This window comes from Vigna angularis, chromosome 3 (assembly GCF_016808095.1).
Source record: "Vigna angularis cultivar LongXiaoDou No.4 chromosome 3, ASM1680809v1, whole genome shotgun sequence".
NCBI classification, from domain to species: domain Eukaryota; kingdom Viridiplantae; phylum Streptophyta; class Magnoliopsida; order Fabales; family Fabaceae; genus Vigna; species Vigna angularis.
In genome coordinates this window covers 31,746,834-31,807,781 of record NC_068972.1, presented here as the reverse complement: position 1 = coordinate 31,807,781, position 60,948 = coordinate 31,746,834, and the positions used below count along the sequence as shown (strand labels likewise).

Below are 60,948 nucleotides of genomic sequence, written 5' to 3'. Positions count from 1 at the left end.
ATTTGGTATGCTCATTCACTTATCAATACTTATCTAAAAATAAATATAGCAAACTCAATCATAATATTTGCAAAAGTCATTTACATATGAAATTAAGTTGGTGAAAGACATAAATGTATTCATACCATTTTCATGTGATCAATAAGGAGTGAATTTTTGAGTTATTCATATTGTTCATCACCTCCAAATATATCAACATATTCATATTGTCATTGACTAAGTTTTTTCATCAAATTCATGCATTCAACATCCCATGACTCCTCTCATAAACCCAACATCGCAGTAACAACACAATTACCATAATAACCATCGACCCTTTCATCAACAACATTTACCATGTATGGATGAATGCTACATGAAATTGTTCAAGAAAATGAATTATGCTTGTTGTTAAAGTAATGTCTTCCATAAGTTCTTTGTTAGATTTCTTTGTGGAAGAACTATCATGCTGCGATTTTAAAGCATCAACAAGCTCAAAATAAAATGGATTATGCTTAGTTGATCTTTTAAATTCAATGAGTTGCCCCTTTTATGCACCCTTTGTTTTAACCTTATCAATAGGTGCACCCAAAGAAGTCATACTTAGAAATGAAATTTCATGAAGCTTATTCTTAATGCTAACCTTACCAACAATGTCAACCTTTTTAAAGAGATTCAGGATCACATTAAACTCTTGATGTATAGACAATTTTGTGGAACGTTGATCAAATGAAATATCTTCAAAGCTTAAGTGTGTCCATATCACATGTAGTGACTATAGTGATATGCTAGCAATCTCATATGAAGTTAACTCACAAGCACGTGATAGACCATGAGTACATATAAGGGTACAAACAATAATGTGTTTTGTCTAACCCAACATATTTATCTCGATCATGCTTTTTAACAATATGTTGTAAAGCAAACTTTGACACAAAATCCTATACATTAAAGACATGGCCTACGACATGGATACTATGCTAAAGATAAGCTTTTATTCAATTGTGTTGCAAGGTAATCATCTTCTTAATGGAATCCCAAAAAAAAAATACAAGTCTCCCATCAAAGATTGAAGCATCCTCTTTAGACTCCAATGTGCATATTTAACCTTACAAAGGAAAACAATAATGAATGAACATAATTTGTTCATAGCGTCTGAAAAAAATAAATGGTTTAGTAGGTGATACATTATTTGTTGTGTTACCTAGGTGCATTATTTTATCTGTTTATGCCTTAACAAATTTTTCCTTTTGGGGAATTAACCAGACGTCACTTACATATTCAACAAACATAGACCATAAAGAATAAACAACTTAAAATGCATGAACACAATGTTCAAATCCTTATATATCATCACAATCCACAAGACTTCCTCAAGCTTTCATCACTTGATCGTATGTATCTCTTGGATGCATTAACATTTTATATTTTTCTTTCAAATTTTTTGTCAATATGAAATCCGCATAGCGCATTACAAGCTTAAGGAAAAACAACTTTTACTGCATTCAACAGAGTAATGTCCCTGTTACTAATTAACACTCTAAGGTATGAATTAACTTTTAAAAACAACTCTTTTAGTCTTTCAAGGATCTATACAAACTTATTTTCACATTAAATTGACAACAAAACAAATGTCATATAGAAAGTCATCCCAATTGATGTAACATCAACAATCTCAAGTAAGGGCATCATATACCTATTAATTTTGTATGTGTTATCCGTCATGAATATAATATTAAAGAAACTCAATATTTTTACTGAATCGAGTGTGTCCAAAATATGTCTATAACCACACTTGTACCCTCATCAAATCTACACCAATGAATATCCATATCTTGCTAAAGTAACATTATCAATTGTTGCATTTCAGTTTTATGACCTTAATCTGATATGTGATATGCATACCTATAATTACAAACTTCCTTTATGATGGTTACATTCTTCTCATTATGCTCCTTTATTGTAAGCAAAATATTTTTAGGCTTTGTTGAAATCAACAAGCATGAACTTTTCCTTGTTAACCTACAAACATGGATGACCTACCAATGTATCTACCAAATTCTGGTGATGAGATCAATAAAATAATTTTAACATTCATCCTTTACCACAATGGTTTTCCTTACAACCTAAAAGAATGGTCCCTAGGGATGTCACAAAAACTCGTACCCGCGGATAAAATGCGCTACGGATATTTAGTACCCATGAATAAATGGTACCTACAGGTAACAGGTAGAGGGTATTTTAATACCCGCTTGTTAACGGGTCGGGTTCGGATATCATACTATCCGTACTCGCAGGTACCCGCTAGCTACCCGTATGAAAATGAAATTACACTTTTTATCCTTTATACTTTAAATTTCAATTTCGAAGGGTCACACACTCAACCATCCACCAGATATTTGAACATGTTTCTCTTCTTCTTCTAACGGTAATCGTTTATAAGCCACTTTGGTGAACGACGCTGCGATCATATCACCAGTCCCGCCGTGGTCAACTCTCCCACCACACTCCCACCCACCACCTGTCGCAGGTTCACATTCGTAACGGTGTCGCTTCCGCTCAAAATACATATCCCGTGTTGTCGCCGCCGCGTGTAACTGGCGACGCTGTTGAACACGTCACAACCGATGCCTACCTCGAGGATGTGCGTGCAGAGCGTGTTGGCGCTCTCCCTGGTGATGATCACCGGCGGCTTCGGCTTGTTCTTGGATCCCGACGGCCGCCCTCGCGGATTCGTGAAGCTTCCTTCCTCTTTCCGTTTTTGTTTCGTCTTTTAGAGGGAAAAAGATTTGGCAGCCTGCTGTGTGAGGTATATTGTTCAAGCTCGTTTCATGGGGAATAAGTAGTTGGTTGCAAGGGACTTCCCCTGTACCGCCGCACTAGATAGGGGGAGGAAAAGAGGAAAAGCACCACTGCTATGAGGAAGAAACCCTAAATAAGGGTTTGAGCTTGGCCCATCTTGAAGGTTATGGAAGAAAACCTAAAAAAAAAGTTTGGACCTTGCTCATTTTGAAGAAAAAATACATTAACCCAATTTTATTTGAGAAAATTATATGTTTTTTTTTTCAATTTAATTTAAATATTTTAAAAAAATCATAAAATATTTTTTTTTTAAATTGCGGGTTGAAACGGGTATCCAATGAGTATCTGCGGGTTGAAAAAAATTCGCGGGATTTTTTTTATACGAGTATCCGACGAGTAGTGGGGCGGGTACGAGTACAATTTTTTACATGCGGGTCGGGTTTTGGTATCACACTATCCCTACCCGAGCAGACCCGTTGCCATCCTTAACGGTCCCATTTTGTGTTGGTTAGAAAAAAAGAAAACAAAGGAGAGGCAAAACAGAGGATACACATGCACTCAAGGAGAGAAAATCTTGTAAGAAATATTATTTACACTTAGAGTATGAAAAGAATAAATGACTCTTATTTATAGAGTCTACAAGAGTCTAAACCAGAACATTTTTAAAAGTAGAAAAACATACTTGAATTAATATAACATTTCCCCTTAATTCAAGTACTAAAATTAAGTAAGCCTAAATCAGATCTTAGGCTACCAAAGTTTTCCTTCTTCAAAGGTCTAATAAAAACATTTGAATGGGGCAGTAGATTAGTTTTAACCTTCCATTGTTAACTTGTTCCCTCAAAAAATGAAATCTATTTTCTATGTGTTTCCTCCTTCCATGTGACACTGGATTATTAGCCAAATTGATTGCTGATTTGTTATCCACAAACAACTGGATGGGTCTACTAAATTCCACCTTTATTGTTGTCAAAATAGAGGCAAGCCACACAACTTGACATGCAGTAGAAGATCCAACAATATATTCTGCCTCATAGGTGGACAAAGCCACCACTTGTTGCTTTTTACTACACTAAGAGATCAGTGCACCCATAAACTTGAATAAAAAACCAGTAGTGTTTCTCCTGTCCCTGTTATCCCCACACCAATCAAAATCAGACCAACCCTTTAAGACATCCTACATCTTAAAGTTTTTAGGAAACAAAACTCCAAGCTCTAATGTTCCTTTTATATATCTTAGAACCCTCTTTGCAACTAACAAATGCAATTTAAATGGCTAATGCATGAATCTGCTAAGAATCCCAACTGCAAAGCAAATATTAGGCCTGCTATTACATAGATACCTGAGTGAACCCACCATTTGTTTATACAGAGTGTTGTCAACTTCATCTTCATCATTTTCTGAAGCAGTAACCTTTGCCTCTGTTGGGGTTGTTGTTGCATTACAAGTCTCCATATTAAATTTCTTCAAGATCTCTACTGCATATTTTCTTTGGTGGAGAATAATTCCACTGTTGGATTCAACGAATTCAAGCTCAATAAAATACCTCAACTTACCCATATCAGTCATTTCAAATTCAGCCATCAACAATCCTTTAAATTTCTGAATTTTTGAAAGATTACTCCTTGTGATCAATAAGTCATCCACATAAATGCACATTAGGAGTAAATTTGCATCACCTTGGAACCTTACATACACACCATGTTCCACTGGACATTTCAGAAATTTATGCTTAACATAAACAAATCCATCACCTTATTCCAAGCTCTTGGTGTCTGCTTTAGGCCATATAAAGCTTTCCTCAACCTATACACCTTGCTTTCACACCCTGTAACCTCAAACACAAAAGGTTGGGTGACATAAACCTCTTCTTCAAGCAGCCCATTCAAAAAGGCAGATTTTACATCTAATTGGAATAAAGGCCACCTTCTTCCATTAGTCAATGCCACAACCAGTCTTATGGTTTCAATCCTTGCCATAGGAGCAAACACTTCTGTATAGTTCAGTCCTTGTTTCTGTAAGAAAAATCTAACAACCAACCTAGCTTTTCTCTTGGATATAATCCCATTAGGATTGCGTTTTAGCTTGAACACCCATTTAACGTCAATGAGTGTTTTATTCAAAGGTAACTCAGTCAGTACCCAAGTCTGACTCTTCTCAATAACTCTCATTCTTCTACCATGACATTCTTCCACAAATCATGCATCAATGCCTCTTTATGATTGATGGGTTTAGCCTCTACTAGCAATGCAAAATGCATCAAATCTCCTTCATTAGTTACTACACTATCTGAAAAAAATCTCAAAATCCACTAGTGATCTTGGCATAGTTTTTTGTCTTAATGATCTTTGTGGTTGTGGCTGTGTAGGTTGCACCTCATCATCAACTTGTTTATTCCTATTAGATTCATCACCTAGTCTCTCTTCCTCCTCTTCAAAAATTGAAGCATTCTGTTTTGGATCATTTACTTTATCTGACCAGTTCCATGTTTCAACACAACTTCCCTGCATACACATATTTCCTTTGTTATAGGATTGTATAATTTGTAGCCTCTAGTGGAATGATATCCTACAAATATCATGGCCTCACTTTTGTCTTGCAGTTTACTCCTCTTTACACTTGGCACATGTTTGTAGCAAACTGAACCAAAAATCTTCAAATGATTCACCACTAGCTTCCTTTCGGACCATACCTCTTCTAGAACTTTGTCTTTCAGCTTCTTGGTTGGACACTTATTCAGCACATACACTGTTGTGGACATTGCTTTTCCCTAGAAGGAATGTGATAAATCTTTATATTTTAGCATACTCCTTGTCATGTCAAGTATGGTCCTATTTCTTCTTTTAGCAAAACCATTATGTTGTGCAATATATGGTGTTGTTATTTCATGCTGAATTCCATTCTCAGTGCAATAATACTTGAACTCTCTTGAAACATATTCTCCTCCTCCATATTTGTTTTGAGTATTTTAAGTGCCTTCCCATTTTGCTTTTCAACCAACAACTTAGAATTTTTAAAGACAGAAAACACATCACTTTTAACTTTTATCAAATACAGTCATATCATGTGACTATACTCATCTACAAAGACCACAAAGTATCTATTGTTCCCCAAAGACAACTCCTCCAAAGGTCCATACACATCAGAATACACAACATGTAGCACTTCCTTTGCTCTCATGTGCATATGTGATTTGAAAGCATTTTGGGGTTGTTTGCCTCGCAAACACTCTTCACAGGAACAATTATTTCAAGTAGCCCAATTACCATTCTATTGGCAACTAACATTTTCAGACTGTAAAAGTTCAAGTGACCAAACCTCTTGTGTCATAGCCAACTGATCTTATCTACAACCGTTGCAGAAAGACATTGATTCTCCATTGGATGCAATCTTGTTTGGAAAGTTTTGTTTCATGACAATGGTGATTTCAACACTAGTCTTTTCTTTGAGTCATATACTCTCAACATATCTTCTCTCATGGTTACTGAAAAACCTTTTTCTACTAACTAACCAACACTCAACACACATCACATTTTCAATTACAGCAACCTCCTCACCTTGTTTCTTGATTTAAATATTACCAACTCCAGCAGCCTCCATTGTGTTGTCATCTTCAAGCCTGATCTTGCTAGTCTTGCTAGTATCAAGATTTGATATCCAATTCTTGTGTCCCGCCATATGGTTGGAACATCCAATATCAAGAAACCAATTTTCATCAACGAACCCCTCTTCATTAGTTGTGACCATCAACACTACAGGCTCTTCATCTGATTCATCTTTAGCCACATGAGCTTCAATCTCAGTTTCCCTTTTCGGCTTGCCCTTTCCACCAACAATCAGTTGCATAGTGTCCCCATTTTCCACAATTATAACACTGTATATGCTTTATGTCTTGATTCTTCTTTCCTCCTCTTCCTTTGCTAAAACTCCCTCTACTAGACTTTATGGATTTTAATTGATCCCTTTCATTATGATCTTGCTTCGGATCTTTATTGAATCTTCCACCTTTGTTCTTTTTCCACTTTCCCCGAAAAACAAAACCCCTTTCTTTGTCAACTACGCCTACAAGGCTTGTTCCTCTCCAACCTTCTCGACATTTCGCGATAACAACTTCAATTCATGTGCCTCCAAAGAGCCTTGTAGCTCTTCCACTGTAATCTTCTATACATCTTTAGACTTCTCTATTGCCACCACGATGTAGTCGAACTTTGGAGACAACATACGCAGTATTTTCTCAATCATGTTTTGATCACACTAGTACAAAAATCGCGTACAACGTCGAATATTTTGGATTTTTAACGGCGAATTCGCGAACGACGTCATATCAGGAGACGTTAAATTGACGTCGAATTTTAAAAAATTCGACATTAAATTAACGTCGAATTTTGTCAATATACGATGTTAACTTAACGTCGAATTTTGTCAATATTCGATGTTAATCAATTTTATTTTATTTTTTTTAATTAATTGTGATCCTTTTTAACAACTCTACGAGATCTGAAAAGCATAAAAACAACAAATTTCAAGTTTTTGGTATTTTATAAAGCATGAACTTTGATCAACAAACAACAATAACCAACAACAAACAAGTTCAATCAAACAACAACAAAGTTCAACCAAACAACAACGACAAACAATTCAACCAAACAACAACCATAAACAAGTTAAAAAAAAAATCAACAAACAAGTTCAACAAATAAATTCTTCAAAACGAAAACAAAAACTAACCTTCAAAAGGTGGGTTCATCGGAATAAAGTGTCGTCACCCGTGAGAGAGAAAGCAGAATGCATCTATAAAGGACAAGAACACGAAAATAATCGGTTAAAACAAACGAAAATCATACATAAAGTAGTTAATTAACATGCATTTGTATCAAATGAAAGAAAGATTACCTGTGATGGTCATCAAACTTCGTTCGAGAAAAGTTTGAGAAGAGAAGAGGGTCTCGCGCGCTATGAACTATATCCATTCATTTTCAATCTCCCGCTCAAATTTTTATTGAATTCACTAACATTTTAACGTCTAACGCTACGACATTCAATGTTTTATATCCTTTTACGACGAATTACAATTATAAACGACGTTTAATAATTGCATATATTTACAAAAATGCCACCGGTCATTTTTAACGTTGGCTATTTAGTGGTTCGACGTTAAACGCGTGACGTTATACGTTGTTTTTGCACTAGTGTCAGTCACAGTCTCCTCACATGCTCTCATTGAGTTTACCAATAACTGCAATCGATTTAGGTATTCTCCCATTGTTTCATAATCATACATAGACAGTAACTCATATTGCCTTCTAAGGGACTGCAATCTCACTTTCTTGGTTTTCTCCGCACCTCCATGTGCCTTCTGTAATATATCTCAGGCCTCTTTTGTTATTTTTGCTTTGGAAATCTTCTCAAAGTTCACCGTATCCACGCACTGATGGAGAAGACAATGAGCTTTGCAATCTTTTTTTTTATTTGCGGCTTCATCCTTTTCTTGGACACCATGTTTCAGAACCTCTAGCAACTCTTGATATCCAAGAATAATTTCCATCTTTATAACCCAATGGATATAATTTTTCCCATCAAGAACTAGTAGATTACCGAGAAAATTTTGACCTCCATTTGCCATTTCTCACTACACAAACCCAGAATCAACCTTGCTCTAGATACCGCTATTGGTTTGAAAAAAAAAAAACAAAGGGAAGGCAAAACAGAGGATACACGCGTACTCAAAGAGAAGAAATATGATAAGAAATATTGTTTACACTCACAATATGAAAAAAATAAATGGCTTTTATTTACAGAGTCTACACGAATCTAAACTAAAACATTTTTAAAAGTAAAAAAACATATTTGAATTAATACAACATTTCGTACTTTCACTGTTACTAATTTTTAAGTTTTTTTTATAGTCTATCTAATCTCAACCAAATAATACACACATCTTCCTTCGTTGCTGAATTTTTTTGTCCGACCTTAGTTTGACAATCACAAAGTCAAAATTATATGCCATCTTTCATGTCAATGCAAGAGGTCCTATTATCAAATAAGTATAGAAACATATCACATCTTTTTATTTAATTAACAAATGCAAATTCACAATTACTAATGTCTAAATAATAATTTCTGTTATAAACGCAATACTACAATATTGTGAACTACATTCATCTTCCAGTTCATGTCCATATCAATATCATCGTCACTCGAGCACAGCTCAACCTTATCAGATATCTCGGTTCCATATTATTTTCTACCATAAATCAATAGAGAAAATAAAAAACCATTATTTTTTAAATTTTGAAAAAGATTTTTCAAAGTAGGTCTTGTGTGTTTCAGATCCGATAACAAAAATGTATTTTTCAATAAGAACATTTCAGAAATGTCAAATTTAATTTTGAAATGAACAATTTGACACTTCCAAAATAGCCTTTCCAGAAAACACATTTCTGCTTCCAAAGGAGAAAATTCTCCCTTAAATTTCCTCTAAAAGAAACCTTGGTTTGTAAAAACTTGGCTTCTCTTAAAAGCTATTGGAAACCAGAGTACTTCTCCTCTCCAACTCATGGCTTCTTCCTCCATGTAAACACCTTCTACACCAAAGAACTTTATCATTCTAACCTATTTTGGTCTTAAGATTGTCGAATTGAGAATGAAATAAATCAATAACCTTTAAAAACAAAGAAATCTTGGATTTCAAAGGCTATTTAACAATGCAATGGCAACGCTTGCATATGTCTTTAATCCTTCACTGAGAATTGTAATATATATTTCTCCCTTCATTTTGAAAACCCGGCCTCGTAAAAGGAGAATCAAACTGAAATAGAAGGGGAATCGAAGTTTATGAGTTTGACCATGACATTATACATACTTGCTCAGCCTCAGAATTGGCTTATGGTTCAGTTTGTTGATTTTCACTGCTACAACCTTCCACAAGTATTCTCTTCATATGATCGACTAGTCCCTCAATCTGCTCTATTGAATGCAGGGGCCATGGATATATACAAGCACAATCCAACTTTCCATTCCGTATGGTATCAAATAAGGCTAAGGATGGGCCAACACCATGAGCAGAAGCACAGCCCACAAAGTCTTCCAAACCAATCTCCCCATCCATTTCACCCGAGTCAACAAAGATAGGATCTTCGAACACAGAGATCAAGGCAGTTCTAAGTGACGATGAAGGTGTCAAACCGGGGTTCTCAATAGCCTTGCACATGAGGTAGTTCAGGTCAGACATGTCTGAAAAATGCTTGTTGCAGTTCATAGCATTTACAAAGGAGGTATAGCTTCTCTTTGCCAACTCCCATAAGGTTTCTTCAGCCACGTCATGTGTGTTCAGGATGGCGGAATGATAAAATCCTGAATCAAACAATGGGAAGCATTGGCAGCAGAATGTTAAAATTATACCAAGAAATTAAAAAATGTATAAAATTCCTTTGTACGCTCGGATTATTAATAATTAAAAAAAAAATTAAAACTCCAGTGCCTTAGAGGTACCCAATTTCATAGCTTTCATATTTCAAAAGAACAAGCATCAGGAAATTATCTAATCTGTCATGAATCAACTATCCCAAAAACTTAGACTGAGACATTTGGATAGTTTTATGTTATATCCCGAACACGACTAATTAATTAACTTACTTGCAACAATGATAGGAAAAAGTTTGATTTCAATAGTACAAGGAGCAGCCTTCCTTTCCTGTCCATCCAAGGAATGCTTTTACCACTCTCTAAAAACTAAAATAACATAAAAGAATTCAAAACACATGGAACACTGACAAGGTTTGATATTTGCTTATTTTGCAGCTGTCACTTTGTAGCCCACTCAAATATATGTGAATTTAATAAGGTCTTGCAGTTTCACTTAAAAATTAGTAGTACATAGAGGAACTAAAAATCTTTATATTATGACAAATAAAAGAAACAATAATCTTTCCAATTTATTACAAATATGAAAGGCTTAAAAATAAAAAGAAGGCATGTATGTATAAATCAGCTGGGTATGATGTCAAAGTAGTAGCAGCAGGATAACTAAGGAAACAAATAATTACTACAAAATATGGCTTACCAGCATGGTTGCTGGGAAGGACAGGATCAAGAAGTGAGCGGCAATCAACAAGTGTTACAACAGCATACTTTTCTCTTTGATAATTAGGAAGGCCTTTAGAGGTCCATGATGCCATCATTCCGGCTGCTGCAAGTGCCCCACAAAGTTTAATTCCTCTGGACTTGCATCCCTGCATGGTCATTCACACTTAACTTAATTTATCAAATTAATTAGACCATAAGCAAAAAAGGAGAACAGACTCTAGAGTAGATGCCATATTCACATTTCATGCTAGCATTTGAGTTGTTTATCCTCTTTGACATGTTTTCGCTTCAATATTTGCTGGAAATGCGTTGACACAAAAAATATTACCATAATTGGGTTAAAAGAACTATATCCATTCATTTTCAAAGTTTAGGAAAAAAAAATTATCAAAGTTTCGGATAAAGATGAATTCCAATTTCACATCAAAGTTGAGAGACTAAAATACTATTAACCTAAAATGTTCTTACACAACTTGTGAGTTTCAAAATTGGTCATTGATAATATTTTGTGCACACATTTATAGCTTTATTGTACATAGAAAGCACTTTCCTTATGCTTTATTTCCATTTTTTTTAACTCATTTCGTTCTAGTAATAATAAATTAGGTTCAATGAATATATTTGTTTTAATTTTGTATTTTCAGCAAATTTAACATTTCCTTATTGTCTTGGCCATAACAATGTTTATAGATATAAATTTATTTTATTCTTGTTGCATTAGATTTTACATTTGTAGGACTTTAAAATGTGTAAGAACCTAGAAAATAGAGTATTATAGTAGATAGGTGCATTAAAATAATGAGACCAAGTATTTTATTATAAAATAATCTTATAATATAAGTAGAACTTTCTAAAGCTCGGTTCATTATCTAAAATACTTCTATCTCTCTAAAACACTGTTCTCTTTGCTTTCTCTCACTTCTCTCTACTATTTCTCACCTTTGGGTCATTTGTTCGACGATCAGGAAGTGTCTAGGCGATCCTGGTGTCGAGAGCTACCTTTTCAACCGGAGTTTCATTCCTCTTTTCGAGGTTTTCTTCAATCGGTGATCATACTGAGATTTTGTCTTTGCATGTGAAGAAAGTTCCTCTTTCTTGATTCTTAGCTCAATTTAGGTTCTAAGGTTGGCTTTCTATCACCAATCGGTGATTTGTAGATATTTCTAGAGTTTCCTTGCGGTGCAATCAACTGTCGGGGTTTTATAGAGCTGTCCAGATTTCTCTAAGGTAAGGGAAGCTAGATTTACTTTAATTTGTGGTTAAAGTTTGTATGTGTGATGAATTTATGAGTATTGGGTTATTTGAATTGAATTGAGGTTTTAGGGTAGACGTTTTATGTGTAAATTGTCTATTTTGAGTATGGATTGATGAATGGTGTTTATGAACTAAATTGGATGATGTTTGGACTGTGATGGAATGTATTATATGTTGGAAATTTGTGATAAGAAGGTTTGGTGATGAGTAGGCATAGTTTACATTTGGTTTTGGGTTAGTTTTGAGGAAGTGGAGTAGTGAAATTTGGAATCTGGGGTTGTGTACTCAAATGGTCAGTTGCAATGGTTTAGGTAAGTTATTTGGGACTTGCTAGAGCCCCTAAGTTGTTTAAAACTGTGCCAAAAGTGGTAGAACGGGATTTGGGTCTATAAGTTGTTGTTTTTGGAGTGCAAGATGGTTAGTGAACACTTTAGAATGATGCTAGGATAGTTTAGGCACACTTAGTTTAGTAGAATTTGGTGTATAACACAATCTAAGAGGGTTAGAAGTTGGGCAAAATTGTTGGAATTGGTAAATTTGGTATAGATTGCGTAATTTTGCAGATTTTGTGTTGTAGATTATGCAGACTCGCTAAGCGAGTGGAGTCGCTCAATGAGTGGTCGTGGAGGTTGGCTCACTGTTTGAGGATTCACACAGCGAGAAGGTACACTGAGCGAATGGTTGAGGTCTGGGAGCATTGACAATTTTATTCGATCAGCGAATGGTTGCGCTCAACGTGTGTTTGGAGGGTCTGAACCACTGTCTGGACTTTTGCATAGCGAATTGGGGTGCTAAGAAAGAGGTTGGGGTCTGGTACCACTGGTGATTTTATTCGCACAGCGAGTTGGGTCGCTAAGCGAGCGGTTTGGAGGTTGGGGTTACTATCAGTGGATTCGCACAACGAGCTGGGCCACTGTGTGAATAAAGTCTGTGGTTGCTCAGCGAGTGGTTGCGCTGAGCGACTGTTCCAGGTTATCATGCATTTTTTTCTCCTTTGTTCCTTATTGGTTGAAGTAATGAACTTGATTTATTTGTGGATAATGTATGATTATGTATGAATTTTATATGAGTATGAAAGTAAGGTTTATGGTTTCAAATGGTGTGGAAGAGAATTCCAAGGAGGAATTTCTCAGTGGTGATTGTCAAGTTTGTAAGTATGAATATGGGAAGCTCGGTCTTGGGGTTCATCCTGACATTCTAATGGTCACCTATTCTCAAGTAGAGAAAGGTGAGGCATGTCGTGAGAATAGCGGGAGGTCCTAGCCTAGGGGCTTTTCCTTGGCCTAAGGTGAGTGATAATGAACTAACCTTGTGTGGTAGCTTGGGGTGGACTAGTTGTTTCACCACAACAAGTGCACGAACTACCATAGCTACATATTCATACTAATCCGGATGGTCAAGTCAAGGGTTGGTTAAATATAAAGTTAGTTTGGTTTAATATGGTTGTGTTATCTTACTTGAAAGCTTAATTGTATTAATATATAATTACTTTTTTTTTCTTCTAGCTTACCCTTCTATCTGTGATTGTGTTGTATGGTTTTCCTTACTTTCTCTCTTTGCTATGATCATCCTATGGGTGTGAGCAGAAGGAGATGAGGTGTCCCTGGAGCAGGCTCTCGATGGAAGTGATGTTACGGAGTAGCTATCTTCATAGTTGTAGTTTGTAAATAGTTTTGTTGTAGGATGTTTGTATATAAAGTCTAAATTTTATAGTTATTTTGGGATGACGGTAAGATTTTACTTTCTATGATAGTTAGTAACTGTCTTATCGTATCCTTATTATGATGACTCTTTCATATAGTATTATACTATATTTTGGGATGTTACAAAATGGACATATGGTTTTTTGCATTTATAGTTCTATGTTATTTTTTACTATTGTTAGATATATTATCTTTATTTTATATTTATCTTTTATTTTTAGTTAGTTTTTTATTATTTTAGGCTTATCCCATATTTCTTCTATTATAAATAGAGGATCCTATGTGCATATTCAACACAAGGAAGATTAATCTCATATATAATTCTCATTATATTCAACATGGTATCAAAACCTAAGATTCTTTTGAGGAAAAAATTTATGTTGGCTCTATCAATACACCTGCCGCTGCCGGCGGTGATGCCATCGTCTACTGCCATTGTTTATCGTTACCACTACTGATGTTTCAGTTTCGACCGGCGATCACACGATTTTGATTGTCTTGGCTAAATAACCACCTTATAGTAAATGACGCCTTCTTTGAACCTCCTACGCGCTCTTAACACCTTTTGAAATTGTGAATCTGCTCTCTTTTTTTCATCGTGCATGGTAGCACATCTCGTCTCCTCTTAGGCAACGATTTAGAGCATCAAGGTCGTTCTTTTCTGTAAGTTGTCGCACGTCCTGTCTCCTTTCAGGCAGTTATTTAGTGTATCGAGGTTGATTTGTTTCCTTTTTCAGGTGTCTTGATTGAAAAATCTAAGATTTTTAAGGTTTCTCTCTCCTATTCATCCATGACTTCTTCTACTGGTGTCTCTTTTGACCTTCTTTATCCACTGGATGTCAACAATGCATTCCTCAACGGCGATTTGTAAGAAGAGATTTAAATGGAGCAACCTCCCAGATTTGTTGCTCAGGGGAGTCTTTTGGGTTGATATTTCGTCTTTTTTGTCGTCTTGCAAATCATTAGTAATTTGGTATCACTCGAGTGCAGATGCAGATATTTTCGCTAAATCTTTATGGATTATATTAGTAACAAGCTTGGTACATACGATTTGTATGCACTAGCTTAAGGAGAAGTGTTAGATACATTATCTTTATTTTATATTTATCTTTTATCTTTAGTTAGTTTGTAATTATTTCTTATTTGTATTTTAGGCTTAGCCCATATTTCTTCTATTATAAACAGAGGACCCTATGTGTATATTTAATACAAGGGAGATTAATCTCATACATAATTTTCACTATATTCAACTACGATTTTGAGAAATTGGGATAGATTTGCTGAATTTTTGTAAAGAAAGCCATACAGATTTGTTTTACCTTGCTTTTTCTTGGATTTTTGAAATAGGACTTATAGACCTAGTTATAGCTCACATTTAACTTCATATTACTTCAGATTTTAAAGTATATATAGCCTAAGTGTTCTCTAATATTTAGTTTTCAATTTCAAAAGTTATCTTTTAATTGATAGATTATGTTCTATATTGCAAAAAAGTTTATTGGAACTAAGACTCTTTGGCTTCATAAATAACATTAAAAATCAAGCATATTTTGGGTAATAATACATATACATCATATGTGACCAAAATTTTAAAAGTCTACTATAAAGATACGAAGTGACAGCAACACATTAATATGACCAACTTCGAAAACAAAAGTTAGGAACAGAATTTGGTATTAGAACAAAAGTTTGTGGACCACCCCTGTTATCCATAACTCGGATTACAACAACACATAAATATGACCAATTTTGAGAACGAAAGTTAGGTATAGAGTTGGGTATTTGCACAATGCGAACCACTCCATCCCGTGTGGATACAGATTTTCCTTTTTTGGTAAAGTTTAAACATAGGTAATTTGAGAGAGTTGGCCTATCCCAACCTTTAGGCGGAGACAATCCATTTCAACCTTCAATCTAGGGATGGTTCATCTTGACTTTTGATTGGGGATCTAAGGATGGTTCATCTTGACTTTTGATTGGGGACTACCATCATGACCTTTAATTTAGGTTGGTTTGTGTCAGCCTTTAGCCTAGGCGAGGTTGTTTTAGTCTTCAGACCATGACGACTCATCTTGAGCTTTAGTCTAGGATATTGTGTCTCGGTCTTTAACTTAGACTGACTCATCTCAACCTTTAATTTGGATTGATTCACCTTGACTTTCAATTCGAGTTAATCTATCTTAACCTTCAGGCTCAACCGGGCCTAGGTTGAGTCTATCCTCATTATCTTGAGCCTATCCTCATTATTGGGTTTGGCCCGTTTATGGTATCCTTCTAACTTTGATCTTCTACCTTTGATCTAGACTAGATTAAAGGTGTAATGTTTTAAGAGTTAATTGAAGTGTTGTTGGGATCAAATCCTAACTCACATTGAAAGGAAGCTTTGGAGATTGGAACTTTATTTTGCCCCCTTATTTGGTGGTCCTAGCTCTATGTTTTATATCTAATCTATACAACCGTTGGGGTAAATCACGTCATTACGTCTAATTGTTATGTAAAAGAAATGTTATACATCTTTTCCGTTATACTGAACCGTTTAACGTGCAAGTTTTACAGGACGGTTGTGGTTTGTAAAAGTTAAAACACAAGGACCAGAGTTTATACAAATATACTTAAATGGTCGAACCCATTGACATATCTAGCTATAGCTGTTAGGCAATCATAATAGTGAAAAATAAGTCAAAGAAAAAAGACAACAATATCTTTTATATTGAACATTAACCGCTGTAAATTTAAAAATTAAGTAAAAATATACAGTAATACTTTTATTACGTTAATTAATTAGAAAATCAAGAGAATAAAATAAAAATATTATACTAACTATACTTCTAATTGAATAAGTACAATTATTGTCTTGACTACTTAAATAAATTCTATATTCATAAAAAAAAAAAGTTATATGTATACTATTAGAAGTAATAATTAACTGAGTAAATTATACCGATTTTTAAAAACGTTCACCTATACAATTTCCTTTTTTAAACATTTATAATTAATTTATCTGTAGGGTCACTTCAAACTATTAAAGAACTGAGGAAATTAATATAATTTAAAATAATTTATACGAAAAGTAAGTGCGATATTTTTACAATAGAAAGAAAAAAAAAGAAAAATGAAATATCATTTAGCATGAGAAAAATCTTTAAAAGGATTTATTTTACCTAATTAACTATTCAGTTATATAACTTACCTCAAATAAAAATGGTTGTGCTTCCGGATTAATGAATTAAAAAATATATTTAAAAATGTATAAAAATGCTTTAAAACCCATAAAAAAACACACACGCACACATTTGTATACATTTCATCAAATAAAAAATATATTTTCGTTTAACAAATTCACTGATTAGGATTTCACACCACTACGAAAGCAATGAACAACAAAGAAAGAAGGTTGAGTTGGTAACTCACAGCTAGAAGGTTCTTGGTTTCTTCAACATTCAGTTGCAACCTCACTATCCTCGATCTTCGAGGCGAAGCGGCGTCCACGAAGTTCAAATTCGCGAACCTGAAAGCGTTGAGCGAGTATCCAAGCACGTCCAATCCACGCGCCCAGAAAGGCTTGTGCAACTTCCCCTCGGGTATCAGATCCTCGATTGCAGAACTCACCTTCTCCTCCCCAATATTGCCGGTTCCGTCGTCGGAGAAGAGGCGCAGGAGCTCCATGAGCAGCGCCACAGCTGCGGCGCGGTCGCACGCGGAGGTGTGGAGGCGGAGGAACACGGCGAAACGGTCGTGGGAGAGGGTAAAGACGGAGGCGTAGAGCACGTCGAGGTCACGTGGCTCATAATCGCGCCAAGTGTCGAGGTTCATCTGGTCCTCGAGGAGTGTGTGAAAGGGATCATCGCGACCATTGGACTGGGCCTGGACGATGCTAGCCGTTGAAGCGAGATCGAAGTGTTCGACTTGGACGTTGGGTGAGGCAGGGATGAGGAAGTGGAAGGTGTTGGTGGAGGGGTCGAGGTGGAGCTTGGAGCGGAGGATAGGATGGGAATTCTGGAGATTGTGGAGGGCATTTTTGAGAATAGTGATTTCGGGTGGTTTCGAGAGGAGGAGGCTGAGCACGGTGACGCCGGTGCCGATGGGAACAGCCTTGCACCAGCTAAACTCATTTCCGCCGACGGGGCGGGATTCGGTGGGCTCGGACGTTTCTGGACTTTGGGCCTCGTTATAGCTGTTTTGGGCCATTTGGATGGAAGTAAAAAGTAACGAGTGAGTGATACAGAGAAGTGGAGAAGGAAGTGAAGGGGGATAAGATAACGTGGAAAATATGTCATCTTCATGGTTTGGGACCACTGTATTTCGTCGAAAAACGATTGTTGCATTAATTCTTTTATTCAACGTGAAATTATCTGGTTCCTTTTAAGTAATGATTTAGGGCTTTTTTAGAAAAGGTAAGCAATATAATAAAAACTATTTAATAAACATTTATAAGATATTTTAGTTTTTAATTTTCAAATCACCGTAAATATGTACTATATATAATTAAAATATATATATATATATATATATATAAAGTAACAAATAGTTGAAAATAATGATACATTAAAAAATTGAAAAAGAAAATACTAGTTGATTTATTAATAATTAATTTTCTTACGACAAAATTCGGATAGAAGGGTGCTTTTCTGGAGTTCTTATGTTGAATAGTTTTTTTTATATTTATATCGGCAGATAAAAGTTTGTGTTCTATTAATGTAACCTCAAATTGATGGTCCTACATACAAAACAAGATGAAAACTCAGTCACGTTTTGGCAGGTAGGGTGGGGTTTGGCGGACTACCTTTCCTTAATAGTATTTGGATTTCAAAGTAGAATTATAGTGAATTTGAGAAAGAAAAAAAAAAGTGAAATGAGATTGTTTGAATTAATAAAACAATATAATAAATATGTTATATTGAAAAAAAAATTTAAAAATATTAAATTATTATTATTTTATTTATAAAATAAATGTAATATAAATATTATTTATTATTATTATTCTTATTATAATAATTATTTTTATTACTTTTGAGATGTTGTATAGGTTTTTTTTTTCTCAAATACAAAGGCATAAAATGGAGGGAGAAGGATAAAAAAAGAGGACAACATAGGTGCTTATTTTTTTTCTTTCAAATGCAGAAGAGACAAATGAAGGGAGAAACATAAAAAAAATGAGGGCACGAGAGTAATTTTACACATCATGATATGATTTCTCACCCTTCCTTCTCATATATAGGAAAACTGTAAACTCATACCCTCTTTTTTTTTTCTGGGTCCTATAAACAGTAAATAACCCGATCCAAACATGCTTATAGAACTCTTCTTTAATAATATTTAGGCTTAATACCTCTTTTGGTCTCTTGAAAGAGGGAGAATGTTCAGAACTGTCCTACCTTCTTTAAAAAGTTCAAAACGATTCCAACTTTTGAAAAAACTAGTCAAGTTAATCATTTTTTGTTACGGCGTCAAATTTCTAACGGTGCAGTTGTCACTCTAGAGAAAACTTTATGACGTGTCTAGTTTATCTGACTGCGTGGCTATGTGAGATTAAAATTGGAAAAATAAATTGGATAAGTGAGGGTGGAGTTGAGGTTGATAATGAACAAGCAATGGATGTGGACAGTGAGTTTGGAGTTGAGGTTCATAGTGTTGGTGGAGTTGAGGTTGAGAGTGAAGAAGTAGTGGAAGTGGACAGTGAGGTTGAAGTTGAGGTTGAGAGTGAAGAAGAAGTGGAATTGGACAGTGAGTGGTGATGAATACGTGGATGAAGACAGTGATAATGAAGCCCAACAAAAAACTAGGGGTTTGTTAGATGATGATTGGGAGTCTGATGTGCTTTTAACTCCAGAAAACAGTGGAAGTGGGGAGGATGTCAGTGAGGATAAAGTATGTGTAGGTCCCTTTTCAAAATATGCGAAACAGAAGTCCATGGCAAATTACAAGTGGCAAGTGGGCACCATATTTAGCGATAAGGATGACTTTAAGGTTGCCATTAGAAGATATGTTGTTCATGCTAGGAGGGCTCTAAAATTTGTGAAAAATGATAACCGTAGGGTGAGAGTCAGATGCATGGGTGGCCAAAGTAAGTTCCCATGGGTAGCTTATTGTGGGTATTTGCCATCACGCAAAATTTGACAATTGAGGAAGATAATTGATACTCATACTTATAGTAGGCAACTTAACATTAAACTGATGAATGCTAAGTGGTTGAGTCAGGAAATAGATAGATCTTTAGTTGACAATCCTAATTTAAAGGTGAACGACATACGTAGTAAAGCATTAAGAAAATGGAATATCAATGTGTCAATATCCAAGGCATGATGGGGAAAGTTAATTGCTACAAGACAACTTGAAGGAGATTTCAAAGAACAATTTAAAAGGATCTATGACTATGGACATGAGTTGTTGAGATGTAACCCAGGGTCAACAGTGAAGGTTAAATTTGACCCTAATAATGGTGGCACAATCTTCCAAAGAATGTATGTTTGTCTCAAAGCTTGTAAAGACAGTTTCATGAGTTGTAGGCCCATTATATGTTTAGATGAGTGTTTTTTGAAAGGTCACTATAAGGGGGAGCTGCTTACTGCTGTTGGTAGGGACCCAAACGACCAAATGCTACCCCTTGCCTATGCAGTAGTAGAAGTGGAGAACAAAGACAGTTGGACCTGGTTTTTGCAATTATTAATTGAAGACCTCGGGGGAAGTGAAGTGTGTGGGAGGTGCATATGGATGTCTGACCAGCAAAAGGTAAATGTAGTACTTATATTCATTTTTAATTTATGCTTTGTTAAAACTTTAAGTTTCATTACTAAATTCATTTGGGCAAGGGTTGGTGCCAGCTATCCAGGACCTTCTTCCTGGGGCAGAACAAAGATTCTGCTTGAGGCACCTCTATGCAAACTTTAGGAAGAGGTTTGGTGGTCAAATATTAAAGAATCTGATGTGGAGGGCTGCCACATGCACATATCCCCAGGCTTGGGAGAGAGAAATGCTGAAAATTAAAGAAGTCAATGTTGAAGCATATAAATACATCATAGGTATTCCCCCAAGGTAAATGTTGTATGTTTATTGCTGGATAACGAATGTAATGAACTTCTATACACCAAGGAAGCCTTCCTTCCTCCACTGGAACAATGTGTTACCAATGAGGACCATTGGTGTTTTGAAGTTAATAATTTTGATGATGTTAAAAAGTGAAGAATAAGAAGACTTCTGTTGTATGAGAGTTTAAAAACATTTCTACATAAGAGAAGACATCAAGACCGAACGGTAAACTTCATGACCAAGACCAAGCAGTCAGGACACGAGCAGTCATGACCAAGAACTTAGGACCGAGCGGTAAAGTTATGACCAAGACCGTGACCGAACGGTCCTATCAAATTAAGGCTGAACGGTCACTCAGTAGTTGAAGGTCGAACGACATATAATAGATAAAGGTCGAACACTGTTCATGGCCGAATACAGCTAGAAGACCGAACGGTCGATAAAGACCGAACACTGTTCATGGTCGAACACAGTTAGAAGACCGAACGGTACCTATATGTAAACAGCCGAACGGTCACTATCAGTCAAAGACCGAACAATATGTAGTAGTTGAAGGCTTGGCAGTGTATAATAGTTCAAGACTGAACACAGGGTCAACACTAGTCAAACACAGTTCAGGACCAAACGAAGTTGAACATTGGCGAAACTTAGTAATATCGATCGGTCACTAACACTGGCCGAACACAAGTTGAAGACCGAACAACGTCAAACTCAAACCGAACAACAAAAGGCAATCAGGGCTCAAACCGAACGGTAGAAGGAGATGAAGAACTGGAACCGATGGGTTGAAGAATAAATATTCTAAATTATTCCAACTCTCGTAGATAATCGATTATCACTTATAATAATCGATTATCATTGGCAGTTGTAATGCGTCTTTTCAGTTTTGGACCAGTAGGCTGTATATACCTTTGCCAAACACTTTAGAAGGTAACTTTTGCGAATTTGAGAATACAGTGAAATCTGAGGAAGTTCTCAAGTGCAAGTTCCTGATCTTGTCAAGTCTTGTGAATAGGAGAAGCTCGCGCTTTGTGTGTCAAAGGTCGGAGCGGTTCTCTTCAAGTTGGCAGAGTTGTTGCTTCCGGTTCATTTGTCGAAGGAAGCTCTTCTAGTTAGTTTGTCGAAGGAAGGTTTTTGCTGCACTCTTCCGGTTCGTTTGTCGAAGGAAGGTATTTTTGTTATTATTATTTTCTATTCACTTTCATTGTAACTGTGAAACTGTTTTAGTGAAAAGGTTAATCACTATTCATAGTGATTAACGACTGGACGTAGAATCTTTTGATTCGAACCAGGAAAAAAATCATTTGTGTCTTAAGGTGTCCACATGGGCATTTAAATGTCATCTCATTTTTTTTTTGCACACCTAGACTGTCGGTCGTTAACGATTTAAATACCGTTTGCAAAAAGAACTAAATTGAACATAAATTACATTCTTTAGGACAACATTGAACAAAAAAAAACACTAGGACCATTTCGAAACAAACCCGAAAAAAATAGGGACCATCAGTGTTGTTAAGCTTAAACTATTATTGAGACCGGAGTCATTCCCAGCTAACACTAAGATATTCTTTGAACACATCGTCACTCATGACTAAACATTAAGTATTATTTAGACCTAATCACTCTTGTCTAAACAATTTGTTTACATAAAGAGTGTGGTTAATTTATCATAAGTCTATTAACTAAAATAGGATAATGTCTAAAGACAAAATACAAGATTAAAAATCACTAATGGAAAATATATTTTTTATAGCAACTTTTTGTACTTGTTGAAATCCACCAAATATAGAAAGTGGCGTCGTGGCAATTTTGTAGATATAAGAAACTTTTCCACACCAGTTATACTGAGAATAGATACAGAAAATGGCGCGGTAACAGTTTGTAAATATAAGGAAACTTTTCTACAACGCTTGCAATCAAAACAGGTATAGAAAGTCTTTTTCCTATACTTGTTAAACTAGAACATGTATAGATTATTTTTCTATACCGGTTAGATATTATAATCGGTATAGATTATTTTACATCTCTATTCAATTTCTCATTTCTCACAATACTTTCTATTATGCGATTTCTTGGTCATTCTCGTTCTCCTTCTTTCTTTCTTTCTCCTTCTCCTTCATTGTCGTTCACTCGTTCTCCTTCTCCTTCATTGTTGAGGCTCTTATTTAGCGTCACTGGTGGCCATTGTTGAAGTTGTTCGTCGTGGTTGAAGTTCTCATCTGTGATGGTTGAAGCTCTCGTCGTGGTTGGTCCTATAGTGCTTCGATACTATGATGGGTTTGTAAATGCGTCCTAGTGTGTGTAATGGTTCGCTGATGTGCATTTCGCCCTTGTCTGCGGTGTGCCCTCATCACGTGGTGAACTTCGTGGTTTGTTGCGTGTTCCTTGGTGTGTTGGTGTGCGTCATGGTGAATAAGGTAAGGAACTTGGTTTGTTGGTTTTACTTATAGTTGTTTGTTTAAGCTTTGTTTAAGTGTTCGTGATCCCTATTGTAGGCATGAGTGGGGTTGGAAAAACCACTTTGGTCCGATTTGTCCATAACGATAGAAAGCGAAAGTTGATATTTAATTTAAAGACATGGGTTTGTGTTTCTGATATATTTGACAGTGTGAAGGTCACAAAAACTATGATAGAGGAAATTATCGAGATGTCTTGTAAAACCTCACACTTTGGGAATTAAAAGCACACTAATATCGTAAGTTTTTTAATAATTTATTTGTTGTGTACACATAATTGATTTTACTAAATTCCATAACACTCATTTCAATGTACATTTAATTTTATTGAGGCATATTCAAGGTTGTAGGGAACATATATCGCCTCTAGAAATAGTTAATCTTTCACACTATAAATACAATTATAAGTTTTATGATACTTTATAATTTTAACTTGTAGTACTCATGTGTCAACCGGGAGCTTTGAGTGTGAAAATTATGTCATGAGGCACATGTAGAAAATTATATTCACAAATGTCGTTTGACTCATGGAATTTGGTAACGTGAACATTTTATAACTGACATCTTAAGCCATTAATATTATAACTTAACTCAAACTATTCATCGTGTAGATATTTGATGACACGTCTCCAATGGAGCAACAGTCATAAATGATGTTCGGGAGCAGTGAGTTGAATTTATTCTAACTATTCGTAGATGATTAATGTATTCAATATTACATTTTGAATTTAGGAATTATTTTATGTGTAACTATGTTAAGTAACTTTTTTAGGTAAATATATTTAGAAACTTTGTTATGTAAATATTACATTGAGTTTAGAAACTATTTTGATGTGTTAATAATCGAAACAATATTGATTATTTTGTTCCTTATTGATTATTTATGTCCATGCTCAAGCTTGAATATGCATTAAATGTACTTTGTGTATCATTAGATACTTTTCCTTAATGCAAATATATGATACACAACTTTTTAATCCTAAGTTAGGTAACTTTCTCCAAAACTAGAGTAAAACATAAGACCTAATAAGAGTAACATCTTCATAGGACTAACATTTTGTCTTTTCTGAAAAGTTAATTGTGTGAAGCAACTTTAGACATATTCTCCAAGAGATTTTGGATATAAAATTTGCACATCTCCAAGGAGACAGACGAAACACTTACACATAAAGAACTAATGCTTATAAAATCATGTTTCATATATTTTGTTGTTAAGCACAATATCAATGCCAAAAATAGTATGATTTATTGAATTGTGCTCTAATGTCTCCCTTTTTTATGGTGCTTAAAACAATAAAGTTTAAATATGCACATTTTACAAAAATAATTTCATCAAATCAAGTTTTCACAAACAAATTTTCATAAAACATAAAATAATGCATAAAGTAAAAGAAATTAAAGAAAATATATTCTCTCTTCTACTTCTTCTTGTTTACTCCCTTTAAACAAACATCATTTGTTTATCTCTTTCATTTAAGTACCCCCTTTATGCTTCTTTTTATTTCTTTTTCTTTTCCTTCTTTTATCTTCATCTCCTAGAAAGCATTTTTTTTTAGTATTTATCTTTCTACTTCCTTTAAGCTTTATCTTTATCTTTCTTAAGCTTTAGTTTTGTACATTTTATCTTAATGTTCTCCATCTTTATCCTTTTTTCAAACTTTTCTTTAGTCTTTATATCTATTTTAAAGACCATTGAAAGATGACCTTAGCCTAACCTTGTGTTTGTGTTAGAAATTTTAACAATTCTAAGAAATTGAAATACATTGTCTTTTAATTACTAACACTTGAATTATCTTTATTTCTTAAATATTTTGTTTGGATGAAGTAATTGAATATCTTGAATATTGATTTTCTTCTTTGGATAAAGCAAATTAATTTCTTTTAAGACAAAATTCTATTTTTAAAATATTTAGCTTGACTTGTGGATCAGGCTAATTCAGTTTAACCTTCTACACGAGTCAACTTATTTCGACCTTCGATCCAAGTCAACTCGTCTACACTCTCGACCATGGTCGACTCTACTCATCATTCGTTTAAGGTTAAATTGGCTCGAGCTTCAGCATCAAAGGTTGAGTTAAGTCAGTTTGAGTCAAAGGGTCGAGCCAAGTCGATTAGGTCGGAAGGTTGAGCTAAATCGTCTAAGTTGGAAGGTTGAGCCGAGTCTACTCCAGCGGAAGGTCTAGCCTAGTTGGTCTAGGACAAAGGTCAAGACTAGTCAATCCTAAGTAAAGGTTAAGACTAGTCGGTCCTAGCCTAAGGTCTTGAAGATTTGGCTTTGATAGAAGGAAAAGATAAGTTGACCTTGGTCGAAGATAAAGATGAGTCAATCATTGAGATGAGTTAGACTAAGACAATGGTTGAGAAAAGTCGGTGTGAACCGAAGGTCAAGCTGAGTAGGCTTGGGTAAAAGGTCGAGCCTCGAGTTGAGCAAAGTTTACTCAGGAAAAGACAATTGACACAAGTCAAACATGACCAAATTTCGAGACAACTCAAATCTGGTTGAAGTAGAGACGAGTTGACCCTTGCTAAAGTTTGAGATGAGTCGATTCAGGCAAGATGATTCAATCCTAGTCGAAGGTCAAGCTAAGTCAACCTAACAATCTCAAGACATTCAACCTTCGACAAAGATCGAGACAAATCAATCTTAATCAAAGTTTGAGACGAGTCGACCTTAATTAAAATTTGAGACAAGTCGAACTTGGTTAATGTTTAAGACGAATCAACATGGACCAGTGGTCAAACTAAATAAAACAATACAACAACACGTTGAAGATTACATATAAGTTACAACATTACCTACAAGATATTTTATATCAAACCAATATTATATTCTTTTTCTTTCTTTTATCTTTTTAATATTTTGATTCTTATAACTTATTCCATTAAGTACACTTTTAATAAGTTTCTCAATGATTGCATGTATCTTGTAACATTATCTGCGGAATATTACATCTTATATCCGACCAAATGTTATCTTCTTCTTTTTTTCTTTTATCTTTTGCAATACATGGGATCATTAATAATAAAATTCCAAAATGAACAAAAATCTCATATTGACTATTTTTATACTTTTTCAAAAAAATTATATACCAAAGTATCTTCCAAGCGGTTAACATGGATAGTGAGCCTAACCCGCATAAAATTATGGGTCTTATCCATATTTTTGCGTATAATTAAGTTCAAATTCCTACCATCGAAAAATTGTATTTAATGTAAGGGCATTGATTATCTTTTAGTACGATGATAAACCCTAATAATGATGAAATCAATAATACATTACAATATGTGAATTAAATTAAAATTAATAAAGAGTGAAGTATCAATGTATAATAAATAACAGGTGCCAAATGCATAATATATGATCCGTACCTAATAAAATAAGCTCTTATATAAATAAACTAAATTAAGAATTTAATGTAACAAATATAAAAATGACAAGTTTTTAACTATAAATGTCCATAGAGAAATCGAGGAGAATTATTCCGTGTATCCGTTTGCAGCTTCAACGAGGATAGCCTTCATCTTCCCAACAAGCTCCTGCATCAGCTCCCGCGAGTGCAACGGCGCCGGGTAGACGCACACACAATCCAAACTCCCATCCCTAATGGTGTCAAAAATAGCGATGGAGGGTCCCACACCGTGCACGGAGGCGCACCCCATGTAGTCCTCAACCCCGATCTCGCGCTGCTTGGCGCCGCCGTTGTCCACCACGGTCTCCTCAAAGACCGACATCAAGGAGGTCCTGAGCGACGCGGCGGGCGTCAAGCTAGGGTTCTCTATTGCCCTGCACATGAGAAAGTTCAAATCTGCCATGTCTGAAAAATGCTTGTTGCAGTTTTTGGACTGGGCGAGCGTTTGGTAAGTCCTCTTGGCTAGCTCCCATAGGGTTTCCCCTCCCTTCATCTCGTGCGAATTCAGAATGGCGGAGTGGTAAAATCCTGAACATTGCAAGCCCTTTCTCGTCAGTGGAAACATTTTTTGTTTCAATTAATACAGGACTTCCAACGTTTTTATTATTCCTTTTAATGCTCCTTTTGTCTTTGCCCTGTCGTTGTATTCCGGTCATTCTCACTGTTTTAGGATATTTAGACAATTTACACCTCTCGTTTTTTCTTGGATAGAATTGTTGGTGGGCTTATTTATTTTGGTGGGAACACTGCTATATCTATCTCCTTACAAATATCAAAGATAAAATAATAATGATAATAATATATTTATATATAAAAAATATTTTTTCATATTTTTTTATTTTATTCTTTAAATAAATATTCTTTTAGATTAAAATAATTTTTTTATAAATTTTACATTTTAAGATATTTTTTATTTGAATTTAACTATTTCTTTTTCAATTTTATTATTTATCTATTTTTTAATTATAAAATTACTTACAAAATAAATAAAAACTTTTACAATAAAATTAAAAAATTATTTTACTTTAATAATTACAATAGTAAATAATAATAATAATTTTATTATTATTTATTATCATAAAAAATATAAATACGTTTTTTTACTATTTTTTATGTCAATAATATTTTTCTTTGTGTTAACATTTTTTTAATTTTACCTTTCAAATGATATTTCTATATTTAACTATTTTTTTAGTCGTTTCTTTTACATTTAATTTTTTTTAATATAAATAAATAAAAATTATGTATAATTAAATTGCATAAATTATTTATATTTGTTTTATAATTATATTAATTATTTATATTTGTTTTATAATTATATTTTTATTATTTTTTATGATAAAAAAAATTAATACATGTATTTTACGCCATAATAGTAATAATAGTATGATTAAATTTTTCTTGTCAACCGTCCACTCTCAATTAGAAACATATTTATTTATTGTCGTTTATAGTAAAGAAGGTTAATGGCGGAGACCATCTTCTTACTGGAACAGAAAACAAAACTGTAATATCAACTTCGCAATTAATTCATGGGAAGATAGATCACTTTCGTACTTTATACATATAAAAGAAAAAACGCTAATGATACGATGAGGAGACTGGTTTTTCTAACAAAGTTTTACTAGGTAGGATGTTGGTTCTAACATGGTGTATTTGTTTCACTGGTTCAACAACTTATGAGGGAGAAACTTACGAGAACAGATTAATAGGATGAATTGAAAAAATATGATTGTGTAAGTAATTGATTTGATAAAAGCGGAAAGTGAATCATTAATCAGAAATCTGTGCAGTATACTTACCAAAATTGTCAGTGAGGGGCGATTGAAGACTGGATCGGCAATCGGTGAGGGTTACGACTCCATACTTCTTGGACCTCATTTTTGAGCCATGGGTAGCCATTAACCCCGCAGCAACCAGTGCTCCACACAGTTTTATCCCACTCAACTTGCAACCCTGTAAAACTCATTCTGTGTTACTGAAAATCCTAGCTTTTCAAATTAGGTCAGGGTAAGTAACTTTATTGATTTTTATAAAAGTTATTAGATAATAAATGATCTCACTGTTTATACTTGAATTCTAATCATTTTAGGCACCCAAATCAAGGTATTTTCTCCATCTTTCCTTCTGAGAAAACTTGTAATTGACTAATCGCATTTATTACGTTTACCATCCATTCATTTTATCCCACCCGTCTCACCCGTAATAACTGCGTTTAGGTGTGAAAACATTATTACCATAGAGTAAAATTGTATAAAAGATTGCTAAGATATTTTCTCGAAAATAGTGTGTTTATTATTTTGAATTGTTGAGGGGTGTTATTTTGTCTGTTGGTATCAGTGTAATGTATGATGAGAAAGATGAGATGAGTGTAAGCTTACCGCTAGAACTCCCTTGGTCTCGTTTTGGTTGAGTTGCAACCTAACCACCTGCGAAAACCTAGGGTTTTTGGCGTCAACAAACTTCAAATTGGACAGCCTGAGAGAGTTGAGCGAGTACGCCAGCATGTCAAGGCCACGTGTCCAGACAGGCTTCTTGCCCTTGCCACGTGGCACGAGATCTTCAATGGCCAGACTAGGTTCGTCTTTATGATTACTGTTGTCCTGGCCAGCGCCGTGATCTCCTTCCATCAGAGTAAGTAACTCCCTGAGAAGTAACAGCGCGGTGGTACGGTCACATGCGGAGACATGGAGTCTCAGTGCTACCACCCAAGTGTTGGCGTTGGGGAGAGTGTAGACGGTGGCGAAGAAGACGTGGTCGTCGTTGGAGTCGTGCCACGTGTTGCGGTTGAGTTCGAGTTCGAGGATCTGAGTAAGGGGGTCGGAGACATTAGCGGGGAGGGCGAGGGAGGTTAGTGTGAAGGAGGAGGTTGGGGAGGTGAGGAAGGAGAATGTGTTGTTGTTGTTGTGTAGGAGTCGGGACCTAAGGATTGGGTGGGAGGTTTGGAGGCTTCGGAGGGAAGCTTGGAGGTGGGAGATGTCGGGGGCCTTGGAGGTTCGGAGGGCGAGGACGGCGATCCCGGTGCCGCCGCGGACGGCGCGGCACCAGCTGTGCTCGGTGTCGCCGACGGTTCGGGAGTTTGGGTGGACCATGGTGCTATGTATGTAAATATGTGTGTGGACCTGTGATTGGTTTGTATTGGGATGAGTACAAGAAGAATGCAATGGAGTATTTATAACGATGCGTCTGGCTTGCTGCTTCAAAAGGAAATAAAGGGACGGAAGACAAGAAGAGAGGGATGGATGGATGTTTTGTTTCAACTTTAAATAATACGAGTTATTCAATTTAAGATCATTATTTAAAAAATCGATAATAAATATGTCAAGTTCATAAATTACAAGTTTAATTAATTTGAAGTCCTTACGAATAATTTAAATATTTTGAATTATGTTGCTGTTTAATATCTTTTTTCTATAGATATTTAATTTTTTATATTTTTTAATTTTATCTATACTATTTAATATTCAAGTTAATTAGTTGAGGAAGTGATTATCACTTACTCTTTCTCTTATGTATTTGTCTTCATGTATTAAAAACTAAAAAATGTAAAACGTTTTATAGTTAATATAACACCATATTGATATTAAAGTAAATTGACAAATGATTATTTTAATTGAAAACATTTTGGAGAATAAGATCATCATATTCTCTAATCACTATCTATAACGACAAGAAATTGTTGTCATTACCCCATTGATGTCCCTTGTTATCTAATAAATAAAAACAATATAAGTCATTTATAATTTTACATTAATTTCAATATTATTTTATATATTAATTATAAAACCTCAAATTCTTTATAGGTGAAGACAAATAAACAAGATAAAAAGACAAAGTAACAACCATATTATCTTCTCAATTAAAAAATGAAACCCATTAAAAAATATAAAATAATAAGCTTAATTGAAAAATTTGTAGGAACTTGAAATTTAATCAAGCCTAAATTATAAATTAGATATATTTCTATATCTTTGTTATATATATATATATATATATATATATATATATATATATATATATATATATATATATATATATATATATATATATATATATATATGACTTTCGTAGTAATTATTATATTTAAATATTGGTCCTCATTTATATTTATATTTAAAAAAGTAATCCCATAACTAGATAATATACAAAAGAAAAGAATTTTCCGTTAAATTTTTTATTTTTGAAGTTAAATTGAAATAATTACATACATAAATAAATTTTAAATTTATACTCTTTTATAATTACTGAGGAAATGAATTTTATCTTTACCTCAACCTAATAAAATTGATGTAGTAAAGTAAGGTGTACATTCAATTATATATTATTATATAGATATATCTTTGGTAGTGTCTCATCAAGAGTTAGATATCTAAGTGTGAGACTAGGGAGAACTTAAGTGGGGTGATGCAATAAACTTCATTAGAATAGATTGTAGGTGATCTTGATAACATTTTAAGATGTATATTTTAAGCTTAACTCAATCGTATTCAATTAATTTGTAAGGTATGATTTGCACTTATTTAAATACTATAATTTGTTTGTATCTTAAGTTGCACAAACGGATGAATTTAGCGTCATTTTATTGATGGATTTCCATTGATAAAATCAATTATAGATTAGTAGCAGATTTTATTGAAACATATTTACATCGGTAATTCAAATTCTAATTTTTCTAACAGATTTTATTGAAGAGTTTATTTCTGTTAATAAATTTTGTTTGGTCAACTAATATATTTTCATTGATAATTTTTTGTCGGTAATTAAAGAATTTCTTATAGTGTAAGCCAAAAAACTTGTTGGAAGTTTTATGTATAATGGGTTTAAGTAATGGATTAAAACAAAGTTCCAAATAACCTTACACATATTCCTCTTGTAACAAGATTACTTGCTATAACCTTGTGGAAATCCAATCTTGGAGACTTTCTCATATGTATATATTCCTTCTAGTCTTTTGATGATCAATATAGTTTTCCCTATTCTCGAAATTGAAAAACCAAGAATAATAAACTAAATCATTGGAAAACATAAACATCTACAAGATACAATTCATAAATGAAAATAAATCATAAGAAAGTTATTGTTTCATTGATACCATCATAGAGAAATTAGCTACCCATGGAGTAAAATGTTACAATACAAATCCAACATTATATAGACATATAGTATTTACAACAAGACAATCTCTCTTTAGCCTCACAACATTATATTCTACTCTACTCTTATTTAGTTACTTCACCAATGAATGCTTAAAATTAAGACATGAGGTCTTTATTTATAAAAAGTTTCATTGGCAGTCAGTTCCAACATTAAGCGCTCAGTTACTTCTTCTATGTAGGGTTTTCTTATGGCTCAAGCCTTTTGCCTTGGTTCTCAACATTGAGGTTTCCTTTGCATGAGGGTTTTCTCTAGGCTCAACTCCTTATCTTCATGATCTAACCCTCTAGATCTAGTCAATTTTAGGTTTCCTCCTTGTGAGGGTTTGCTCCATGATTTAAAGTATCTTTTGATGCTGAGTTGTGAATGTCACATTTTAAATCTTCACAGATCGATTTTCAGTGCTTAACACTTGTTCTAGTGCTTAATTGCACCAATTCTTCTACTCTTGCAAAAGTGCTACATTTTCATACAAATTTCATTCACATCACTATTAGTTACTTATCATTAACACATTTTGTCATTTTAAGCTTAAGGGGTCTAATTTAGTAAAAAGTATATCAAGTTCATGCAATTTAAGTGTTAAAATCATATGTTAAATTAAGTAATGTAGATATTTATCAAATACTTAATTAAGTCAGGAGTTGTTTGTGGAAACATTAAGTAAGGACTTAGATGGAAACATTAAGTATAAGAACAAACAAGATGTATAGACGAGAGGGATCAGATAATAAGGTATATTTTGTCTGGTAGACGTTGTGCAGTAGATGTTGTGTGGTAGACATTATGTTGTAGACTTGGCGTGGTAAACTTTATATGGTAGACATTGTGTGGTAGATGTTCTGAGGTTAGACACTATGTGTGGTTAAGGGTAGTAGATGTTAGGTTTAATTATTCGTCAGGTTCCTATTTGGGGTGGAATTTCAAATTGGTCCCTTTCTTTTTCGGTGTCTCAATTGGGACCTTATTTTGTAAAAATTGCAACAATTACACTCGTGTTGTTAAATTGGGCCAAACAACGTTATAATTAAGTTGGTGTGGCATAGTCATCTTAGTTTTTAAATGACGTGACTTACATAGGGCATCATGTGGATTTTAGTTGTTTTCAAATAAAAAAATTAGGAAAAAGTTGGGAAAATTTTTATTTTTTATAAATCCCTAATTGCTTCAATCCCTAATAAAAGAGGAAAACTTCGTTCTGCCTCTTCTTTGAAGTTGTTCGGTTTTCTTGAAGTAAGAGAGATTTGAAGATGATCATGTTCGTCTTGCTCATGTATTGGGGATTGAGTTTGTTTGTCTTGCGTGAGGAAGATGAACTGATGATAGCTGCAATTCTGGACTTTCTTCGTTTTCTAGGTTTGTGATTGGGTTCTCTACAGGTTCTCATGGTTGCGATTTTGTTGGCGTTACAGTGGAGAATGGAGGATGAAAGGGTTTCTCGTGGTGGCTCTTGCAGTGCAATTTTAGTGCTGCGAACATATCACAAGTTTAGGGTTTAATTGGGTTTCTGCAAAAGTTTGGGCTGCGATAGGAAGATGTTTGCGATCTGGGTTCTTTGGGTGTCGCGGTTAGCGCTCGTGAAGGCTGTTGGCTTGATTTTCCTGTAGGTTGCCATGGAGATGAATAAGGAGGAACAAACTTGGTTCTAGATTAGGGTTCAATGGTGGATTGGTGGTTGTGGTTGATGCTTGCACAAATGTTGTGACTTGGACGAATTAGGTTTCGATTGGATCTGTTTCTGGGTTTTCCTCTTTCTTTTCTCTGTAGGTTGATGAAGACGGGAAGAAGTAGTGACGCAATGCAGATGAACAGCGCGAGGTGGTGGTTGATAATCCCTAATTACTTAATACCTTATTTCCAATCTCTAATTCGAACAAATTCAATCTCTAATTCGAACAAATTCAATCCTTAATTCGAACAAGTTCAATCTCTAATTCGAACAAATTCAATCCCTAATTCGAACAAATTCAATCCCAAATTTCTGAAATTCATTCCCAATATTTCATTCATTCTTTCTAATTTCTTTTAAAAAAATAAAATAAAATATCCATGTCAGAATCACGTACACCAAATAATGCAATTCACGTCAATTAAAAACATAAATGACAATGTCACGTCAACCTTACATTAACGTTGTTAGGCCCAATTTAACGGCAGGGGTGTAATTGTTGCAATTTTCACAAAATCAAGACCCAATTGAGACGCCAAAAAAGAGAAGAACCAATTTAAGATTCTCACCCCAAATAGGGACTTGAGGAATTATTAGACCTAGATGTTATGTGCATATGGATAAAAATAAAAGAATTATAAAAAATATTTCACTATTACACATAAATAAACTTTCATGACAACCAAAATTATTGATAGGGGGAGCTGTGTATAGCTGAATTCATCTCACATACATGTTTTTGATGATGAACAAACGAAATTTTGTATAGTTTCTTGCAAAAAAAAAATGGCAAAGCAATTGCTTGATTATATATGTGTTTGTACTTTAACTGTTTGATATATGTATTCATTGATTGAAAATGAATCATTGGTTGAAACACATTGCACATTTCATATCTAATACAAATAATCGATTACATTGTTTGCATAATCTGTTAAATTTTGTCAGATATCAATATATGTTTATCAAGGGCAAAACAACTATGTTTTAATCGATTACATTAATTGTGTAATCGATGAAAACATGTTGTTATGCCAGTACATGATTGCTGAGTGCATTGAAGTGTTTTAAATGGAAAATGTTTTCAAATTTGCTTAAGTATGAAACTTAACCGATTACAATATTTTCCTAATCGGTTAAAATGCGTATGTTATGAAAATCATTTTCTGGAAAGCCATAACTGTCATAACGATCATATTTTGAAAAATGTTGGCTTGTATGATTTATTTAATTGATTGCATGCGAATTTAATCTATTAAATCTTATGCAGATGTAAAATTGTTAAAGTAGAAGGAAAAGCTTAACATAATACATTAAATGCTTAATCGATTATTGTGCGTGAAAGTTAAAAAATCTATAAATAGACGCATTGCTCTCTACTCAACAAGAATTTTATGATCTTACATTTTCATAACTAACTTGGTTGTTGAGATTTAATTGCAAGAGTGTCTTAAAATTCTTGGAGAACCAAGATCACTCTTTGGAAGGAAATACATAAAGATTCTTGCAAGAACATTGTGCTTACACATTGCTGATCAAATCTGCACATCTAGTGTATTATATCTAGATCAATGTCTACCCCTAATTAAGAAGATTGTGTTTCCCTGTTGTTGTGAGCCAGGAAGAGGACCTTGTTTGTTATAGTTCTTAGAGTTGGGATTGCTATAAAGTGACAAAGAGTGGGGATAGCTTTCTGGGTTGAGACTGTGAGGTGTTCACGTCTTGTTTGCTATAAGGGATATTGAGTTTTGAAAAGGAGAGTGGATTGAGAGGGGAGTTCTCTGTATTTTTGTTTGTATAAACTCTATCATTATAGTGGTTCCCTTTAACTCAGGTTGATTGAAGGAAGACTGGATGTAGGCTTGACCGAACTAGTATAAATACATGTGTTGATCTTTCTATCCATTCTCTTTTACATTGTTAATATACTTGTTTGATTCCAAAAGTTCAAAGATTTCAAAAAGCTTTTATAAGAACAAATTTTTTAAAGGGATAGCCAATTCACCCCCCTCTTGGTTGAAATAATTGGCTTAACTTTTTCTACAAAAAAATATCTATAAATTTTACAAACATTCAAGTTTAAAAATAATTCAAATGTCTGTTAGCTAATCTTTTTCCATATACACCAATAAAGATTATATTGAACGAAATCACGAAATCACACAGAAGAAAAATATTAAACTAATAATAATTCAAATTTAGACATGAATCATTCATTTTTTGAACTTCAATCTAAGTTAGATGATATGATCAAAATTTATGACAATAACATTAGATTATTATTGTTTCGATAGAATTGGTCCGAGGGTCGGTCGTCCTTCCTTTCTCTGCTCTCTTTTGATCTTCAATCCTCTCCGAGAATACAATCCACTTTGATGAGTTGTTGACCTGTAAAAGACACTCCGACGCTCAAGTCATATATGTTTCATAAAGAGGTTTATATTTTATTGTAATAGATTAAGATGTCTTTACCTGGACATTAACCCTATATTTATAGGGCTTATGGTAATCAAGCTCATTAATTCATATTGGATATGGCAATAATGTCGTATATTCATATTTGATACGGCAATCAAACCATTAATATTTAATAATATACCTGCTAACTGCCCATAAATACCGTATATTTCCCACTGATATGGTCAACAAGTGTATTAATTGGTCATTAACGACATCCATCTTACCTGGCTCACAATCATTGAATTACCAGTCGGTGTAGATGGTCCTCTCCTAGGACGGTCGGTTATCCATGTATAGTACATTAAGCCCCCCAAGCCCCGAGCAGTTGTTTGCAGGTGCGAAGGGGTTTAACTTTTTGCAGTTGAGTTGTGGTAGGAGCGGTTTGAGCTGGTCACTAGAAGACCATAGTTGAATGTCTTTGCATGACCGTCCGGGATTGCTAGTGAGTAGATCACTAGAAGACACAAGTGAGCTGATCACTTGGCCGTCCAGGATTGCTAGTGAGCTGGTGACTAGAAGACCATAGTTGAATGTCTTCGTATGGCCGCCCAGGATTGCTAGTGAGTAGATCACTAGATGACACAAGTGAGCTGATCACTTCGTCGTCCAGGATTGCTAGTGAGTTGGTCACTAGAAGACCATAATTGAATGTCTTCGTATGGCCGCCCGGGATTGCTACTAAGTAGATCACTAGAAGACATAAGTGAGATGATCACTTGGCTGCCCAAGATTGCTAGTGAGCTGGTCATTAGAAGACCATAGTTGAATGTCTTCGTATGGCCGCCTAGCATTTCTCTCACTAGAAGACACAAGTGAGCTGGTCACTTGGCCGCCCAAGATTGCCAGTGAGTTGGTTACCAGAAGACCATGGTTGAAGGTAAGTCTGGACCTTCCTGCGCATGATATTTTTACTCACAAAAATATGTATTAAGTAAACACTTCAATATATTATAAATTATAATAAAAAGTCACTAGAACCTGATAAGGTTGAACGTAGGACTGAATATTTCTGTGCAGGATATTTTTACTCACAAAAATATGAGTTAAACAAATATATTATAATTTATAAATTACAATGAAAAGTGGAACCTGTCAAAGTTGAACGTAGGACTGAACCTTCCTGTGCAGGATATTTTTACTCACAAAAATATGAGGTAAACAAATATATTATAATTTATAAATTATAATCAAAAGTGAAACATGTCAAAGTTGAACGTAGGACTGAACCTTCATGTGTAGAATATATTTACTCACAAAAATATAAGGTAAAAAAATATATTATAATTTATAAATTATAATAAAAGGTGGAACTTGTCAAGGTTGAACGTAGGACTGAACCTTCTTGTGCAGGTTATTTTTACTCACAAAAATATGAGGTAAACAAATATATTATAATTTATAAATTATAATCAAAAGTGGAATCTGTCAAGGTTGAATGTAGGACTGAACCTTCCTGTGCAGAATATTTTTACTCACAAAAATATGAGTTAAAAAAATATATTATAATTTATAAATTATAATGAAAAGTGGAACCTGTCAAAGTTGAACGTAGGACTGAACCTTCATGTGCAGGATATTTTTATTTACAAAAATATGAGGTAAACAAATATATTATAATATATAAATTATAATCAAAAGTGGAACATGAAAAGGTTGAACCTAGGACTGAACCTTCCTGTGCAGGTTATTTTTACTCACAAAAATATGAGGTAAACAAATATATTATAATTTATAAATTATAATCAAAAGTGAAATCTGTCAAGGTTGAACGTAGGACTGAACCTTCCTGTGCAGAATATTTTTACTCACAAAAATTTGAGTTAAAAAAATATATTATAATTTATAAATTATAATGAAAAGTGGAACCTGTCAAGGTTGAACATAGGACTGAACCTTCCTGAAAGTTCTCAGAACAAAAGACATGCCTTTAGAAATTATTATGGAATTTTGTACTCTTGTTGCAAAACCTGGTATTGATCCGAAATAGCAATGTTGAGGTCGAGCGCACGTCTACACGTCTGGTTCCTCGTGGTTTCATGGGGATGTCGCTCGACCCCACGGTGGGCGCCAAAATGTTTCATAAAGAAGTCTATATTTTATTGTAATAGATTAAGATTCTTGTACCTGGACATCAATTATATATTTATAGGACTTGTGACAGCCAAGTCCATTGATGAACCATTAGTGCAATATATTTTTAGACAATACAACCTGCCAATCACTCATAAATAGCGTATATTCGCATTCAATATGGTCATTAAACGTATTAATTGGCCATTAATGATATTTACCTTTCTTGATTAGTTTGTCTGACAGCCGGTTGGTTGCTAGGTATAGTAGATTAAACCCCCAAGCCCCGAGCAGCTGTTTGTAGGTGCAAAGGGGTTTAAATACACCAGACGAACTTAAAGTGGCGGGAAAGAGTGATTACCCTTTTGAATCACCGGGCGGTGTGTTGTGGTTTGAGACTGAATGGTCGAATACTTGTGACCGCTCGGTTTAGGACCAAGAGCTCTCGGAGAGCGTTCCCTGGGTTTTGTGGACGAGAGTGAGAGTTCGTGGAGAACATTCCTCACCGCTCGGTTTAGGACCAGGAGCTCTCGAAGAGCGTTCCCTGGGTTTTGTTGGACGAGAGTGAGAGTTCGTGGAGAACGTTCCTCACCGCTCGGTCTAGGACCAGGAGCTCTCGGAGAGCGTTCCCTGGGTTTTGTTGGACGCGTAGAGAAAGATGGGAGATGGTTTTGAAGTGGTGGTTAGTCGGACCATGGTAATTGCTGTCGGATACTGGATCCAATGTGGAAGTGTGTCGTTGCCCATTTTCATTACTTCAACCGCTGCTTCTTTCTACTCAAAAAAAATTGGTTAAAGCAAAAAATACATTAAAGGAAAAGTAAAAACTTCAAACTTTTATATTAGTGTCGTCACCCTTGGTGTTTCGGTCATTGACGAGAAGGGTTTGGAAGCGGCCTAATCAAGGAGCTTGGCGTTGAGACGTCTCGACAATGACCGGCAAGGACTGTTGTGATGACTTATGTTGCCGGCGACGCTCTTGGCTGGCCAAAGGGAGGTGTGACGTTGTTAGGCTGTCGTGAATTGAGGTAAAGGAAGCAGCTGCTCCCCTTTGCTTTTTTCACTAAATGTAGTTAATCTGATGGATACAGGTAATAATGGAAAAATGTTTCGGTAGAATTGGTCCGAGGGTCGATCGTCCTTCCTTGCTCTGCTCTCTTTTGATCTTCAATCATCTCCGAGAATGCAATCCACTTTGATGAGTTGTTGACCTGCAAAAGACACTCTGACGCTGAAGTCAAATATGTTTCATAAAGAGGTCTATATTTTATTGTAATAGATTAAGATGTCTTTACCTGGACATTAACCCTATATTTATAGGGCTTATGGCAATCAAACTCATTAATTCATATTGAATATGACAATAATGTCGTATATTCATATTTGATACGACAATCAAACCATTAATATTTAATAATATACCTGCTAACTGCCCATAAATATCGTATATTTCCAACTGATATGGTCAACAAGTGTATTAATTGGTCATTAATGACATCCATCTTACCTAGCTCAGAATCATTGAATTACCGGTCAGTGTAGATGGTCCTCTCTAGGACGGTCGGCTACCCATGTATAGTACAATTATATTATAGTAAATGAAATATTTATGTAATTACAATGGTAAAATTATACTTATGAGAATGAGTTAACAAAATTATATAAAAATCATCAAAACAATGTTCAATTTAAGAAAAATAAACCTAAAAAATATTAAAAAAACTGAAAATGGTCAAACGATTTGATACACCATGGAATAAAATCGCACAAAAGGAAAAAATGAATAGTTAAGGGTATGATAAGATCAACCATGCCTTGGAAATATGAGAAAGCTTTATAGATATTAAAATTGTGGAACCATTGAGAGATAATGAATGTTATTTTAACAAAACAAAAGTTTGTTAAATAAAACAAAAATTAATGACGAATAAGACTTATACGATTAAACACTTGAAATAAAGAGTAAAACTTTATTATTTGAAAAATAATAAACAATAAATAAAAATATTAAGAAGAAGCAAATATAATCAAATGTGAGACCCTAAAATCTATTTTATTCATGAAATTGATGACACACCGTTTGAACATAATCCAAAAAGAAAAAAGTGTATTTTTTGTTGTGACAAAAAGAAAAATATTTTGAAAATATGTGTTTATTTTGTAAATATGAAACAAACTAAACAATTATAAAAAGGAAGAAAATATTATATATATATATATATATATATATATATATATATATATAGATATATATTTACCTAATAAATTATAAGTACTTTAATAATTTAAACGGTAACAAAATGAGAATAAAATATGTATTGACACATGTATGTAAATGGGGATGAGACGGGTATAGACGTACTTATCTTCATCTCATACCCAATTAAAAAAATTAAGTATTACCCATATTTACTTGTAAAGTCGTAGTTAGTCGATCAAAGAGTTTTTTGTCAAATGCAAACAGGTTGAGATAATATGAAAACAAGTTTATAGATCATGTCTATATTTAGCACCTCAAGACTATAAATCTACAACATTACTTGATAAAAGTATATTCAACATATAATTTTTATGACAAAAACTATAAACTTCCTTACAATTTTCTTGTTAAATTTGTAAATTTTGTCATTAACTTTTCTAACAAAAAATGCAAAACCTTCTTATGTATTTTTTTTTTTGACAAAAATTGTAAATCTTTCCATTAAATTTTTTTAAACAATTATAAAGTTTCAAATAATATGCAATTACCCAAATCACTTGTATATATCAAAAGAACTTATTATGGCAATAATACTAAATTCACTCTTTATAAGTATAATAGTTTCTTTATTTTCTTTTTTTCTTGTTTATATTACTCGATTTATGATTTTGATGAATATGTAGGAAGCACCCCATCTTCATCACAATATTCGAAAATATATAAGTTCTTGAGTTTAATATTTCAGTTCTTGATAAATTCCTTTTACTGATTTTGCATATGATACATACGTACATAAACAAAATGAACATTACAAATCATCAACTGCTTACAACTATCACTTTAGTATTATTATTTATACATTCGGCAAAACCTGCCATTTATGTGATTAAAGTTTTTGATAATGGTGGAGTAAATGTGGCAATTTGTTATTTATAGAGATGGTGTTGGGCCATAAACTCTCATTCTTTATTATGAATGGTATTTTGTTCACTAAAACGTGAAATATCAGTTTGGAGTGAAGAGTCCATGTGCTTCTCATTTACTTTCAGTTTTTGAGGCCACACATACTTAACATTTGGTGGTGGACCGTATACATCCAACGTCTTTATGCATTACATTAAATTTCACATGCCTTTCATACTTTGTTAAGGTAAACATTTGACCTTTGAGATGCATATGTTTTGGTTGTAGCTCCCACTTTTCTGATTGCCTTCAGATTAAACATGCATCATCGGACCGTTTATATTACCCTTTACTCTGCAATCGATGCATGCAATTGAAACCGTTGAAGGTTAGTTGTTACTATTAAATGTCATGTGCCAATCAAATATCTTACTCCTACAAAGTAATTACTGTCACTAATTTTATGCACCCAGTGGTGGGTTACTTCTATTATATGGATCAATCAATTGAATTACATTCCATTAACTAGTTATCATTTGGCTTATTTTTGTAAAATTAAGTAACACAACAACATTTTTCATACAATATCTTTTCCCCAGGAAAAAAATATATTATAATGGTCTAACAAAGAGTTAGAGCATTTCAGAAAACAAAAATCATTAAATAAAATAAAAGTACTTAAAATTTATTTATATCTATTTGACAGATTTCTTTTTCGTATAAATTAAAATGAAAACGGTGTAATATACCCTTCATTTTATTTTGTACGATTTTTTCAGGTTTTCTCATCACACATCAATTAATAATTAAAAACAATAAATCTTAGTCAATAGAATTTCTTTTACTAAAACGCCTTTACATAATTTTGTTAATAATCAAAATATTGCTCTTGTTAAGACATAGCTTATTTATACAAAAATTAGACGTAACTGTATATCTTAATGATTGCCTAATGCTATCCAATATTTTTATCATAATAATTTGTACTAAATTTTGATTCATATATCTAACAATGATTCATATCTAACAAGTTTGTTAAAAGTATGAATCAATTAAAGTATCTTAAATAATTACAAATGCATATGTTTAAAGCATTAAATGTATGGAATAATATATAGGTGAGTTAGGAACAAATAACTAAGTGTCAAATGATTATGTTAAAGACATGCAACACAATAGACATACTCTAAAACTTACGTATTTGAATTGAAGGACATATAAACATGTTTTACATGTTTCAAAGTAGATCCTAACATGCATACAATCTATCTCTAAGTATTATACGTTATTTCAGGATGATCAAATACAACATAAGGGAGATGCTCATATAAAACATGTTTATTCCCTGAACAAAAGAAATGTAAAATTAAAAACTAAAAGTCAAGCATTTATATGTATTGACCTAAAGGATAAAGCGGAATTCTAAATAGATGTTTGTGTGATGCTTAATATATACACATTTTTTGTATAAATAAGATTTGAGAGGAATATAATGAAAAATGAGAAAAGGAACTTTAAGATATATGGAAATATATTTTGTTATTATATTTTAGGTAAGTATATATTTAGTTTATAATTAGTTTTTTAAATATATGTCTTATCCTATTTGTTATCCTATTTGTTACCTAATGTTAATGTTATTTGGTCTATGTCAATTTTTACTCATAACGAGAATTTTGATGGCGTGTTTCAATGACATAAAGTCTGTCTTATAGGTAATGGAAAACCTCTGTAGGTTGACATTGATTGTGGAAAATTTTTTAGCCCAGTAGTGAAACTAGCTACGATTTGCACCGTTCTTTCTATTTCTCTTTCAAAGGCATGGTTCATTCATTAGTTGGATGTCAAAAATGATTTTATTCATGGTGAGCTACAAGAAACAATTTATATGCATTAACCATTGAGGTATCGTAACCGTACTCATCCGGATTATGTGTGTCGTTTGCGTAAGTCATTATATGGGTTTAAACAAACACCTCGTGCTTGGTATAAGCGGTTTGCTGAATATGTCTTGTCTCTTGGTTTCTCAAATAGAAAATGTGATCACTCATTATTTATTTATCGAAAGGGTTCGCACATGGCTTACATTTTGATTTATGTTGATAACATTATACTTACTACCTCTTCTCATGCTCTTCGATTAAATATTATGAACCTTTTGAGCTCGGAATTTGCTATGAAGGACCTTGATCCTTTGAACTATTTTCTTGGCATTGTAGTGACCCGACATAAGGGTGGTATGTTCCTTTCACAACACAAATATAACAAAGAACTTATTCACCAGGTTAGTATGTCTGCTTGCAAGTCGTCTCCAACACCGGTTGACACCAACGCTGAGGTGAGTACTACTTCTAACGCACCTTATGAGGATCCCACTCTTTATAGGAATCTTGCTTGGACTTTACAATATCTTACTTTCCCCAAGCCGGATATCTCTTATGCAGTGCAACTTGTGTGCTTATATATGCACGATCCGAGGGTGGACCATATGCAAGCTGTCAAACATATTATCTAGTATTTAAAAGGTACACTTGATCTCGGTCTTTATCTCAATTCATCTTCGATCTCATCTCTTGTTTCTTATACTGATGCTGATTGGGGTGGATGCCCTGACATGAGACATTCTATCTCGAGTACTGTGTGTTTCTGGGTGACAACTTTGTGTCATTGTCCTCCAGGCGTCAATCTACACTCTCTTAGTCTAGTGCAAAGGTCGAGTATAAGGGTGTTGCTAATGTGGTCTCTAAGTTATGTTGGCTTCGAAATTTGTTATTAGAATTGAATTGTCTGATTACCAAGGTTATTATTGTGTATTGTGACAATATTAGTGTCGAGCAACCCGGTTGCATGTGGTCATGCTCGCGTTCTTCATGTGCCTTCACGATATCAGATCGCGAACATCTTTACTAAGGGACTTTCGCGTGTGTTGTTTGATGATTTTAAGGACAGATTCAGTGTCTGTTGTCATCCTGCTTTGATTGCGAGGGTGTGTTAAGATATATGTAAATATATTTTGTTATTGTATTTTAGGTAAGCATATATTTAGTTTATAATTAGTTTCCTAAATATGTCTTATATTATTTGTTACGTAATTAGTTTCCTAAGATTATTGTATTTATTCAAAGTCTGTGAATGAGATCAATTAAGAAAAATATTCTTTTATGGTATCATATTTTTACGGCAATTATGCTTCTTCTTCATTCCCCTTCATCTATCTTTTTTCTTCTTCTCACCGTCATGACGAACAATAAGAGTTCTTTCCATCCGACTCTTGTAGTTTCCAATATACAAAGTAGTAAGAGGGTAAAGATTACTCGAGCTATCACCTCTCATTATTGGCATCCCCTTCTGAAAATTCTTCACAAAAATACCAAAAGGATCAAATTCCACAGTCACAGAGTTATCAGTAATGAATTTTCTAACCGAAATAAGATTTTTGATAATTTTGGGAGCATGTAAAACATTTGTGAGAGACAGGGGAGGATTAGGGGAAGACTTTGTATGACCACAACCATGAATTGGGATAGTATGACCACTACCAACAATAATGCCATGATGATTGCTCAAATTAAAATAAGGCGAGATTACCATTAGAAGATGTAATATGAGAGGTAACTACGGTGTTCATGTACCATTATGGATCAAGGAGACTTAGAGACATAGTATGCTTCACCGCTTCAATATTTGTAGGAACATAAGAAGTGGACTACCCACTCTGAGAGGCCATGTAAGCCTGTTGTGGTCATGACCCAAGAACGTCGGGCTGCTGATGTTGTCTCTGTGGTGTTGGACCTCGTGTCCACCCTTAGTTTGGATACGGGCATGGAGGAACTCATTGAGGCATCTAACTCCAAGGTGGGTAATTCGGCCAAGGTGAAGACCCTCATTGTGGTTGTTGTTGTAGACTCTCCACCAGACTGTTGTGGATCACCACTGCCGCCCCCTGCACAGCCATATTTTCCATTGCTGGACCCATGACCACTGCCTCTGGATTTTTTTCCGAAATTCTTGCGATATCCAGATGGCTTCCCACGGTGCTGCTAGTGGTGTAGCCTGTCCGAATGTGAGGAATTTGAGTCATAAATGGATTAGGAGAAAGCCACCATTGTCGACTATGAGCTCGTGGCAGCCTCTTTTCCCAATCTGGCTTCCTTAAGTATGAGCATCGACTGAACCTGATAAAACAGAGGTAGGGGATCACTTTGTCGAATTAACGTCCCTACACCGTGATATGCACTTCTGAGACCCGAAACAAGTTGAATGACGAGGTGGCTCTTCGACACCTGTGCTCCAACATTTTTCAACTAATCAGTGAGGGACTTGAGACGTTGACAATATGCTAAAGCATTCGGAAAATTCTCCATGTTATTATTGGAGAATTCGGCTCAAGAGTTACCACACGGGAATGTTTGGTGTCTTGGAAAATATCTCTTAACCTATTCCAAGCATCCATGGTCGTGGCATCGAGTTCAATAACTCTATGCAACGGGTCATTGGAGATGACTGCATAAAGCCAGAAAAAAACCATAGCATCAAGAGTCGACCATAATTCCTTTTCATCCTTAGTCATAAGTATCTTCTCTTTGCCATTGACAGGAGGAATAATATGATGAAGGACCTCATGAGAATGTGCAGTAATTTTAAATAGTTATGCCCATGTAGAGCATTGGACATTCTCCATTTCAAGAGTGATGAAGATATGGTTTCGAATATTGAAAACTACAAGAGTCAGATGGGAAGAATCTTGTTGTCCGTCATGACGATGAGAAGAAGAAAAAAAATAAATGAAGGGAAATGAAGAAGAAGCGAAATTACCTTAAAAATCTAATACTATAAAAGAATATTTTCCTCAATTGATCTCATTCACTGATTTGGAATAAATACAATAATCTTAAGAAACTAATTAGGTAACAAATTTTATAAGAAATATATTTAGGAAACTAATTATAAATTAAATATATGTTTGCCTAAAATACAATTGAAGAATATATTTACATTTGTAATTTAAGGATAAATAAAAAGAAGCATAATAAAAAAAACAATCGAGAAAGATTTACAGGAAAAAATAATTGAAAGAATTAGAAGAAGAAATAAAAGCTCTTAATCTTGTAAAACTTTTAGACCATAATATGTGTTTATATTCTCTTATAATATTCTACAATTCAAGAGACACAAATAAAATCATGTTCGACGGAATTATAAGTGTAGTCATATGAAAATATTCTAACCAAGACATCTCATTTCCATATAAATATAATAAGTATAATGATTGTTGTAAATACTTCACGTTTAATTTCTCCACGCACCATATTTACTTTTTGGATTGTAATGATTATCTTTTTTTCTTAGTTTCAAACCACCCACGTATAAAGATTAATGACAAGCTAATTAAGTTTTAAAAATATGATTTGTTGAATTAACTTTAACTTAAGTTATGTTATGTTTACATTTGAATTTCTAGTTTTTCTAAACACTTATTGAGTGCCTTTTACTCTTCTTTATTCTTGTAGTGTCCTATATAAAGGAAGCTAAACCCCTCTTGTACATCACTTGTGTAGATAATTGTATGAACTATAGACTTCAACTTGACTTCAAAAAATACAAAGTATCATTTAATGGAAAGAAACATGCACACGTGAGTTAATAGAAATTTGGCCAAACATATTTATGAAATATCTTTGAGTTAGACTGAAATAATTGTGAAATTTAGAAGATAGAGTAAAAATCCTAGATTTTGACTCCAATTCAATTTAGCTTTCAGGTCTTTATTCAAGTCACACAAGCTTATCACGTATTACCATTAATGGACTTTAAACTAGGCACTAGTGCTACATCTAACAATGTGGGAGCTAATGACCCACAAGGTAGGCATGGAGATCTTGATTCCAAAAGTGTGCAACAACAAGGAACATCATCATATTAGACATATGTCAAAATGAAATAAGTTACAGTAATATCAAAATTTTTCAATAATCCTTTTAAACCCTCTCAAGTCATTTTTGTTCTTTTTCTCCTTCAGGAGACCAATTTTATATACATTTGATATTATATCTAAAATTTTAGTAATTAGGATAAATGTCATTATTAATCATAAAGAACTTTAACATATAAATATATGCTATCAAAACTTCAACTTAAACTAATAATACATATTAGTGAATTCTACATATTGTGGCTTTTTTTAATCAATGTAAATTTGATTTTAAAATTACAGAAATAGTATAACTGTTTAGAATAACAAGAAATGTGCGTTGAAAGTCACATGTTAATTAAAGATAAGATCGATTAAAAATAAGACCAATTTAGAGTATATAAGTGAATGTAAACCTCATCTCACAAGTCGGTTTTATAGTGTTGAGTTAAACTTAAAATCCACTTCTAATCAGATAACATCATCATTATAATTCAAATTAACAAGTTGTGTAATTTTATCTCGATTTCAGCATAACTCAAAATAACACTACAGTCGTACTAATATAACAGAAATTACTCTTAAAAATATAAAAATGATTATGTTTAAACAAATTCATCTCAATATGTAGCGATTTTAGAAGTCATTCAATGTTAGCATGATAGAAGTCAATTCCAACAAAATTGTTACATACACGACTTATTTGTTATGACTTACCTAACTTCAAAACCTTTTAAAAGATTGCACCATTGATAAAAAGCTCTTATATTGTAGTATAAGAGGAATACATTATTCTTAGAACAAAGCGTTAGGAAAAGATATATTATTTACATATATTATTAATTTTGGTATTTAAGTATAAGTATAAGTATGATGTTACTTGGAACTTCTTTAGAGACAGGAAAAGACAATGTTAGCTTTCTTTCTTTCTTTTATTTAGAGACCACACAGAGCACTGAAGTTGTAGTCAGTTTGATGACCTCAATACAATGGGTACAGTAATATATATATATATATATATATATTTATATTTATTTATTTATTTATTTATTTATTGGCTTGGGATTTGATTGGTAGTTATTTGAACCTAATACTATATACATTTATATCTATTACAATCTGTTTTTCTTTCTTAGTGTACAACTAACCTAAACAGAGTTCTTATGGTAGGAGGAGACATAACTAACTTAATGATGTTGTTGCTATATTTATAGAAAACATTTATTGGAGAATTTAGTTATCTATAACTATCACTAAAGAAGATTTTCCCTTTTGTCTACTATCATTATCTCTATTTTACTCTTTATAATATAAATGTTTATATGTTTTTTTCATTTTAACCGTTATTTTGACATATTTTTTCTAAAATTGCCCCAACAGTTATTTTTAATTTTTTTCCATTCATCAACAATTCTTTTTTCTTTTTACCTCCATTTATTGTATGAATTTTTATTTCTCATTACATTTGTAATATTTATCTCATATTTAAAAACTTATATTTTTTTTCAAAAATTTCTAAAATCATTAATTCATAGTATAGTATATTTTAAATATTTAAAAAAGGTGTATACGATTGTGTTTACACTATGAGGAGAAGTTTTTCTAATATAGGTTTAATGAAGTGTTGTTAATTTTATGTGAAAATTCGAAATTTCACCATACATTAATAAAAAAGAAAATTGGATTATCAAACAAAAATATATATTTTTTTAATGAAACTAAATATTACCGACAAAGTTACTGGCATTTTTTTTTCACCAACAAACCTAATAATGATGTATCTTTCATGCATTCATTACCTAGCTGATAATTTCATACAGACAGTTTGACCAATATTACATACAGACAGTTTCAAAAAAAAATTACCTATTTAGTCATTTATAAAAAAAATTACATATAATCGTTATTGATGGATATTTTGTCATATTTATCAGATTCTTCATTTTTTTTCACAAATTTATTGAAATGGATAAATTTTAATATTTTAATAAAATGACTAAATTGTTCTTGGGAAGAGATTTCAAAATGAAGAAATCCTAAACACGCTTTCTGTAACATCCCAAAATATAGTAATTACCATAAATCAGAATTAATTACAATTAATAATACAAACAGTGCAGTCTTTAGATTCATAAACGAAGTTCCAGAGTTGAACGGTTTAAATACAAAAATAACGTTCGCATCAAAACAGAAGTAGAGATAATTAGGACGAACGGCTTTACAAAATACTTAGCCGAACGTCCAAGCTACGCTAACATTTACAGTCTTAATCTAACGAGCGCTCTATGGCTCGGCCTTTACTTCCACTTCAACCAGATTTGCATCTTCCAAATTTTCTTCTTCCAGCATTTCTTCAAGAGATGCACCACCATCTGCTCACATCCACACGGATGATCATTGCAAGACAAGACGAACGTACATAGACAGGAGACAACACAATGGAAACGCAAGGGTAAGCTTATAATATTTAATTCATACAATTAACACATACATTTTAACAATTCAATTCACACATACAATATGTAACTTAACATAGAATAACATAGAAATATGTATATATAAGACAGACCGTCCGGACTGTATGAACCATGTAGTTACAAGCGTCCTTGCACCCGAGTGGTGTAGTAGCCGGGATATACCTAATCAGCTGCCACTCGAGGTCAGTCCGTCGCCCATGCTAAGTGATGGACTAAGGACCTCCTGTCATTCCCACACATGACTACCCCCTTCTACGTGAAGATGAGTATCACAGAATATCAGGATGGACAGCGAGTCCTAACTTATCCATGTTCATACTTTACCAAATTTAATAGTTAGCACATCTGAAACGTTCCTCCTTAGAACGCTCGTTCAAATTCCATAATCGTAAAATCACTTAATATAGTGTTCGCACTGTAATTCCTTATAATTTATCATCATTCTCATTTTTAACTTTAAGAGTACAAAAGGACGAACGTTCAGTCCTTTGAAGAATTAGGACGAACGTCCAAATAAAGTACTGGATTGGACGAACGTGACACTCTGTTTGGTCAATTAAATGAACGGACTCTTATTGAAGGTGTAAGGATACTTAGAAAAATTTCAGAATATAGATCTTGGACCAGATTTAATGTACAAAGGATGGTCAATAATACTTTGAATTTTCTTTGAAGAATTTTACATATGAAAGACTGATGCCAGTATTTGAACGAACGTAAGAGGATGAATATTGAAAGGTTGGAACGAACGCTATTTTATCCAAGTGGTTATTCAATATTACGAGCGCTTGGTATGTGACCGAGCACTCTTTGGACGAACGCTTGGTATAAGACCGAGCGCTATTTAGAACGAACGTTCGGTATAAGACCGAACGCTACTTAGGACGAACGTTCGGTATAAGACCGAGCGCTCTTTAGGACGAACGCTTGGTATAAGACCGAGCGCTACGTATTTTAAAGTTCAAGGTATTTATATACAGCTGAGCTGAACCGAACGCTCAGACATTCAAATGGGGACGCTCGTTCTCGAGCGGAGTTCTTTCCAATTGAAAGAATTCTATTCTAAGTTATTTCCAGGAAAACCGAACGGTATAAGACCGTACGATGACGAGCGTCATTTATCAAAGGGGAATGATTTAAGTTTTCAGATTCTTCAACCAGAACAGATCTCAGATTTCAACATTTAAACTTATACTTTATAATTCATAGGATTTTCAATTTATAAACTTTATAACATTCATTCCAGTAAATTCACGTTCAACATTATCACATTAATAACTCATATATTACGATCTTCATCCATCATTCATACGTATCAAACCAACATGCAGTTCAAACAAACCAGAAATCATATCTGATATCAGTGAACGTTCATAACAACTCAAACCTCATACTTTTCATACAGGCAACTCAGATCATACAACATACAGGTATAAATTAAACATATAAGCTTCCCTTACCCGGATTGGCAACCAAACTTGTCCTAGATGCAAAAGTGGCTTCGTCCAACTACGTTTTTCTTATGTTCTTGACTCTTCCAAAACAAACTCTAACCAAGGAATACAAAACACTTAGAATACATGCTTGCATGCAACTACAAATCCTAATTTTCCAGAAACCTAAGGACGAACTACAGAAAGGGGACTTACTAGTTTCAGTTCTTGAAGCTGTTCGGTCCAGTGGATAGCTCTCAGTTCAGCGGACGTTCCTACGGTGCTGAAAATGTGATCGGAGGAGAAACGTGAGGATTACAGTAGAGAGAAGTTTAGGGTTTCTAGAGAGAAGTTGGAGAATATGAAAGGCTCTGAGGAAGAAGATGAATGGTGCAGGTGAGTGGAAGGGTTTTCGAAAAAAATCTCTTTTGTTCCTTCCATTTCCAGACGAACGAGCGTCTCATTTTCGGACACCTGCACCCCCACTCTGATTTCAGAAACTTCCAACGTGACAAGTGGCATGCGTGCATGCAGAGTTTGGTGCGCTTTTAAAACCCTGCGCGTGTGACGTGGTGCGTTTTTCAATGTACAGCAGAGATATGTATCAGAGTTGGGAGTGGGTTTTAATGGCTGAGAAATGATGTGGCGTGCATAAGTGGTGAGGTGTCAGAAATTATCTTTGCTAATTATCAAGGGTCTCACACTTTCTTTTCTTTAATTTTCTTAAAAGAGGAGTTATTGACTTTAATTTACTTTAAATTATATTTTATTTGTATGTTAAATGTGTGGCTTTTTATTTTTAAAATCGTGCATCTTAGAACTATTTTAACTTTTATATTTTTTTAACTTATTGAAGTTGTAAAAGTTAGTCTGAAAAGTATCTTATCTACACTAATATATAAAGGACTTACTATTTTTAACTTCTAATTTTTTGTTTCAAAACTTACCTTACCAATTATACTCTTTAAGCGATCATTTTTATAAATTTATTCTTTTATTAAATTTTTTTATAAATTTAATTATTTTTTAGAGTAAAATAACTATTTTTAATAAAATATTATGGACAAAATAAATAAAAGGTATTTATAATAAAATAATAAAAATATTTATATTTATATTTATTTTTATAATTATAATTTTATTATTGTTATTATAGAAAAAGTAAATACACGTGTTTTTATTAATTTTATTTTAACATGATTTATCTTTGGTGGAAAGTTTTTTCAAAAAGATGGAATTATATTTGAAAGAAAGCTCATATTCAAGTTCATGTTCAACGTCTTTAAGAACTCCATTTTATTAAAAGACTTAATGTTTCTTTCGTTAACATTGTTTGAAATTGTTATCTGTCAAATTTAGGTTTATAACTTATTAAAATATATGTTAAAATATAGATTATCTTAAACACTAAGATAGAATATAGAATCCTATAATTTTGGTACATGACATATTTTAAATAAAAATAACCTAAATTATAATGTGACAAACATGATAAATGACACTTTTAAATAATTTATTTTACAGAAATAAAGACCCAATTAATTTTTTTTCAAAAATAAAATTCATTTGACTTAAAAAAATATAAAAATCAAAATCAAATCAAAACTTAAATATAAGAATTCAAATTAGGTGAAAAAAATTATGGATTTGAGGAGCTTTTATTCTTACATTTAAGAATGATAAGAGGTCGAGTATGGATAATGTCTATTCACAATTCAATCTATAGAATAAAAACTCAATCCGCAAGCAATTCATTCATTATTCCTGGAGTATCCGTTTCAAAAAAATCATCAAATATCGCAAGTACATATCCGTAAATATTAAAAAATATATATTTTATACATTTTAAAAATAAAATTATAAAAAAATATAAAATTTAATATAAAATAAATAAAATTTAATTAAAATTTAATCTAATAAAATATAATTTTATTTTAAATTAAATTAAATAAGATATAAATTAAATTATTATTTTTATTTTTTAAGGTAACATGTACTCGTAGGTCGGATAATATAATATTTATATTTGACTCGTTTATAAGCGAGTATTAAAATACCACTACCCACAACTTAGGAGCAATAACTAATACAAATATCAACTATCCATCGTGAATTTTATCCACGATTGTCCACGATTCACGATATCCACGATGTCCAAGAACGCGGAATTGTTTGTTTGTCATCCCTGATGATGCTTCTAGATTTACCTATCTTCACACAATTAATTATCACCATGAAAGATCTGAGTTGAAGTTGATAATAATTGAAACTTACCTAATGTAAAGTTCAAGTTTGTTGAAGTCCAATTCAGAGCATGATTTCAGTGTGGAGATTTTCAATAAAATTGTGTTTAGAGAAACTTATTTTATTATTTTGAAATAGTCTTTTCAAATCAACTTACCCATTTCTATAAAAAGTCTGAAATTTACCTATTTCGGTATTATGTATGAAAACATTACACTCATATACTAAATATAACTAGATATTTCCACATATAATATGGTGGATAGATAAACTTTTATAAATAACTATATCTACACCCAATTACATATTACCAGTAATTTATAAGTAATGTTTAATTAATGATACATATCGGTGGTGGCATAATTTTTCATCCAAAAATTTATTTTTCAGTAACATTTAATAATAAAATTTTCTCAAAATATTTGTAAAAAATATCTCAAAATATATGGATAAGAAGGATAAGCCGAGTCAAACTTGTAGACCCGGTTTTAAGGCACTCCAACACTAACTTAGTTTTCTCATCTACCCAGCTAACAACCATCGCTGTTAACTTAGTTTCCTCATCTACCTTTACTGACAATCATCACTACCATGACAATGCTTCATTGTTAAAAACTATAACAATGTTATTGTTAAGAAAACTCCTTAAGAAAGGAACTACATTCATACTAAAACTACATATAATCCTAAATTAATATATTTTTATCTTATAATAATATAATTTTAAAACAACTTTAAAAAAGATTTTTTCTAATTAAGGGTGATATTATGTCTCAATACTCGGTTTCTGTGGAAGCATTCCAACCAACCCTTAGGGTTGGGCAAAAATAACTGATTTGTACTGTACTATAGTTAACTATACTATATTATACTTAAAAAAACTGATCCATTTTTACTAAAAGTTCAGTATACTATTTTATGGTTTAGTTTCTAAAAGCTGAATTATAACAGTTTCGGTTCAATTAACTGTGAGAAATGTATCTACTCTCTTCTCTTCTCTAGTTCCCATTCAATTGCTCCGTCTTGCTAAGAAAATGTTATTTAATAATAAAATATTAATAAAAGAAATTGTTCAAATAAAAAATTAATAATGAATTTTTTAAGACAAAATTTTTTTATCACAAATTTTTAAATTTTTTTATCAATAAACATATATTACTTTTTAAATAATATTATTTTAAGTAATAAAAGTAAAATATATTTTTTTTAAATTTAATTTTATTAAATGATTAAGTAATATAAATCCTAAAAAAAAAGACTATATAAAAAAAATAGTACTTTAAATATATTATATTCTTTAACATATTATTAAATATGTAAAAATATGTTAAAAAAACTTTTAATGATATTAAAATGTGTGTAAGCGCACACACTAAAATAACTATTTATTTTAAAAATCAACTTACTTTAAAATAAATATCAATATTATTATTTTAAATGATAGTATTTTACATACTAAAACTAAAATATATTTTTTAACATTAAATTTTATTAAATGAATATATAATGAAATATCATAAAAAAATAGTAGTAATTTTTCTAGTATCATCTTTTATTATATTATAATAATTAATAAATATTAGTTTAATTTTTACATAATAAAATATAAATAATAAATAATTGATTAATAAAACAATTTTACGAGGGAACAAAATAAATATAAATAAAAAATTATTTTAAAATAAAATAAGTAGATAAAAAGATAAAATAAATTATATACACATATAAAACAAAAAAATATAAATAAAAAATTAAAAAAAATAAATATAAAAGTAAAATAATATTCATGACAAAATAAATATAAATAAAAAAATAAAAAATAAAATAAAATAAAATAAATAAATAAATAATAAAATAATTTCCATACACATATAATAATAAAAAATATATAAATAAAATAGAAAATAATAATATCAAATAATTAAAAAGTTAATTTGTAAGACACTTATGAATAAAATAAAATAAATATTAAAATAAATTTCAATTAAAAAGAACATGTATTGTTATACTATTGAGTTTAAAAACTAGTACATTTAGTAGTTCAGTTTAGTTTATATTGTAGTTTAGTACAATTTAGTATAGTTCAGTTCAGTCCAGTTTGATAAAACAAAAAATAGTTCAGTTTGTCTGAACTGTTTTATAGCTCAGTTCAGTTTAAACAAATTAGTTTTTAGTTCAGTACAGATTTTAGTAATATAGTGTAGTTCAATTCTATTTGCCCACCCCTACCAACCACAATCACAAGTAGTCCTTCGTATGATCATTCATCTTAACAAGACATGCTTACTTGGATCTTTCACCTTTATATAGTGTTCTACTTTTCTATTTCTATCCAATGTGAAACTTGGATCCACACTTGGAATCCCAACACCACCATCCTCCTATTAAGGTACAACCTCCTATGGTTCAGTTTATTGCAATACAATTTGTTAGGGTGTCATCTATTCTTTAGTCACAACCTAAGCTTATGGTGGGTAATAATGATATTTGTGTTGAAAATGGATATACTCTTGTTAATAATCTAGATGTTTCAAATGGTTGTGTACTAGTAAAGTCTGATTTCTTAGTTAGTATGTCTTCTTTTGAGGATGTTACTTCCATTTTCAATAAGTTATAGGTTTACAACAATTAGATTCACCACATAATGATGTATTCTTAATTCTTTAACGTCTAAGCAAACTCATTTTTCATATGAATTGAAATTAATTTCTAAATTGACTTACATGTTTGATGAGGAAAAAAGATTACAATATTGAAGAGAGTGATAAGCCTATTCAAATAACTAGGTAACCCAACAAAGGTAGACCATCAAAGAAAATTATTATTAAATCCACCAAAGCAAAGACTTCTAAAAAACATAAATGAATTTTAAAGGCCTTTTTTTAGATATGAGAAGGTTGGATAATACTAAGTATCTTAATATGACGAGGAGTTTAATTACTAAGTTTCACCCCATATTGCCTTATGTTGTTTGGTTTAGGCATTTTTTAAGCATATAAAATCCAAAGTTTCTTATGTCTTTTGTGTAAGAAATCATAGAAAATAATATAAGTGATTTTATATTTTACATCCATATATTTAGTTTTTAATTATGAATTCTCTCATTTTTTTTCTCTTTCCTTTTTATTTTTTTATTTTAAATTTGGGTAAAAAAGATTTTGTAAACACATTTTTGTTAAGGTTTAATTGCTTACTTGGTCCCCAAATTCAGTCGTTAGTGTTTACTTGGTACCCACTTTAAAAAATGCCTCAATTGCGTTTTCATGTGGTATAATTGCACCAATCAAGTCTCTTTCGTTAAATTGGCATAAATAGAGTTAATTGTTTGATGATGTGGCAAAGAAATCTGCACTTTTTTTTCTCTCTCCTCTACTCTTCCTACCATGTGCCCATATTTTTCTCTCTCTTATGTATTCCTCTTAACATAGTATTGAGAGCTTTTTCGTGGTTTCTAAAATGCACCAACATGGCAGTGGGTTTGCCCTAGCTGCATTGTTGACCCAAAGATGTGTCTTCTCTTCCATCTAACTTCACTCTCCACATTTTTCTATTATCACCCCTCTAAAACGATGTCGTACCACGATGTTCCCCTTTCGAAAACTCGCCCCCCTTCATCCAGGACCTCCTCGCCAAAACCTACTCGCACCTGTCGCACATGAATATCAAGTGCTCCATCTCGCGCTACCACCTCATCAACGAGTTCGAGCCCTTCTTCGAGAGCGTAGGTCTCTCCCCTTTCGAGTGTGCGCCCCTTCTCCCGCCTCATATGATTTACCTAAACGACGACGTTGTGCTCATGGAGAATCACCAAGCCCTCTACAACTTCGGGGTACCCCGCACCAAGATGGGGAGGGTTTTCAAACTCGAACCTCAGGTTTTTCGGTATAAACATGGGATCTTGATCTCAAAGCGTTAGGAATACGAAAACCTCGGTGTTTCGCGGAAGACATTGATCAATGTGGTTGCTTTTAACCCTTGCATTTTGGTTGGGGTGTTGATTTTGATTTTGTTAAGGTTGCGAAGATGTTAAAGAGTTGAAATGGTTGTGATTGGATTGGAGACCATTTGTTGATTAACAAGGGTTGTTGTAATTGGAGGGTGATGTTTTGTGTTTTCACTTTGCTTTCTAGGGTTTTGAATGAGAAACAATTGGGTGATTTAATCACTCGTAGCCCTGGATTGATTTTTGAGGAATCGGGAGGTTGTGAGTTATCCTTTATTAGTTTTTTGTTGAAATTTGGATTATTTATAAATCGGGTTTGTGTCATGCTGCACTAGTTTTCGGAGATTCAGATTGTGAAATTTGTGTCCAAATTGAGGTTGTGTTTTTTGTTCTTGATAGAGATTGAGATGGAGGCTTCCGAGATTGGGAGGATTTTGCAGTCTCACTGCTTGATGTTGGGTTCCTTCACCATGAAGAGAACAATTACTTTACTTACTAACTTGAATGTTGGAAAGAAGCGACTGTGAATCCAAAGCGTTGAGGAAGGAGTTCATGTTGAGCTTGGGGTATGAATAAAATATAAAAAAATCTATAAACAAATTATATAATAAGTCTATCTCTATTAAAATATAAAAAAGTAGGAACAGTGAATCGATACAGGAACAATGTAATTTTTAAAAATAGTTAAACAATCAAGATATTTTAAACAATATAGGTTTTAATGTAGAGAAAGAAGTGAGTAAGAGGAGTAAAGGAAAGAGAAACAAAATTACAGATTTCTTTGTCACATCATCAAACATTTAACTTCGTTTATACCAATTTAACGGAAGGGACTTGATTGGTGCAATTATACCACATGGAGGCGCAATTGAGACGCACTAGTAAATAAACAGCGTTTTAACTCGTGCGTTACGCATCGGTTTTAGAAAAACCGAAGCGTATAAAAAAGCGGTGGCAATTTTGTAATTCTGGCAACACTATATGCCTCGGTTCAATTTGAACTGATGCCTAATGGGTATACTGCCTCGGTTCTCTGACCAACTGATAACAGTTGAAAAACTGTTATTTTCATGCTTAAAATTGATACTAAAAGCAACCTTTAGACTTAGAAACTAGCTTGAAATCATGCCTTTTATCTTTATTTTCAGAAATAAGAGAGCTGGACAGGTTTATGCTTGATTTGAGTGTTTTTGTGCAGGTTTTAAGGTGAATTTAGTGAAAAGAGTGAAGAAGGAGAGAAGTGACATTAGAAAAGACAAGAAAGAGTGCAAAAAGAGAAGTCGAAGGCACCGCTCAGCGGTAATTTACCGCTGAGCGGCACTCAAGGAGTCACGTTGGTACCGCTGAGGGGCAAAATGGCCGCTGAGGGGAAGAAAGAAGAATTGAAATACCGAATGATTGGAGTGCTGAAAAGTCAACCAGAAACCAGAAAAGTCAACCAGTCAACCAGAAAAGTCAACCAGTCAACCAGAAAAGTCAACCAGTCAACCAGAAAAGTCAACCAGTCAACCAGAATGCTGAAAAACCAACCAGAACGCAGAAAACGTGTGACCGAGTGGCGCTGAGCGGAAAATACCGCTGAGCGGCACTTTTCGGGTGCCGAAATCACCGCTGAGGGGCAAAACAGCAGTTGGGGGGCAAAATGGATCAACCGCTAGTACCGCTCAGCGGTAAAATACCGCTGAGCGCCATTCTAAGTGGGCTTGGACCGGTTTTCTTTTGTTTTTATGGGCTTGGACTTGTTTTATGTTATTTTTATGCCCTATTTAAGGACTTGCACGTCCTAGGGTTAGACATCTTTGGCAGAAACGAGGCAAACACTCTCTCTTCCACCCCTTTGAAGGAGGATCTTGGATGCTCAGGCTACCTCTTCACCTTTATTGGGTTTATTCTTTCATTCTTTCATTGTTCATCTAGGTTCACCATGAATATGGTGAACTAAACTTTGTATGTTTGTTGGGGAATCAATGTAATCTCTTGAAGCTCTCATATATGGAATTTATGCTTGCATCTTAATCTAAGACTTATGCTTTCTTTCATCATTAGTTAGGGTTTTTCCTCTTTGCTCAATGCGTGCATTGTTTAACTCATTCTATTGCATGATTATTGGTTTTGTCGATACGGACACGTACGGGGAAGTCTAGATCCGGGGAATTTCTCCCAATATTATACTGACAATATTATATTGGTTGTCGTTAAGCTCCTGCACTTATGAACTAATCATTAGGAATGCTAGGAATTGTATGAACTATTTGATTAGGGAGAAGCCATCTAGAATGGTACTTTAGAGAGTGGCATTAACAATGATGATTTGAATGTTGAATTCCTAAAATGTATGAGAGTGGATGAGATGAAATTGACCCCCAACAACATATTCATTCATATATTCCATTGAAAGTGTTTATCTTTTGTCTTTGCCATTGATCAATTCATGCATACATGTTTAGTTTTCGTCTTGCATAATATAATCCAATTATTTCGTTTGTAAGTCTTAGCTAATCAACAAACCACACAACTAAACTAGGCCGTGAGTCCTTTGGGAAGAACGATACTTGGTCTTACCAAGTTTATTACTTGAACGATTCGGTCATACTTGCCGATTGAAAAACAAGTTTGTGACATCATATTTTGGTGCTTACAAATTTGTCCATCACCAACCCAGGCCAAAAACCTTGCTAAATCAGACTTTTCACCTGACGGCTTTTTTGAAACAGGTTTACTGCCTCGGTTCTCTGACCAATCGAGGCAAAAAACTCTGACAGCTTTTTCGAAATAGGTCTACTGCCTCGGTTCTCTGACCAACCGAGGCAATATGTCCTGCCAGAAACTGATTCTGAACATTTCAAATCCATCTTGTCAACCTTTATTGCCTCGGTTCCATTTTAACCGATGTCATAGGCCCTTTATGTCTCGGTTTAGGCGCGAACCGAGGCCTATAGTTAGTAGATATTTTCAAAATTTTCATTTTCAATTTTATTTTGAATTTTTTTCTGGAAGGTTTACGCATCGGTTATTTTTATAACCGAGGTAATAACCTCTTTGATAGTTAAATTCCAGAAGTGTAAACATAGTAAGCACATTTTCGGTCTTTCTTCTTCTTCTTCTTCCGTCAGAGAACGCGAACTGTTGCTTCCAATCTTGCCCGAACAGTTTGTTGCTTCGCCACCGTTGCCTCCACCACTGGTCATCATTGTTGCCTCCACCATTAGTCATCATCTCCTCTGCTTCATCCTCATCGGCGTCGTCGCCTTCATCCTCCTAGTCCTCTTCCTTGTCTTCCTCATATGGGTCATCCTCCGCGCTACCAAGCTCCGCTTCACCCTCCAAGACGTCACCCTCTTCACCTTCAACCTCTCTTCCCCCATCCCCAACACTCTTTCTCTCACCATGCAGGTCACCCTATCCACCCACAACCCTAACTCCCGCATCGGTGTCTACTAACATGCACTCCACCTCCACGCCTCCTACCGTAGCCAGCAGATTTCCCTCCTCACCGTCGTCCCCGACACCTACTAGGGCGACTTCACCGTCAATCGCCCTTTTTCTGAATAGCCAAAAGTCTCTATTTTTTTTTTTAAAAAAAAGCATCTACCGCCTCGGTTCGAATCCAATCGAGATAAAAGAGCCCCACATACTGTCTCGGTTTCGAATCGATGCAAAAAGGTTACCTCTTTTTACCTCGCTTGTATATACCTCGGTTCATGAACTGCTACGTATAGACAAAAATAACCGGTGTCATTTTCTTTTACTGCACTAATGACGTCTTTA

The 60,948-nt window shown here is 33.5% G+C and overlaps 3 protein-coding genes and 1 pseudogene across 3 annotated transcripts; 1 reads left to right on the top strand and 3 right to left on the bottom strand.

Moving 5' to 3' along the window:
* Positions 1-9,419: 9,419 nt before the first annotated feature.
* LOC108319812 (uncharacterized) lies at positions 9,420-18,035 on the bottom strand. The gene is made up of 3 exons (XM_017551099.2): positions 17,236-18,035; positions 10,845-11,013; positions 9,420-10,135 (listed from the first exon to the last, which is right to left on the bottom strand). Exons 1-3 carry the CDS (start codon positions 18,010-18,012, stop codon positions 9,666-9,668), a joined length of 1,416 nt encoding a protein of 471 aa, XP_017406588.1. The 5' UTR covers positions 18,013-18,035; the 3' UTR covers positions 9,420-9,665.
* An 8,580-nt stretch (positions 18,036-26,615) lies between these two features.
* On the bottom strand, positions 26,616-29,936 carry LOC108319818 (uncharacterized). The gene is made up of 3 exons (XM_017551106.2): positions 29,098-29,936; positions 28,519-28,672; positions 26,616-27,244 (listed from the first exon to the last, which is right to left on the bottom strand). Exons 1-3 carry the CDS (start codon positions 29,806-29,808, stop codon positions 26,784-26,786), a joined length of 1,326 nt encoding a protein of 441 aa, XP_017406595.1. The 5' UTR covers positions 29,809-29,936; the 3' UTR covers positions 26,616-26,783.
* Positions 29,937-45,284: 15,348 nt separating this feature from the next.
* LOC108319816 (uncharacterized) lies at positions 45,285-45,742 on the bottom strand. The gene is made up of 2 exons (XM_017551103.1): positions 45,569-45,742; positions 45,285-45,455 (listed from the first exon to the last, which is right to left on the bottom strand). The coding sequence occupies exons 1-2, from the start codon at positions 45,740-45,742 to the stop codon at positions 45,285-45,287; spliced, it is 345 nt and encodes a 114-aa protein (XP_017406592.1).
* Positions 45,743-56,892: 11,150 nt separating this feature from the next.
* Positions 56,893-57,707, top strand: LOC128195862 (transcription termination factor MTEF18, mitochondrial-like; annotated as a pseudogene).
* Positions 57,708-60,948: the final 3,241 nt, after the last annotated feature.

Excerpts from the sequence above, each read along its gene's own strand:
- LOC108319818 (XM_017551106.2), bottom strand. The coding sequence starts at position 29,808 with ATGGTCCACCCAAACTCCCGAACCGTCGGCGACACCGAGCACAGCTGG. Across the intron at positions 28,673-29,097 it reads AGACCAAGGGAGTTCTAGCG|GGTTGCAAGTTGAGTGGGAT; the intron begins GTAAGCTTACAC and ends TGAGTTTTACAG. Across the intron at positions 27,245-28,518 it reads GCCCCTCACTGACAATTTTG|GATTTTACCACTCCGCCATT; the intron begins GTAAGTATACTG and ends TGCAATGTTCAG.
- LOC108319812 (XM_017551099.2), bottom strand. The coding sequence starts at position 18,012 with ATGGCCCAAAACAGCTATAACGAGGCCCAAAGTCCAGAAACGTCCGAG. Across the intron at positions 11,014-17,235 it reads AAACCAAGAACCTTCTAGCT|GGATGCAAGTCCAGAGGAAT; the intron begins GTGAGTTACCAA and ends ATGACCATGCAG. Across the intron at positions 10,136-10,844 it reads CCTTCCCAGCAACCATGCTG|GATTTTATCATTCCGCCATC; the intron begins GTAAGCCATATT and ends TGTTTGATTCAG.
- LOC108319816 (XM_017551103.1), bottom strand. The coding sequence starts at position 45,742 with ATGACTAAGGATGAAAAGGAATTATGGTCGACTCTTGATGCTATGGTT. Across the intron at positions 45,456-45,568 it reads ACACCAAACATTCCCGTGTG|GTGTCGAAGAGCCACCTCGT; the intron begins GTAACTCTTGAG and ends GTTGGAGCACAG.